Source organism: Mobula birostris, chromosome 30 (genome assembly GCF_030028105.1).
Source record: "Mobula birostris isolate sMobBir1 chromosome 30, sMobBir1.hap1, whole genome shotgun sequence".
Taxonomy (NCBI): Eukaryota; Metazoa; Chordata; class Chondrichthyes; order Myliobatiformes; family Myliobatidae; genus Mobula; species Mobula birostris.
Window position 1 is genome coordinate 33,069,356 of NC_092399.1, and position 68,464 is coordinate 33,137,819.

General features: G+C 42.1%; 1 long non-coding RNA gene across 1 annotated transcript; it reads right to left on the reverse strand.

Annotated features, from left to right (window-relative positions):
- Positions 1–9,057: 9,057 nt before the first annotated feature.
- LOC140190624 (uncharacterized) lies at positions 9,058–37,421 on the reverse strand. Its single transcript, XR_011883654.1, has 3 exons — positions 37,213–37,421; positions 36,928–37,092; positions 9,058–10,280 (listed from the first exon to the last, which is right to left on the reverse strand). It is a non-coding gene; the product is annotated as an uncharacterized lncRNA (long non-coding RNA).
- Between the last annotated feature and the right edge of the window lie 31,043 nt (positions 37,422–68,464).

Consider the following 68,464-nt stretch of genomic DNA (forward strand, 5'->3'; position numbering starts at 1 on the left):
ATGGACTGCAGTGGTAAACAAAGGCAGGAAGTGCTCTGATCAGTCAAAATACGAATTTTTTGGCTCAAACAGCAGGCAGTTTGTTTGCAACCTAGTGAAGCAAGGCAGGGGTTCCCTTTAGGGTTTGGGCTGCATTTCTGCAAAGGAGCTCATGATCTGGTTAGAATTAATGGGGTCCTCGATGCAGAGTAGTCCAAGCAGATTCTGATCCACCACGAAATGCCATCAGGGAGCCGTCTGATTGGTCCCTACTTCATTCTGCATCAGGAGACTCCAGACACACAGCCAAAGACATATTAAAAAAACTATCTTCAGAGAAAAGAAATGTAAGTAGTTTTGCAACAGCTAGTATAGCCTCCCAGGCCCTGAACCCAACATCAGCGACGCTGTCTCGGATGAGTTTGAGAGACTGAAGCAAGCAAGACAGCCAAAGTCTGATGAACTGTGGCAGGCTCTATCTCTACCTTGCTGTGGCCAGGTGACAACTCTCAGACACCTCCTCTTACTTACCCCTCGAAAAGGCCCCCATTAAGTAGCACAAGACCATTGTCACCTGCACCATCACTGACCTTACTTACTCTGGGGATCTCCCATCCACAGCCAACAACCTCCGTTCCCTTACCCCGCTCCTCCCATTTCTACCTCCTACCCAAGATCCACAAACCTGCTTGTCCAGGTTCTTCTTGATCCTCCCCCACCAAACTTATATCTGCATCCCTTGACTCTGTTTTATCCCCCTGGATCAGTCCCTTCCTACCTACATCTGTGACGCTTCACACAGTCTGAATCTTTTCAATGACTTCAGGTTCCCTGGCCCCAATAATCTCATTTTCACCCCTGATTCCCAGTCCCTCTGCACCTCCATTCCCCATCAGGAGAGCTTTAAAGCTTTCCGCTTCTTTCCAGACAATAGGCCCAACCTGTTCCCTACACTACCACTCTCCTCTGTCTGGCGGAATCGGTCCTCACTCTCAATAACATCTCCTTTGGCTCGTTCCACGTCCTTCAAAACAAAGGTGTAGCTATGGGCACCCACGTGGGTCCTAGCTATGCCTGCCTTTTTTGTCGGTACGTGGAACAGTTTCAAGCCTACACCAGTGTCACTCCTCAACATTTCTTACACTGTATCCACAACTGCATTGGTGCTGTGACCTGCATCCATACTGCACTTGTCGACTTCATCAACTTTGCCTCCAACTTCCACCCTACCCTCTAATTTACCTGGTCCATTTCCAACACCTCCCACCCCTTTCTCGACCTCTCTCTCTCTATCTCTGGAGACAGTCTTTTATGAATGCACGGACTCTCACAGCTACTGTACTATACTTCTTCCCACCTCATTATCTGTAAAAATGCTATCCCTTTCCTTCAGTACCTTCATCTCCACTGCCTCTGCTCTCAGGATGAGGCTTTTTATTCCAGAACTAATAATATCTTCTCCTTCAAAGAAAGGGGCGTTCCTTCCTCCACCATCAATGCTGCCCACGCACGCAACTCTTGCATTGTGCACATGTCTGCCCTCACCCTATCCTCCCACCACCCCAACAGGGATAGGGTCCTTTTGACGTCACCTACTGCCGCAGTAGCCTCCACGTTCAGCACATAATTCTCCGTAATTTTCACCATCTCCGAACACCGAACACATCTCCTGCACCCTGTCTACCCACTTTCTAATTTCCGCAAGGATCACGCCCTACGTGAGTCCCTTCTCCACTTGCCCCTCCCCACTAATCTCCCTCCAGCTACTTATCCTTGCAAGTGGAACAAGTGCCACACCTGCCCCAACCTCTTCTCCCTCACTACCATTCAGGGCCTCAAACAGTCCTTCTGTGCAAGGATCCCAGAGTGCTCCGGTATATCAGTGAGACCTGACATAGAAGTGGGGGACTGCTTTGCTGAGCACCGATGCTCTGTCCGCCAGAAAAAGACAGAGTTCCTGGTAGCCACCCATTTCAATTCTACATCCCATTCCCATTCCGACATGTCAGTCCATGGACTTCTCTCCTCTCACAATGAAGCCACACTCAGGCTGGAGGAGCAATACCTTGTATTCCACCGGGGTAGCCTCCAGCCTGATGGTTACAACATCGATGTCTTCAAACTGACCACCTCCACCATTCTGTACTCCAGCTTTCCTCTCTCACCTTATCTCCTGACCTGTCCATCATCTCCCTCTTTACCTTTCTTCCATGGCCTTCTACCCTCTCCAGTCAGATTCCCCCTTCTCCAGCCCTTTATCTCTTTCACCCAAACACTTCCCAGCTCTTCACTTCACTCCTCCCCCTCCCCAGTTTCACCTATCATCTGCTACCTTGTACTACTTCTCTCATCTCTCCTTGGAACTCTGACTTCTCATCTCTTTTTCCCCAGTCCTGCTGAAGGGTCTCGGCCTGAAACATCAACTGTTCACTCTTTTCCATAGACGCTGCCTGGCCTGCTGAGTTCCTCCAGCATTTTGTGTATGGCTTGGATTTCCAGCATCTACAGATTTTCTCAGCCAAGTTCTCCAAAGCCCTTGTAATAACCTACCAGCCGATTTCGTAGAAAACTGCGCAACAGTATACCCTAAGAGAATTGATGCACTTTTAAACGCAAGGGATGGTCCCGCCAAATATTGATTTAATTTAGTTTTTAACTGTTTACTGTCCTTTATATGGCCCCTGCCATTGATCTCGCCGGCTCCAACACCTCAGGGCATATTCAAAACCCGGACTCCAGCAACGACCATGGAAAACTGCAACTCCAGCCTTGAACTCCAGGCCGGGTCTTTATGTGCTGCTGTTGTGACTCCCGTCTCCCCTTCCCCTCTCGTCTCCCCTACCACTCCGCAGCCCCGTCTTCCTCAGATCCCATCGTCAACTCCTGGGTCCTCAGAGGCTCCATCTTCCTCTCACCCCAACCCTCCCCTCTCCACTGACACCCCCAGCCTCCCCCCTCCCCCCTCTGATCCCAGCTCTCATCCGTGCCGGGTCTTTACCATCCCCTCCGACCTTCAACTGTCGGAGGCAGAACGCTCTGTCCTCAGTAAGGGCCTCAGGTTTGTCCCCCTTCGCCCACACCTCAGCGAGTTCCGTGTTCGCCACGATGCGGAACTCTTCTTCCGCCGTCTCCGTCTCCGAGCCTACTTCTTAGGCAAGGACTCTTCCACCCCCACTGACGACTCCTTCTCCCGTCTTCAACCCTCCTCTTCTTCATGGACACCCCGCTCTGGTCTTCTGCCTGCTCTGGATCTCTCTATCGCTAACTGCTGACGGGACATCAATCGTCTCGACTTCACCGCACCTTGTTCCCATTCCAACCTCACTCCTTCGGAACGCTCTGCTCTCCACTCCCTCCGCACTAATCCTAACCTTATTATTAAACCCGCCGATAAGGGGGGTGCTGTTGTAGTCTGGCGTACTGACCTCTACCTTGCCGAGACACAGCGACAACTCGCGGGTACCTCCTCTTATTTACCCCTCGATCATGACCCCACTAAGGAGCACCAGGCCATTGTCTCCCACACCATCACCGACTTTATCCGCTCAGGGGATCTCCCATCCACTGCTACCAACCTTATAGTTCCCACACCTCGCACTTCCCGTTTCTACCTCCTACCCAAGATCCACAAACCTGCCTGTCCTGCCTGACCTATTGTCTCAGCTTGCTCCTGCCCCACTGAACTCGTTTCTGCATACCTCGACACGGGTTTATCTCCCCTTGTTCAATCCCTTCCGACCTATGTTCGTGACACTTCTCACGCTCTTAAACTTTTCGATGATTTTAAGTTCCCTGGCCCCCACCGCTTTATTTTCACCATGGATGACCAGTCCCTATATACATCTATGCCCCATCAGGAAGGTCTCAAAGCTCTCCGCTTCTTTTTGGATTCCAGACCTAACCAGTTCCCCTCTACCACCACTCTGCTCCGTCTAGCGGAATTAGTCCTTACTCGTAATAATTTCTCCTTTGGCTCCTCCCACTTCCTCCAAACTAAAGGTGTAGCTATGGGCACCCGTATGGGTCCTAGCTATGCCTGCCTTTTTGTTGGGTTTGTGGAACAATCTATGTTCCGTGCCTATTCTGGTATCTGTCCCCCACTTTTCCTTCGCTACATTGACGACTGCATTGGTGCTGCTTCCTGCACGCATGCTGAGCTCGTTGACTTTATTAACTTTGCCTCCAACTTTCACCTGCCCTCAAGTTTACCTGGTCCATTTCCGACACATCCCTCCCCTTTCTAGATTTTTCTGTCTCTATCTCTGGAGACAGCTTATCCACTGATGTCTACTATAAGCCTACTGACTCTCACAGCTATCTGGACTATTCCTCTTCTCACCCTGTCTCTTGCAAAAACGCCATCCCCTTCTCGCAATTCCTCCGTCTCCGCCGCACCTGCTCTCAGGATGAGGCTTTTCATTCTAGGACGAGGGAGATGTCCTACTTTTTTAAAGAAAGGGGCTTCCCTTCCTCCACTATCAACTCTGCTCTTAAACGCATCTCCCCCATTTCACGTACATCCGCTCTCACTCCATCCTCCCGCCACTCCACTAGGAATAGGGTTCCCCTGGTCCTCACCTACCACCCCACCAGCCTCTGGGTCCAACATATTATTCTCCGTAACTTCCGCCACCTCCAACGGGATCCCACCACTAAGCACATCTTTCCCTCCCCCCCCCTCTGCATTCCGCAGGGATCGCTCCCTACGCGACTCCCTTGTCCATTCGTCCCCCCCATCCCTCCCCACTGATCTCCCTCCTGGCACTTATCCGTGTAAGCGGAACAAGTGCTACACATGCCCTTACACTTCCTCCTTACCACCATTCAGGGCCCCAAACAGTCCTTCCAGGTGAGGCAGCACTTCACCTGTGAGTCGACTGGGGTGATACACTGCGTCCGGTGCTCCCGATGTGGCCTTTTATATATTGGCGAGACCCGACGCAGACTGGGAGACCGCTTTGCTGAACATCTACACTCTGTCCGCCAGAGAAAGCAGGATCTCCCAGTGGCCACACATTTTAATTCCACATCCCATTCCCATTCTGACATGTCTATCCACGGCCTCCTCTACTGTAAAGATGAAGCCACACTCAGGTTGGAGGAACAACACCTTATATTCCGTCTGGGTAGCCTCCAACCTGATGGCATGAACATCAACTTCTCTAACTTCCGCTAAGGCCCCACCTCCCCCTCGTATCCCATCTGTTATTTATTTATATACACACATTCTTTTTCTCTCTCTCCTTTTTCTCCCTCTGAATATACCTCTTGCCCATCCTCTGGGTCCCCCCCCCACCTTGTCTTTCTTCCCGGACCTCCTGTCCCATGATCCTCTCGTATCCCTTTTGCCAATCACCTGTCCAGCTCTTGGCTCCATCCCTCCCCCTCTTGTCTTCTCCTATCATTTTGGATCTCCCCCTCCCCCTCCAACTTTCAAATCCCTTACTAACTCTTCCTTCAGTTAGTCCTGACGAGGGGTCTCGGCCTGAAACGTCGACTGTACCTCTTCCTAGAGATGCTGCCTGGCCTGCTGCGTTCACCAGCAACTTTGGTGTGTGTTACTGTCCTTTATAGTTTTTTTTATGTTGAAGTATTTTCCATTTAATTATTTTTGAAAACCTTTGATTTACATTTTTTTACATGTCTACTGGAAAAAAGAGATAACTCGTATCTGAGGCTGAGCATAGAGGCGTGAAAAACGAGAGCCTTGAAGATTTTAAGGAAATTGTATTTTTTAGGCAGTTAACTGATATGTGGTAAGTATGCTCCATTATAACTGCTTATGCATAGCTGTTTTATAAGTTGAAACAGTGTATAGTATATATAGATACGTGTGTCTCTAAGTATGCATACTATGTCCTATGCATTTTGTTACATTGTAGTATCAGACACTGATTACTGTCTTCAGTTGGTAACTTGTGGATTAATGATCACTCAGGAGTTCAGATGTACAGGTGTTACAAGCCTTTATTCAATTGATATGGGAGGGAAGAGAGGGCTTAGAGGATCTCTCTGAATCCTTGTAAACACAGATGTAAACATTCAAATAAAGACAAAGATGATGCTTCTCTGTGTACAGATGCCAGTGTGAACAAACAATGTCGCTGATGGGCAGGTAACAGCTTGGCCGACTCCACTTGTCCTTCATGATCAACATGTTGCTGAGACAGATCATCCTAACTCAAAATACCATGTCACCAAAACTGATGTACATGTTGAAACCTATTCATGGGTATCAATGCTATCACAATTTTACCACCACCTTTACTGAATGTAACCTAGTCCCACACCCTTTCAGTGCCAGCCCCAACTTGCCATCAAACATACTGGCAAGGACAATGCTGCTGCTATCTGGGAATATCAGCTCTCAGACATCTCCCATCGGACCCTGACCCACCACCAAACACTGGTCTTTTGCATCCCACAGTCACTGATCTCGTTTCCATAGATCTTGCATTTACAGAGTAACCATGCAGTTCCCCAAACCTGTACAGGCCAATTCTAACTCTTTCCCAAGATCCCTAAGTAGGATTGTCCGATTCACAATCTGTCCTTGAACCTCAGAACTTATTTTTTCCCTTATCTTCCTGCCCCTTCCTAATTGCATGGAATAGGCCAGTGACCAATATGCATTACGTGGACATCATCTCCCACAGCCATCTGAAATGCACTCCCACCCACCTCATCACTCTGTTTCCTCTAATGACTCAATTCTGTTTCTAACTCCATTGTATCTTCTCTGATAACATTCAACAGCAGTGCCCCTGAGATGCCCTTTTTTTGCTGAATGGTGGGTACTGCTTCACACTCTCCACACTCCCCAAACCAGCTGCGGATTAGGTGTTTACTTTGTAGAACTCTTCTGTTTATTCTCTCGGGTCATCTTGAGCTTCTGACGGTCATGGTCATTCTCCACACCACTCCTTCCCTGATCTTTCTCTTTGGCTGTCTAAAGCAATCCAGCGATGGCCTATCCGGAGATGAGAAACGGGATCTCATCTTCCAACTGGACACACTGCAGTCCTCAGGACTCAATACTGAATCCCACAGTATCAGATAACTGCCCATTTTTGTTGCATTACAGCCATCCAGTTCTGATACACGCTCACCTACCTGAAACATTACTTGTTTCTCTCTCCATGGCACTGCCAGACATTCTGGGTATTTCTAATATTCACCTTTGTTTCAGATTTCCAGTAACTCCTGTGTGCTGCATCACACAGTTCCAGCATGTTCTTTTGTTCTTTTTTTCTCTCTACTCATTCATCGATTCCCCAGACAAAACTGAAAGGAATCTTGTTACCCAGATAACCTCACTCTTTACCCAGTTACAGACATTCCCTTTCCACGTATCACTGCAGCTTAAACCAGCATGACTTCCCACTTTTTCCAGTTCTGATGTTGGGAATTACAAAAAATGCAATTTCTCTTTTCACAGATGCTGCTGAGCATTTCCAGTATTTTGTGTTGTTTAGATTTCCAGCATTTGAAGATTTTTCTTCAATTCCATCCATCTATCTCACGTCCCTTTATCCAGGCTTCTGGTTTTCAATGTTTTAACACAGTTGATATTCAGCTACATCTGGAGTGTAAATACTGAAATATTTAACTTTTTGCTTCATTTCAGATAACTGAACCTTCGAATTTGGTCAGATGTTGCATTATGCCTTGTGGTTAGGTGACATGTATCACTCCAATTGTGACTGAGTTTGGGCTGTGACTCTGGTAAAAGGGGGAGGTTTTCAATTCCAGGGCTAGAAAGAAATTTGCGAGGTGTAAGGGTAATATTTTTTGTTGAAGATTCAGCTAATATGCTTGAATAATGTCTGGCCCAAAAAGTGGCCATGCTGGTTTTATGTAATGTTCATGAATTTATCGATGGTGTTTTGACTTCAGGCCTAGGCAGTAGTGACAGAATTTAAACCCAGGGTTTAAATGAAGCTGATATTTTATTGAACAATAAGGATACTGTATTGGCATTAGGAAGCAATGTAAGGTAACACTTATTCTGCATCTTGCCGTTGCTTTCACTTGCACTACCTCAATACAAAATCTGTACAGAATGAGTTTTCAGTGGGAGACTCTGGGCGTGGGGCGAGGTGATGAAGTATTCACACTGAGAAGAGGCAGTAAGTCTGCATTGTACAGTCTTCCCTTTAGGGGTAGGAAGTTATAAACAGAGATTCAGAGGAAGTCTCCGGAAGAGTTTGCCACTGAATACATTGATAAAGTTATGGGGAAAAAAGATTTTAAAAAAATGATCAGACGAAAAAAGGTTGATGAGAATGCATGATGGTGATGGTAGAAATAAGTGACCGTTCTTGATCCCGTGGGGTTAAAAATCCAAATTGGAAACAGCAGTGCCAAGGTTACCCAATATGAGTCACAGAGTGCTGCAGCATTGAAACAGGCCCTTCAGCCCATCTAGTCTGTGCCAAGCCCATTCTGCCCAGCCTCATCATCCTGCACCTAGATCATAGCCCTCCACAGACTTCCCTTCCAAATTTCCCGCACATGCTGAAACCGAACCCACCTCTTCCACTTACTTGTTCCACACTCTCACCACCCTCTGAGTTTCCCCTCAGGTTCCCCTTAAACATTTCACCTTTCACCCTTAACTCATGACCTCTAGTTCTAGTCCCACCTAACCTCAGTGAAAAATGCTTGCTTGCATTTACTTGAATTCTCATTGAAGGCCTCTGGCCCAGAGATGGAAATGCACAGCTAATCCTCACACTGAATGGCTGGAGGCTGCAGAGTCGTCTGTCCGAGGCTGGAGCAGTTGTCTCTCTCTCCCTCCACAGTCCTCACCTGTTTGTTTTCTCTCTCTCTGCCTCTCTCCTTCCACTCCCTCGCCAGAATCACCAGACTCACAAAGAATTACTTCCCCCAAGCAGCAAGGCTGATCAACACCTCCACCCACTAACCCAGCACCACTACTTCATCAGTTCCTGTTAGAGTCACCATATGTACAGACACCCCTGTGCCTAGAGTCACCTTATGGATATACCATCAATCCACATATGTAACTTATCTAATGTTTTTAAATTTATTGCTTTTGTATTATTGTGTACTTTATCTTTATTAATCTTTTTATTGATTTAGAGAAAACATATATACAGACAAGGGGAAAATTATCTCAAATATATCAGCAACAATATAAACAAAAGATGAAATAGATATTATCATAATCATACATAGTAATAAGCAAATATGCAATATATAATTTTTTAAAAAAAGGACAATTATGTACTTTATCTTATTGTTTTTTTGTGCTGCATCAGATCTGGAGTAACAATTATTTTGTTCTCCTTTACGCTTTGTACTGGAAATGACATTCAACAATCTCTCTCTCCCCACCGCCCCCCGCAGCGGTTCCCAGATGCCATCAGACAGACCAGTGTGAGGGTTCAGGATTGGGCTCCATTGGGGGCCGGCGCAGGGTTCCAGCGTGGACCCTGGGGTGCAGCATGCATGAGGAGTGTCGGTGGGAGTGCAGACGGGACTGAGTGATGACTGAGAGCCCGCCGCAGGGAAGACGTTCTACCACTGGGAGTGGCCCTGCCTAAGCTGCAGCACCACCTGGACACCTGCCCCAGTGGCCAGAGCCCGGGGGGGGTCTCATTATGGGCAGTCCCAGCAGCGGCAAAACAGCACTCTGCACCGAGGTGCTGTGTCTGGTGTTATAGATTAGAACTCTACTGCACAGCAGGCTATTCAGCCCATCAAGTCTGTGCCAAACCATCAATCTGCCTACTCCCATCAACCTGCCCCCAGATCATTACCCTCCATATCCCTTTATGTATCTATCCAAATTTCTCTGAAATGTTGAAATCAAACCCACATCCACCACTTGTTCCACCTTCTGAGTGAAGAAATTCCCCCGATGTTTCTCTTAAACATAGAACAGTACAGCACAGTACAGGCCCTTCAGCCCACAATGTTGTGCTGACCCTTAAATCCTGCCTCTGTCATGGTCTGGATCGGGGTCCCTTTAAATTTACCTTGTTTATGTTACGATCCGAACCGTTGATTCCGTTTTCCCGTGTCCCTCGACTTTGGTGATTGGAGGCAATTAACACTCGGCTGAACCGGTAGTTTATAGTCTCCAGCTTTCAGCCGTTCGGCATGGGAGCGTCTGCAAAGTCACGGCGTGCCAATGTCATCTGGCCGGAGCAAACCTTGTCTCTGCCGAAGCGAGTGCTGGTAATTTCCCTTTCCTCACCGGAGCAACCCTGTCCAGTTACCTCGCCGAAGCGAGCCTGCAAAGTTTCCTCATCAAGGTGGGTCTGTCAGTTAACCTGCCGGAGGGAATCAAGAACCGCTGTCTACTGTTCCCGGGCCAAGTCGAGAGCTCACCATTACCCGGAGGTTCCAAGTCAAGTCCTGGCCCTGGCGGCGTTCAAGTACCAAGTCAAGTCCTGGCCCTAGTGGCTTCCCAGTTCTGAGTCCAGTCCTGGCCCTGGCGGTCTGTGACTCCTATCCTACCCCCTTGTCTGAATCCCTTCTCTGCCCCTCTCGCCTCCAGCCCTCATCTGCAGCCCCCACCTGCACTTCGGTCTAGTTCCATCGCCGGAGCTAGATAGGTACTGTCTGGTGTTCATTCGTGTTGGTCTTGTCTTGTCTTGTCCTGGGCTCCGTGGGGTAAGTCAGGCCGTCTTGCCATTGCCCCGCGGAGTGTCATGAGTCCCGGCCCTATGTCCTGTACCCAAGGAGGGGCCCCGTCTCTCTGTTCTGTGTATGTGTCCAAGGTTCCATGTATCTGCTCTCCCAAGACCAAGGCTCTGTTTTCCATGTCCCTCCTCTCCCTAGCCCATGTCATGTCCATGCCTGGTTCTGGGGTCCGAACCCGAGGCAAGACACAGGTACTGGGTCCTTGCCCAGTCTCTGGCTCGGAGTCCATACCCTAGTCTCTTTATGTCTCCTCTAGTTCTGGGAGCCGATTCCAAGACCAAGTCCAGACCCTTGGTCCCAGCCTAGTTGTCGTCCTCAGTCCTTGTCCAGTTCGCTACTCCTGCTCCTGCCTAGCTCTCCTGATATCGTACAATAAACTAAACCTAAGTAACCTCACAAGATGTGTCTTGCATTTGGGTCCACCCTTGCTCCCAATGCCTCCGCCAATGTAACAGCCTCCCATGTAACCCCCCACCTTAAATTCCTCCATATACCTGTCTAGTAGTTAAACATTTCACCTTTCACACTTAACCCATGAACTCATGTTGTAGTTACACCCAAGATCAGTGGAAAAAGCCTTCTTGCATTTACCCTATCTGTACCCCTCATAATCTAGTATACCCATATCAAATCTCACCTTAATCTTCTATATTCAAGGAAATAAAGTCCAACTAATTCAATCTCTCTCTATATTTCTGGTAGAAGTTGGATATTCAGAGCCATTCTTCTGGAGTGAAAGAAGCTTGAATTTGATACCAAAGAGTGCATACAAAGAGGAACACACACTTACTCGGTCTGAAACACTGACATTGTGGGCATGCTATGTTGATGCTGGAACGTGTGACACTCCTGAGCTTCTGCTAGGTGTGTTGGTGTTAACAGAAATGATGCATTTCACTGTATGTTTTGATGTACATGTGATAGGCCATATCTGGGATATTGCAATCGGTTCTGGTCACCCCATTACAGTAAGGTTGTTGAGGCTTTGGAGAATACGTGTTCGAGCACGGCCAGTGGTCTGAGCTGTCCACCAGGGTCCTGGCCCACCACTTCTGTCAGGCCCAGGATGTCAGGACCCTGTCGGTCAGCGGCTTGGTGCTGAGCCTGGTGCGTTAGATCGAGAGGTGCTCGCTGCCACAGGGCTACCGGGACAGGCTAGAGGACTGCACGGTGCGGACAGCACTGGAGCCCAGCGAGTGTGAGAGGAATCCTGACGAGCCCTTCAAATGGTGAGGCAGGAATAGTTCCCACATCACACTCTCTCTTGCATTCTTTCTCTCTCCCTCCCCATTATTCATCTATTATTATATATTGCATTGTACTGCAGCCACAAAAGGTACAAATTTCTTGACGTATGCTAGTGATATTGACCCGATTCTGCTGAATGTACTGATCAGATAGAGTTAGGATACTGGGGTGAGTCAGAGCAGAGTCCATTGCAAAACTGGTTAGGATGTTGCTTGTGGACATCTCCAGTGCATTTAATACTGTGCAAGCCCCTCTCATGGGACATAAACTCCAGCAAATGAATGTTATTCCCAGCTCATACTTCTCATCCTCTCCTTCTTCACAGACAGACATCAAAAAGTCAGATACAGGTGGCCCCCATTTTCCGAATGTTCGCTTTACGACACCGCGCTGTTATGAAAGACCTACATTAGTTACCTGTTTTCGCTAACAGAAGGTGTTTTCACTGTTACGAAAAAAGGCAACGCATGCCCGAACAGCCAAGCTCCTCCCGCGGAACTGCATTCTAGCCGGCATTGCTTAAACACATGCTTTACCTCTACTTATTTTGTGCATCCGTTAGCAAGATGAGTTCTAAGGTATCGGAAAAGCCTAAAAGAGTTTGTAAGGGTGTTACGCTTAGCGTAAAACTAGACATAATTAAGCGTTTCGATCGTGGTGAACGAATTGAGGACGTTGAACTTGCCTGCGTCCACCATTCGCACTATTCATACACAGAGAGAAAGAATTCTGAATGCTGCCGATGTTACTGTTGGTTCTGCTCGTAGCAAAGTGGTCTCTCTTAGTCGGCATCCAATAATGGATAAAATGGAAAGTCTATTGCTTGAGTGGATTGATGGGTGTACAAAGCGTGGTGTTCCGTTAAGTTTTCTTAAACAGGGAGAAATCAGTCAGTCTTTTTAAGAAGCTGAAACAGAAAGCACTGGACGATGGTGATGAAAGTGTTGCGAAAGTGGAATTTAAAGGTAGTCATGGGTAGTTTGATCGGTTTCTGAGGCGAGGGCAACTTCATAGTTTAAGCAATGGTCCCCGACCTCTGGGCCATGGACCGATACTTTGCCATGAAGAATGCAGTGGTGCAGCGGTAGTCGGAATGCACTCAGCACATCTTTAAGAGAAAAGCCGAAATAAACACGCTAATTAATTAGGTGCCACCTGGCACGTAAATGTTGGCCCAGATCAGGGGCGATTGCCGATTGCGTCAGGTGGTTATTCATACAAGCAAGTGTTTAACTGTGACGAAACTGCAATTTATTGGAGTCTTCCCGATTCCAGTAAGTGAAACTACACTGTACATACATTATTTCTACTTTATATAGGCTGTGTATTTTTGTGTGTTATTTGGTATGATTTGGCAGCTTCATAGCTTAAGAGTTACTGGAGAGAGTGTTTCTGCTGAGAGTGCTTCTGCGAGATTTTTGCTGTGCTAGACAATGCTGCAGAAAAGTATTTCTACTTTATATAGGCTGTGTATTTATCCTATCATTCCTGCTTTCACTATATGTTACTGTTATTTTAGGTTTTATGTGTTACTTGGCATGATTTTGTAGGTTATTTTTTGGGTCTGCGAACGCTCACGAAATTTTTCCATATAAATAATTGGTAATTGCTTATTCACTTTACGACATTCCGGTTTACGAACCGTTTCATAGGAACGCTCTACCTTCGGGTAGTGGGGGAAACCTGTATAATAGTTATATGGGCACAAACAGGCACCCATTAACTGGGGCACCACAGGGTTCGGTTATCTCACTAGTCTTGTTCACACTGTACACAGACGACTGCAGAAGCTCACACCCAGGCACGCAGTACATCAGGTACCCAGATATCACAATCATCATTGACGCTATCAACTCTGATGTCAGCATCAGTGAGGAAATCAATACGTTTGCTGGATGGTGCACAAACAACTCTCTGTACCTGAACCCCAGTACAACTAAGGAAATGGTAGTGGACTTTAGAAAACAACAGGACACTGTCCCAACCCTGGAAATAAGTGGCCAGTCGATACAGCACGTTGGAGAATACAAGTACCTCGGCACAACTATAGACAACAAAACCACCTTTAAGACCAGTGATGGGTTGATACTCTCTAAGTGCCAACAATGGCTATTTTCCCTTAGGAAGAAGCGGAAACTTCAGATCCAGCCATCGCTTCTCCAGACATTTTATAATGCTTCGTTGAATGAATATTAACCTACAACATCAGAGCAATGAGCACTATCAAGCTCAGACCACACAACAGAATTGTCAAAATATGTAGTAAAATCCCTGGCAGGAACAAGAATCACTCATCAGCATCTATAAGGGATGGACAATAAAGAAGGTTCAACAAATGCTAAAGGACATTTCACACACACCACACTCTCATGCCATCTGGACACCACTATGGGTCGGGTCCCTGACCCATCAGCACCAGAAAAGTCCTATCTAGTTTTGTGCCTTCCTGCACTCACCTCCTCAACACCCAATTTTGAATATATTGTATGCATAGCAGTCAATTTTATTATGAGTATTTGTATTTTAAATCACATGTATTAATTCTTCGTTTTTATTATCTATTGTGAGTATTTTATATTGTATGTGGTGTGGAGTTGTGTATTTTAAGTTCTGTGATGTTGTCCCGGTTCTGGAAAACACCCAGAGTGACTTCACTGAACCCCTCAATCCTGACAGAGATAAGAAGTTTAGTTTAGTTGGTATCAACCATTTTAAGAAGTAGATAGAGGGTCTTGCCACGTTTTTGTCCCCAGAACACAGCTGCAGAAATATCAATGACTGGGATTATCCCCAGGTAGTGCAGATTCTCCTTGGCGGAGCACAAACCATACCCTAGCAGGGGTACTGGCAAGACATACATGAAACTGGTAGGGAGAGCCCTACAGCTCGAATTAAGATAAATGGGGACCTCTCTGACTCCTTTATTTTAGAGAGAGGCACTAGACAGGGATGCCCAATTTCTCCTCTCCTCTTCGCGCTATATATTGAACCGCTTGCCCAACTAATAAGACAGAGCAAAATCGTAAGAGGTATCAAGGTGGCAGGGATTGAACAGAAAGTGGCGTTATTCGCAGATGATGTTTTAGTCTATCTGAGTGAACCAGAAAAATCATTTATAGGATTGTTTACGCTGTTGGATAACTTTGGGAAAATATCAGGTTATAAAATAAATGTAAAGAAAACGCAGGTTATGTCCCTAAATTATACACCATCCAAAAAATTGTAGGATACATATGATCTTAAGTAGGAAGCTAAATCATTAAAATATTTAGGAATAACCCTGCCAAAGGATCTTTCAACGCTGTCACAGGTAAATTATGGGCCATTAATCTCAGAGATAAAAGCAGATATGCATAGATGGAATCTTACCCCCTTTTTAAGTTTAAATTCAAGGATAAATACTATAAAAGTGAATATTCTTCCTCGGTTACTGTATCTTTTCCATACTTTACCTGTGGAGGTGGATGATAATCAATTCAGGGAATGGGACAAATGGATTTCCCGCTTCATTTGGCAAGGAAAGAAACCTAGAATTCGATATAACACCTTGCAGTTAGGGAAGGAAGGAGGAGGTATGGTCCTTCCTTGCCTGAGAAATTATTTTTATGCCTCACAGATAACCCCTCTGTTATATTGGTGTAATAGGGAATATAAGGCTAGATGGAAGGAAATAGAATTTGGATTGGTTGACAGTTTTCCTCTACAGGCCTCACGAGCTGACAAAGGATTGATGGCCCAGTTGGAAAAACTTAAAAACAGTTGGATAAATCTTACATTAAAAGTATGGCAGAAGGTGGTTAATTCATGTGGAATTAATAACATGTTAAAATTCTTCAGATGGTGTGCATATGATACCGAATTCCTTCCCAACAGAGGAGATAAAAGATTTGAACTATGGATAAAGAGAGGTCTTACAACCTACCTCTCATTTATACATAAAAGAGTATTACGAAGTTTCCAAATCCTGCAGGACAAACATGGCCTAGAACACAATGACTTTTTTTAGGTACCTTCAAGTACGAAATTATGTTAACCAGAGTTGTAGATATACAGACCTATCAACAGTAGAATTAGAATTTTTCAAGATTCTTAATTCGGCTTGCGGTTCAATGCCTAGTAAATCAGTTTCTCGATTATATAATGCACTCTCCCATGCTAAAAATGTAAACACATTGTATATTAAAGAGAAGTGGGAGAAAGAAGCGGGGTTGGTACTTTCAGAGGAGACTTGGGGGAAAATATGCAGCTTTCAATGGTCCTCGACTAATTCTTTGACTTGGAGAGAACATGGTTGGAAAAATATTGTAAGATACTTCAAGACCCCATATCAGGAAAAATATAAAGATACAAACGTGACGTGTTGGAGAAGGTGCGGCTCCAAGGAGGCAAATCATTTTCATATTTTCTGGGATTGTCTTAAGTTAAGTCTATATTGGGAAGGTATTCATAGAACATTAGTTAAGGTACTTAAGACCCAGATACCTCTGAACTTTGAGACGCTCTATTTGGGGCATGTGTTGTTTCTTGAACAGAAGGAAGATATAAAGTTGCTGCAGGCCCTTTTTGCGGCAAGTAAGAAATCAATCACTAGAAAGTGGCTAAATCCAAAACCACCTACATTAGAAGATTGGCACAAAATTATCTTGGAAATATTTAAAATGGAAAAGTTGACTTACTCCCTGAGAATTCAAAAAGAAAAATTTTATCAAATCTGGAATAAATGGATTGAATATATAACCCCAATGTGAGCAGACTTTAGATGACTCTCCTAATGATTTATACTGCTCTTCTAATCAACACAGTAATATTGCTGATGTAAGCACCCCTAGTCTAAATGTTTACTGTTTTTGTTTTTTTTTTGGAAAATGGAGAATTAATACAAGTAAAGGAAAAGATTTGGGAAAGGGATAAAAAATGATAAAATTAAGTAAATAAGTACATAGGGATCAGATAATTATGTTTGGGGGCAGGAGCAAGCATGAACAAGTTAGGATATAAACACCTACAATGGTTGTTACGTAGGCTTACGTACAACATTTTGGACCAGAAGAAGTGATCCAGAAGAGATGTATGGAAACTATTACTAATCCACTATTATTACTACTTTTCTTAACAATTAATACCATTACTTAGCCTAATAGATTAGAATTTCCACTGTACATAATTATCTATTTAAGTGTTTAATTTCTTTTTACATCATCTCAATGTGTATTTAAGAATGTATAATTATAGTTTCATACATATAAAAAAATGGAAACGGTTATACATGTGAAAAAAGTACATGACACTGGTGAATTCCTTATCCAAATAAAAATAAAATTTTTAAAAAAAGTAACTGGTAGGGAGAGTGGATTTGGATTTTATTATGGTTGATATTGATATGTTTAAGGGCAATGCTGAGAGATAAAATAGGATTGACGAAGGGTGTCAGCCCGAAACGTCAATGGTACCCCTTCCTGGCCTAGATGCTGCCTGGCCTACTGTGTTCTACCAGCATTTTGTGTGTGTTGCTTGAATTTCCAGCATCTTCAAATTTTCTCGTGTTTGCATTTTTAAAAACAGGATTGATACCACTTGAGTTAATGATGGGTTGCAGTACACAATCGCCAGGAGACCCAATTACTGAGGCGAGTCAGGGTTTCAATTTGCAACACCAAGTGAAAGAATACTTAGTTAAGTGAGGTGAGAAAAATGTCAAACAGGAAACTACCGATCAAAAACCAACTGGTATAGGATAAAGACACTTCTCACAGATTAAGGTGTACAAAATGGAATGCTCCAGAACTGGGCAAATTAGACCAGGCCAGGCCCTATCTATTCTTGAGCACAAAGATGATACAGCACAAAACATTCTTGGTCAGGATTCAGCTGGATGCACAGCAGGAATATCAACATTGAAGGATTAAATGAGCGTATCAAGATTCTCAGGTAAAGTTAGGAGGCAAATGATAGCCCAGGGTAACAGAGATATTCTGAGATGAGCAGGGCAGGAGAAAATACAGCACACGTACTCTCGAAGGAGGTAAGGTTTCTGATACCTTACAAGGAAATGATAAGTAATATTATAGACCGGATAGTGAACACATCCCCAAAGAAAAAACATAAGGAACATGTGTGCTCTGTGTATTCTCCATGGCTACTTTCCTATGTGCATGGTACTTTGTTATGGTTAAATGGGCATTGAATCCTAAGTTTCTCATGGTTCCTAAGGGGAATACATCATTGGAATAATACTGCAAATTCTTCAACAGCTTTGGAATAAGATCGTTGCCCTATACCAAGTTCACAATATCAGGCAATAAAAGCATTGACATGGATTGCAGTGCATGATGCTCCAAACCACACAGTAATAATTGATGGGAAACACAGAGCGGTGAGAGCTCACTTGTGTCACCAACAAGCAGCCCTCTGGACTTGTCAAGAGGAGGAATATGTCATGGTCCGTTCCGTGAAGTCCGGATTCCGGTTCACAGTCCGGTCAATCGTTCCATATTCCAGGTTTTCTGGTTTTCCCTTTTTTCTGTTGGGTGCTCTAATTGAGGCAGCTGATTCACATTTTGAGCTGGCTACATAAATAGCTCCTTGGTTCAGCTTCAGTTGTTGAATGTCAGGAAGAGGAGTCAGTAGAACATGTAGTTTTGTGTTTGCATGAAGTATGGGATACAGAGAGAGATGATGAGAAATAAATTAAGGGAGCTGGGGATGCAGGAATTCACATTAAAAGGGTTGCTGGGCATGGGTGAGAGAGCACAAGTCCGGGTATTTTTAGCATATTTAAGGGGTACAGGGGTTTTTTATAGAATATGACGAATAAACAGGAATAGGATACTAGAATGGTCAAAGATGGGAGGGTGAAGTGTGTGTGTGCGTGTGTGAGTGAGTGAGTGAGTGATTGGGTGAAGGGATTTAAAATGTATGTCTAGTGCACATTCTGGAGCAGAGGGTGGCGGTAATGCACCATTAAGCTGGATGCCAACCGCCGTAAAACAAGATACAGACAAAAGACAGCTTCAGTTGTTAGCACAGGCAGTGGTGAGAAGAACTATACATCAAGCTAAAAGGGCAAGTTGGAGGAGTTTTTGTGACAAGGTAGGAAGAACAACACCTGTGGGAGAGATATGGAGAATGATTAAGAGGATGGGAGGAGATAGAAGGGAATGGGAATATCCAGTAATGATATCTGAGGAGGAAACTGCAGTCTCCAGTGGGGATAAGGCTGAGGTCATGGCCAAGTCATTTGTACTGATACACAGTTCAGAAAATTTGTCTGAAGAAGGGAGAAGAAGAAGGGAAAGAATAATGAGCCAACACCCAGGTGTGTTAAGCAGGAGGGAAGGAACAGATGATATAATTGATGATCCATTTATGTTAGCAGAAATGGTGGGAGCAATAAAGAGATTGAGACCAATCTCCCCAGGGAAAGATCTGATATGCTCTGTGATGCTAAAAAATCTAGGAGAAGGAGTGCTCTTGAAGTTGCTGCATTTTTATAACAGAGTGTGGGAGGAGGGAAGATTACCAAGTGCATGGAAAGAAGCAGTAGTAATTCCAATAAGGAAGCCTGGCAAGGATCTGTCAAAACCCACTAGCTACAGACCAATTGCATTAACATCAAGTATATGTAAGATAATGGAAAGGATGATAACAGAAAGGTTATCATATGAGCTTGAGGAAAGGGGAATGCTGGCAAGTTATCAGAGTGGTTTTAGAAAGGGAAGGAATTCCATGGACTCAGTGATTATGTTACAGACTGAAATAAGGAAGGCCCAGGCAAGTAGAGAGTCAGTAGTGGCAGTGTTCTTTGACATTGAAAAAGCCTATGATATGATGTGGAAGGAAGGATTATTAATTAAACTGCACAAGATGGGGGTTGGTGGGAGAGTTTTTAATTGGATTAAAGATTTTTTGTTTGGTAGAAAAATTCAAGTTCGGATTGGATCAGAATTATCAAAACAGTACATAGTGGAAAATGGCACACCTCAAGGTAGTGTGATTAGCCCGTTACTTTTCATCATTATGATCAATGATGTCTTCACAAAGGTACCAGTGGATATAGGTAGGTCACTGTTTGCGGATGATGGGGCCTTGTGGAAAAGAGGCAGGAACATGGACCATATAATCAGGAAACTACAAGAAGCAATTGATGAAGTGGTGGAGTGGGGTTATGATTGGGGATGTAGATTTTCGGTAGACAAAACTCAATCTGTATTTTTTACCAGGAAAAGGGTTGAGGTAGGGAAGAAGTTAAGGATGTATGGGGTTGAATTAGAAAGGGTTGCATCATTTAAATTTCTGGGAGTTATATTTGATTCACGATTAACATGGGCAGACCATATCAGGAAAGTTGAGGAGAAATGTAAAAAAGTAATAAATGTGATGAGATGTTTGACTGGTAGGGAATGGGGAGCAAGTTGTTCAGCTTTGAAGAGAATGTATGTGGCTTTAGTAAGATCTGTATTGGATTATGGAAATATAGTATATGGATCAGCAGCTAGGTCTCTTATAAGGAAACTGGATGTGATTCAGGCTCAGGCCTTGAGAGTGTGCAGTAGGGCTTTTAAAACGTCACCAGTGTCAGCCCTACAGGTAGAAATGGGAATAATGCCTTTGGAACTAAGAAGGATGCAACTGATGGCAAACTACTGGGCTAACCTGCAGGGGCACAATGATTCTCACCCTACTAAAGGAGTGTTGGGAAAATGGGAGGTTTCAGAGGGATGCCTTTAGTCGGGTAGGGAATGATATCGTGAAAGAATGTGGAGTATTTGATCTGAGGATAAGTCCTTCAGTAGTTTATCCGGTTGTAGCTCCATGGAAGCTTGTATGGCCTGACGTAGACTGGCATTTGTTAGAGGCTAAAAGGAAAGAAAGATATAAAACAGATTTGGTAAATGCATTTAACTGTCATGTGATGGAAAAGTATAGTGATTATACTCACATTTATACAGATGGTGCGAAGGAACCTGAAACAGGAGTGACAGGGTTTGGGGTGGTAATACCAGCAAAAGAAATTGGAATCAGCAGAAGAACATCTAATAAGTTACGGGTGTTTACAGTGGAGATGCTGGCGTTGCAATGGGTGCAGAAAGCCAGACAAGCCAAAGCATTGATCTGTTCAGATTCATCCTCAGTTCTAGCAAGTTTAAGGTCCTTTCACACAAACAGTCGGCAAGATGTACTTTATGAAGTCCTTCAGTTAGTTACAAGAATTGCAAATCAGGGAGGTCAGGTAAAATTTCTATGGGTTCTAGCACATGTAGGGGTGAAGGGGAATGAGAGGGTGGATGAGTTGGCAAAGAGGGTGTTAAAGAAAGAAAATGTAGAAATGCACATTAGTATCAGTAAAGCAGAGCAAAGTGTGTAATCTGGGGAAAAAGTCAACTGAATGTGGCAAGAAAGATGGGACAGGGAGGGGAAAGGGAGGCATTTATATCAAATACAAAAGAGCGCTGCAGTTACTAGGGTAGGTAATGGAAACAGAAGAGAGGAAATTGTGTGGACTAGGTTAAGGCTGGGGCATTGTACATTAAACAAAACATTGAAAATGATAGGGAAACACCAGACAGGATTGTGTGAGGACTGTCAGGAAGAGGAGTCAGTAGAACATGTAGTTTTGTGTTGCATGAAGTATGGGATACAGAGAGAGATGATAAGAAATAAATTAAGGGAGTTGGGGATGCAGGAATTCACATTAAAAGGGTTGCTGGGCATGGGTGAGAGAGCACAAGTCCGGGTATTTTTAGCGTTTTTAAGGGGTACAGGGGTTTTTTATAGAATATGACGAATAAACAGGAATAGGATACTAGGATGGTCAAAGATGGGAGGGTGAAGTGTAGGTGTGTGGTGTGTGTGTATATACACACACACACATGTGTGTGTGCGTGCGCACAATTGGGTGAAGGGATTTAGAATGTATGTCTAGTGCACATTCTGGAGCAGAGGGTGGTGGTAATGCACCATTAAGCTGGATGCCAACCGCCGTAAAACAAGATACAGACAGACAGCTTCAGTTGTTGCCTCATTTAGATTTTGTGATCCCTGGATATGATAGTTTGAGAGCTGACAGAACAGGTAAATCTGGTGGAGGGTGTGCAACTTTCATAAAAACAGGACTCCAGTTTAGAAGACTTGATTTTAAATCTAACCTTGAAATTCTGGCTGTGGAGGTTTGGAGCTCTCATGGTCAAATAACTTTGATTAACTTTTACAATCCAGGTAATATGATGTTATCAGATTTGGATGAAATTATGAATAAGGTAAGATCCCCAGTAATCTGATCTGGGTTGGAGATTTCAATGCCCATAACCCTATATGGGGTAGTGAAAATAAAGATAGTAATGGAGCGGTAATAGAGGAGTTTCTAGATAAATACAACATGGTACTGCTAAATGACGGAAGCCCTACAAGATTTAATATTGTAAGGAGTACTTGTAGTCACTTAGACTTATCACTTCCTCAAACCTAGCTAGAGTTGGGGAATGGGATGTTATGGACAGATACACACTAGGAAGTGATCACTATCCTATATTATATAGATTTGGTAGAAATTTGATAGTAGAAGTTGAGGAGAGGTCTGCTAGGTATAATTTTTCTTTGGCCCATTGGGATGAGTACCAGGAGAAAGCTGTGGGTATAATAGAAGAGATTAATAGCGAGGGTTCCATAGATGATTGGAATGAATCCCTCTGTTCTATAATTCATAAAGTTGCTCAGTTGACTATTCCGCTACGGAATGTACTTAAAGCTTGAGCATTAGTTCCGTGGTGGAATAAAAATTGTGATATAGCAGTAAGAAACAGAAATAGAGCTTACAGGAAATTGAGAAAGTACCCAGTGTTAGATAATGTTATGGAGTGTAAAAAGGAAAGAGCAGTAGCAAGGAGTGTAATTAAAGATGCAAAGAGGGATAGTTAGAGAAGATTTTGTGGAACCCTGGGCCCTGAGACACCCATAAAGCAGCAATGGGCGATCATTCACAGAATGTCAGGGATATATAGGAAACCACCTATCCCAGCTTTGCCGGAAGGAGATATTGAAGCTGTAACCAATAAGGAAAAGGCTGATATGTTTGTAGAGGTGTTCCAAGCGTTACACAGTTCTGGAGAGTTCGGTGATTTGAGAAAAGAAATTATGTTAAAGGAAAGTTGGAAATTAGACAGAAATTTGGATGATAATAGCTCCATAAATTTGTTTTCCTCCCTTCAGGAATTGCAGGAAGCTGTCCAATCAGGTTCAAACACGTCTCCTGGTGGGGATGGACTGTGTTATGAATTGCTTAAGCAATTAGATGACTCTGTATTAATAGAAATTCTAGCATTGTTTAATTCAGTGTGGAAAGAAGGAAAATTACCAGTAGAATGGAAGCATGCGGTGGTAGTTCCAGATTTAAAGCCAGGTAAGGACGCGTCTAGTCCTAGTTCGTATCGGCTGTAGCTTTAACGTCAGTGCTTTGTAAAACTATGGAACGAATGGTCACCAACAGACTTGTTTATTTTTTGGAGAATAAGGGACATTTTGCTGTCTATCAAAATGGTTTTAGAACTGGAAGATCAACAATGGAACCTGTTGCCCTTTTAGATCATGATATTAAAAAAGCATTTCAAAATAGAGAAGTAATGGTAAGTGTATTTCTAGATATTGAAAGAGCATATGACTCACTATGGAAGGATGGCTTATTAATTAAACTCTATTAGAGGTAGAATGTTTAATCGGATCAAAGATTTCCTTAAGGAAAGGACAATTCAAGTAAGAATAGGCGGAACAAGCTCCAAGTCAGTTAAAATAGGTAATGGTACCCCTCAAGGAAGTGTCATTAGTCCAGTTCTTTTTAATGTCATGATAAATGTTATCTTTGATCAGGTAGGAAAAGGATTTGGCAAATCATTGTTTGCAGATGATGGTGCAATCTGGAAAAGAGGAAGAAACATCAAGTATATATTAAGGCAGGTACAAAAGGCTTTAAGATCAGTTGAAAACTGGGCTAATAAATGGGGTTTCAGGATTTCTGCTTCTAAGTTCAAATACATGATTCTTGGCTTTAGAAGAAAGATTCCTGATTGTGAATTGTGTCTATATGATTCTCCACTAGAAAGAGTCAAGGTATTCAAGTTTTTAGCTGTCTGGTTTGATGAAAGACTTACTTGGAGGGTTCATATAGATAAAACAATTGGAAAGTGTGAGACAGCTTTAAATGTTATGAAAAGTATTGCTGGATGTGACTGGGGAGCAGGGTGGGAAACTATGTACTTAATATTATCTAGCTATGATTAGATCAGTTATAGATTATGGTTGTATTGTTTATGGTTCTGCTGCTACTGCAGTGCTTGGAAAACTAGACACTGCAGTCCAAAGCATTTAGACTGTTGAGCTTTTAGAACAACATCAGTCCTGGCATTACGTGTGGAGATGGGAGAAGTGCCTCCGCATTTAAGACGAATTCAGTTGGACCTGCAGTATTGGGTAAAACTAAATGATTTCAATCACAGCTGTCTATCAAAGTGTCTTTTGCAGGGGAAGTCGGAGCGCCAAAGATACCCATTTTTCGATTTGGTTAATAACTGGGCTGTGAAATTGAAACTGACTGAGGAAGACATAGTTGGCCAAATTTGCTTGCCACCCGTCCCTTGTAGACCTATTCCTCCTTTTTCAGCTTAAAGGAAGCAGTGCAATTTCATCAGCGTTGATCACAAATGAATATTTAACTAATAAATGGGGATCTTATCTGAAGATTTTTACTGATGGCTCAGTGGACCCAGAGAGCAGTAGGGCAGGATTTGGGATGTATGTGTCTCAACTTGGAGTTAAGATTGGTCACCGGTTTTCAGATGGTGTTTCTGTCTTTGCAACAGAATTATTAGCAATCCTCTGGGCCTTATGGTGGATAGAAGATTCTCGACCACATAGGGTTATCATCTGTTCGGATTCTGCTGTTGCCTTAAGAGTCTATAAAAGAGAGTAGATCAAAAACTCGTCCTGACACAGTTATTGAGATTCTCTTGGTGTTGTTTAGAGTAGGGAAGATGGGTTGTGCAGTTAGATTCTCATGGATACCTGGGCATGCTGGGGTGGAGGGAAATGAAATTGTGGATGGCATTGCAAAGTCTTCCTTACAGAGCAGGCAAATAGAAATTAGAGTTCCTCAAGGCAGAGCAGAATTGAGAAGTAGGATTAAAAAAGGTACAGAGAAGAAGTGGCAGGAGGATTGGAAAAATGAATTAAGGGGCAGGCATTATTTTTCTAGTCACTCACTAGTTAAAAAGGTCTCAGACTGTTACCTTTTAAGTCGTAGAGATATGGTGAAATTTACAAGACTTAGGTTGGGGCATTGTGGGCTAAACTATTATTTAAAGATAATAGGAAAACATCCTACTGGATTATGTGACTGTGGTAGTCCAGAGACAGTCCAGCATGTTTTGCTGAGCTGTAATCGATACAAAATTGAATGAAGCATGTTGTTCAAGAGGCTATCTGGCTTAAATTTATTTTGGTTTTCTATTAAATGTTTGTTTGGCCATCAAGAGAATCAACATCTGCTTGAAGAGTTTATCATTCAGTTTATATGCGAGACTAGGTTGTATTCGAGAATTTGAGTTCCTTGAAGTTCTGTAATTAATTATACATCCTGCGGAGGGAGGAGGAGAAGAATTTGGGAAAACCTTTTTTTCTGAGCCAACGAACAGTGGGAGAGCATTCGAGTTCGGGATTCAGACTGGTTGGGAGGCGGCGGATCACTCCACCCGGAAGAAAGCCGAAAACGAAGGACAGGAGAACCGGCGGCTGGTTGGCTGCTGGAGCTGAAAGGGTTCCGGTCTGAGGGGCGACCAAGTGAATTGTTAGGGTGTTGTGGGGGACATTCTGTGGGAATATTGACCGACGGCCTGTATAGGTCCAGAACGATATTCGTACACGGTTCCTTGCAAATTCTGATAGGATGGCAGGGAGGGAGACTGATGGTGACAGCAATAGCACAGAGTGAGAGTGGGAAGAGGTGGGGAGAGGGACTAAGAACAGGAAGGTGAAGGACAGGAGGGAAGAGAAGGGCCCGAGGGCAAAACTGCTAAATGTAGTGGTAAGATTTGAGGGGGAAGGGGGAGTAAAGAAAATCGATCCACTTAAGCTAAAAAAAAAATCATCAGAGGGCAAGTAGGGGAAGTGAACCATGTGAGAATTTTAGGAGATGGAAACCTACTGATAGGATGTAAAACTGAAGAGCAGATGGAGAAGGCAATGAAGGTGACTACTGTTGGGAAAGTCAAAGTGTCCAGGATTGTAAGAGTTGGAGCACAAAGGGTCGATGGTTGCAAGGGGGTGATCTCCGGGGTTCCCCTCAGTGTTAATATGAAGGTGCTAGTGGAGAACTTGAGGGTGAGGAATAGTTCAGTGAAGAGTGAAAAAAATGACAAGGGGAGCAGAGAAAAGGGAGACTGAAACTGTTCTGGTAGAATTTGAGGATAAGGTGCCTCTAAAAGAGTTATATTTTGGATTTCTAAGATACAGTAAGAGAATATATATCAAAACCTATGAGGTGTTTCAATTGGCAGGAGTTTGGGCATGTGGCCAAAGTGTGCAAAGGAAAGAGAAGATGTGCAAGGTGTGGTGGGGAACATGAATACAGAAAATGTGGAGAGGGAGTGAGACCAAAGTGCTGTAATTGTGGAGGTAACCACAGTGTAGTGTACTGGGGATGTGAAGTGTTGAAAAAAGAGGTGGAGGTGCAGCAGATAAGGGTGAAGGAAAAAGTCTCATATGTTGAGGCAGTCAAGTTGGCAGGCCAGAAGAAAATGAATGAGGGAGGATGTAGCAAAGAGCAAGCGGCAGCTAAAGAAAGGCAAGATAAGAAGAATGAATGGATAGAGAGAAGAAATTGGTCACTTTTATAGCAGGAGTGGTAAATGCAACTTATGAGATCAAATCTAAAACTGAAAGGATTCAGATTATTGTGAAAGCTGCAGAGCACCATTTGCATATGATAGGATTAAAATGGGAAGAAGTAAACAATGAACTTGGGGTACAGTCAAGAGACAGTATGTGTGACTTGATATTACTAATAATTTTACTTCAATGGAATGCAAGAAGCCTGACTGCTAATGGACAAGATTTCAAGCAGTTTATAGCTAGTAGGAGAGCAAAGCCAGATATTGTGTGTACCCAGGAGACCTGGTTAAATCCTAATTTGGATTTTGTTTTATATGGTTATGTGGCAGTAAGGTGAGACAGGAGAGAGGGGGGGGAAGAGGATGTGGCACTTATGTAAAGCAAGATATTCCTTGTAGAATACTAAGTATAGGAAGTGAACAAGAGTATGTGGTAGCAAAAGTATGGGCTGTAAGGAAAGAGTTGGTGATTGTGAATTATTATAATCCATGCAAAAGACTAGAGTTAAACAAGCTTGAGGAGATAGAAGGGCAGAATAGTAGTAACGTTGTTTGGTGTGGTGATTTTAATGGACATAATGTATTATGAGGGAGTGACAGAACAGACATCAATGGTCAGGTAATAGAGGAGTTGCTAGATGAGAAGTATTTAGTGTGCCTAAATGATGGCAGTAGTACTAGAATTGATGTTAATACAGGTAAAGAATCTGTGCTTGTTCTTACATTAGTATCAAACTCCATTGTATTAGTGTGTGATTGGTTAGCGTACCAAGAAGGAACTGTAGGGACTGATCATTACCCAGTCTGGTGCAAGATAAATATTTCTGCCTCATTGGTCACAGAGAATACAGGTGGGAAATGGATCCTTGAGAAAGCCAATTGGGAAAAATTTCTGGAAAAAAGTGATAGATATCTAAGTCAGGTCAGTGATGGAATGGACATAGAAACATTTGACAGCATATTAAAACAAGGTATAATATCAGCTGCATTAGAACCCATTCCTAAAAGTAAAGGAAGAACAAAGAAGAGAGTAATACCATGGTGGGATGATAATTGTAAGGAAGCACTGAGAAATAGAAATAACACATTTAAAAGAACTCAAATCACTGGTTAAAAACTCATAACTTCCAACATATGATTCAGTACAAACAAGCTAAGGAGGACAATAAGACATGCTAAAAGAACGCACTGGAGAAAGTATTGTGATTCAATCGGAAACACAACTCAAGTAGGAGAGGTGTGGGGGATGATAAAAAGGACAGGACGGGACAGGAGAGAGTGGAGGTACCCAGTTCTGGTTGATGGAAATGTAACTGCAGTAACAAATAAGGAAAAGGCAGAGTTGTTGGCAAACACTTTTGTTATGGTACATAGTTCCGTTAATTTGTCTGAGAAGGGAAGAAGAGGTAGAGAGAGAACAGAAGCTGAAAATATGGAGGCTTTATGTAGGAAAACTAACCTTGACGGTGTGCAAGATGTCCCTTTCAGCATGGGAGAATTAAGAAAGGCACTAGATAAAACAGGAAAGACTGCGCCAGGTAAAGGTGAAATATATTATAGTATGATAAAACACTTGAGTGAAGGAAGTCTGGAGAAACTACTGCTTCTGTATAACAAAGTCTGGGATGAAGGGAGAATACCAGGGAGCTGGAAAGAGGCAATAATTATTCCAATAAGGAAACCTGGAAAAGGTGCCAGCAGGCCAGGAAACTGCAGGCCAACTGCCTTGACATCACATGTATGTAAACTTATGGAACGTATGATAAATGAGAGGTTAGTGTACTTCTTGGAAAGTAGAGGTATGGTGGCTATGTATCAAAGCAGGTTCAGGAAAGGAAGGAAAACTATGGATCCAGTGTGTCTAGAGGATGAAATAAGAAGAGCTCAAGTAAATAAAGAGACAGTAGTTGCAGGTTTTTTTGATGTTCAGAAATATGTTATGGAAAGAGGGGCTCCTAATCAAGCTACATTGAATGGGAATCGGGCGGGGGGGGAGGTGGCAATGTTCAATTGGGTTAAGGACTTTCTAAACTATTCAGGTGAGGATAGGATCAGAACTATCAAGCCAGTATGTTGTATAAAACAGGATGCCTCAGGGGAGTGCAGTGAGTCCAACTTTATTCTCCATTTTGATAAATGATATATTCATAAATATTCCAACGGAAGTGGGGAGGTCATTGTTTGCAGATGATGGGGCTTTGTGGAAAAGAGGGAGAAATATTGAACCTATAGTTACGAAAATGCAAGATGGAATTAATCAAGTTGAAGAGTGGGGGACAAAGTGGGGTGTTAAATTTTCAGTGGAGAAGACAAAAGCCATGTTCTTTACAAGGAAAAAGCTCAGGGGACTTAATTTGAATCTGTATGGAAGTACCCTGGAGACAGTTGAAAGTTTTTGGTTTTTGGGAGTGCACTTTGACCTGAGATTAATATGGAGAGAACATATTAGATATGTAGTTACTAAATGTAAAAATGTGATAAATGTCATGAGGTGTCTTGCTGGATTGGAATGGGGCGCTGATTTTGCATCACTTAAGTATATTTATGTAGCATTAATAAGATCAAGATTAGACTATGGAAGTATGATATACGGGTCAGCAGCAAAATCTGGGCTAGCAGAACTGGATATTGTGCAAGCTTGGGCTCTAAGGGTGTGCTTGGGAGTGGTTAGAACTTCTCCAGTGTGTGCACTCCAAGTTGAAGCAAATGAAATGCCATTGGGGCTGCGGCGTAAACAGCTGGAGGCCAATTACTGGATTAATTTAAGGGGGCATGGTGATAACCATCCTACAAAAAGGGCGTTGCAGACATGCTGGGAGAAAGAGGTCACAAAAAGAAAGTTTTGGCTGGACAGGAGAGCAAACAGCAAAAGATGTGGGTGTATACGATAAAGAATTTTGCCCAAGTGTGGTGTGGCCTGTCAGACCTTTCTGGGCATTAGAAAATTCCTCTGTAGTTTTGGAATTGCTTAAGATTAAACACAGTAATAAGACAGCTGATATACTCAGTGAACATCATAGTTATAGGGAATGTAAATATAAAGACATACAGATTTTTATGGATGGATCAAAGGATCCAGAAACAGGTGCAACAGGGTCTGCAATTGTTGTGCCAAGTTATCAAGTGGAAATTAGCAAAACACCTGAGTTGCAGTTGAAATGTTTGTCATATTGTTAGCACTAGAATGGAGTGAGCAGGTTAATTGTAATAATATTGTGATATGTAGCGATTCTGTATCGGCCCTTGCAAGCATTAAGGCGGGTACAGCTAGAGGTCACCAGGATCTGCTTTATGAAATCCTGTTTGCAAATTCAAGACTGGCTAGACAAGGCAAAAATATCGCATTCATGTGTGTTCCAGCACATTCAGGTATTATGGGAAATGAGACCGCAGATAAACTGGCAAAAACAGCAGTCAAAAAAGGATCTATATAGGTCAATATTAAAGTATCAAAATCAGAGGGGAAGCACATAGTGTGAAGGATAAATCAACAGTGGCAGCAGCATTGGGATAAAGCAATAAAAGGAAGACATTTACATTCAATTCAGAACAGAGTAGATATGGGAAGAAGTAGGGGAGTAAAGCGGAAGGAGCTAGTAATTATAAGTAGACTGAGAATTGGGCACAGCAACCTTAATGGTACTCTGGCCATCACAAACAAACATCCAAAAGGTTTTTGCTATCTATGTCAGGAGACTGAAACAGTAGAGCATATCCTTATTTCATGCAGAAAATCTGCACAGGAAAGACAACAAATGTTACAATTACACAAAATAGTACTGGTAGAGAATGGTGTTAAAGGTTTATTGGAATGTGGGGAGAGTGATCAGGGAGGAAATGGTTGTTCAGTTATTTAAGGGCGACGGTACTGGAAAGACGGCTTTAAAGTGAATGGACAGTGAAGGACAATAAATCCTGAAGATGGCAGTAATGCAACATGTGGATGCCAACTGCCGTAAAAACTCAAACAAGAAGAAGATGATGTCAATTAGAGGCAAAACTGACTGAAAGAGGGCTATGGTGCTGCCTCTGTTAAACTTGGGAGGCATCCGATGCTGCCAAGCAGCTACAGGCCTATTGCTCTCACTTCTTCACTACATAAAATAGACAAAATGATAGTACACCCTATCCCCGTTAATATGCGTCTTCAGACAATGCGTTTTCACAGTTGTGACGATATCCTCAGTTATTCATTATGGACTGTGCCTTTAAAAAGAGAGATATCGTGCAGCTGTACAGCACAAACAGCCTGCTACCAGAGAGAGGGAGAAGGGCGAAGACTGCTCACAGGTTGTTTGGGATTTCTGCAAGGACACTGCCAGCTTCTGAGTTCCTACAGAGAGAGAGAGGAAGAGCTACATGATGGACAGCTGGTGTTCAGCACAACGGTACTTAAACCAGCATAGTTGCTTGTTTCACAGGACGCACAGAAGAAAAGAACACGCAGACGCACTAAGGTGTGGTGAAATTACCACTACACTGTCAGGTGCCCATGAATGTGGGACTGAGGATCGATTAAGAGGAATCGATCTGTGGTTATTAGTGCGTGACAGAGTGACCCTGTGGAGTCTACCAGTGTGTCTAACTCTTGCCTGGGTTGGTAGATTATCACTTGAAGATGGCGCTCTGAAGTTGGTCAAGCTTGGCTAACTTGGAAGTTTCGGAAGACAACGGGAAGAATCGGCGGCATCAGCTTATGTGGACGACAAACCTCTCACTCTCTCTCCTCAGTTCTACTCAACTCAATAACACGAACTGAACTGACGTTGTTTACCCACTATCGTAAGACTGTATCCCTTACTCCCTAAGCTTGAAGAAGTTTGGGTTTTTATATTTTCACACCTATATATGCATAAACTCTGCTAACCTGTTTGATTTATTTGGTTTTATGTTACTTTATTACGTAGTTACTAATAATAGAAGTAATTAACAGCAAAACTAGACTCCAGGTGTATACCATTTCTGCTGGTTCTTTAACCCGTTACGGGGTACGTAACAAAATTGGGGCCTGCGTCCAGGATATAAACAAATTGTTTGGAGCCATTTTTAAATTGTTGGGGGTTTAATCAAATTGATTGGGGAAAATCCCTTCCGATTTGTGTGTGTGTGGAAAACCAGCAAAAACAGATGTTAGGATTTTTCAGGCCTGGCCAGACCCTGTGGCATTGAAGAAAGCTAGAAAGGATGAGTTGCAGGAAATTGCTGAGGAACTAAAACTTACAAAGGTCAAGAAGGGTATGACAAAGGCAGAAATTCGAAGGAAAATAGTTGAACACTATATCTCTGTGAAGCAATTTGATGAGGAGGTGTTAAAGGGGTTTCCCGCGGGTAAAGAGGAGATCCAGTTACAACTGGAACAAATGAAGTTAGATAGACTTAAAGTAGAGATGGAGGCTGAGGATAGGTGAAAACAGCATGAAGTGCAACTAAAACAGCTCAAGGTTGAACGGGCAGAAAAACAGAAGAGGCAGACAGAGTTTGAGGGGGAGATACTGCAGCGAGGTGAAGTGCCACACCGTGGTAATCAGCTGGTTGTACTGTTTAATGCCAGCCAAGAAATTAAGTTGGTACCTCCGTTTGATGAAAGAAGTCAATAAGTACTTTCTGCATTTTCAAAAAGTGGCCCACAATTGGAAATGGCCAAGGGATCAGTGGGCTGTCCTGTTACAAAGTGTGATTAAGGGGAAGGCTCAGCAAGCATATTCTGCGTTGACACTTGAAGAGGCAAATGATTTTGACACAGTAAAAGATGCTATGCTTAAGGTTTACGAGTTGGTTCTGGAGGTGTATAGGCAAAGGTTTCGAGATTTGAGGAAATCCTGGAACCAAACGTATGTGGAGTTTGCCCATGAGAAACAGGTGCACTTTGATCATCGGTGTACCTCAAAAGGGACAAATGAGAATTTTAACAGCACAAGAGAGTTAATGTTGAAGAGTTTAAAAACTGCGTTCCTTCTGACATAAGGATGCACTTAGATGAGAAAGAGGTTGTGACCCTTTCAGTGTCTGCTAGGTTAGTAGACAAGTTTGCCTTAATCCATAAGGTTAAGTTTTTCTCAAAAAAGAGCTACCAAAAGAGTAATAGGGTAACCCACAGGTTAAACCAGAAAGTTGGGAACAAGTGACAGAAGGAAAGCTGTCAAAAGGAAAATTTTCCAGTTTTACGTGTCACTTTTGTAAGCCTGGTCATGTGGTGTCTAATTGTTTTGCTCTAAAAAGGGAAAAAGGAAAAGGAGAAAATCCCAAATGCTTGTGTTCAGTCAGTTGAGACACCACTAAGAAAGGAGGGATTGGAACGGTTTATTTCAAATGGGGTTGTGTCTGTAAAGGAGGGGTCAACACTGTCCCAGTGTGGATTTGGCAAAATACTGGGGCTTTTCAGTCACTGATACTAGACAGTGTTTTGGAATTCAGTGATGAGACAAAAATTGATGAAGTGAATATTGGAAAGGGGACTGAGGCCGTGCCTTTGCATAAGATAATTTTGAAATGCGACTTGGTATTAAGACCTGTCAAGATAGGGGTACAATCTGAATTACTGATAGACAATGTTGATGTATTGCTTGGTAATGACCTTGCAGGAGGGGATATTTATCCAGCAGTGCAGCTAACGAGCAAGCCTGCGGACGACCCACACACGGATAATGATATTTACCCCGCATGCGCAGTGTCCCGAAGCATGTCTAAAAAGTCTGCTGATGCCCATGATGATCTACCAGAGACTTTTCTACCTTCCATATTCCAACAGGACTTACAAGATAGGGCTGATGAGAAAGGTTTATCTTTGTCCAGAAAGGAATTTATAGAGGAACAAAATCAAGATCCTGAAATTGTGGCTTTAAAAGAAACAGCCCTCTCTGATGATGAAATTCAGAGGGAATCAGCGGGATATTATCTTAAAGACGGGGTGTTAATGAGGAAGTGGAGGCCAACTACTGTGCCTGCAAGTAAGGATTGGGCTATTGCGCAGCAAGTTGTGGTCCCAAAGGTTTACAGGGCTGAAATTTTAAACCTGGCTCATAAGATGCCTTTAGGTGGACATCTTGGGGTGAAGAAGACAGTGTACAGGATTATGAGGGAATTTTACTGGCCTAATGTAAGGAAGGATATCGTGACTTTTTGCAGGGCTTGTCACACTTGCCAAGTTGTGGGAAACCTAATCAGGCGATTGCAAAAGCCCCATTTTGGCCGATAGCTGCTTTTGGCGAACTTTCTCCTCCCCCCACCACCGAATCATAGTGGATTGTGTTGGCCCACTGCCAAAGACTTCAGCTAGTCATCAGTACTTGTTAACTGTTATGTGTGCTGCTTCTAGGTTCCCCGAAGCGATCCCACTCTGCAATATTAGGCTAAAGCAGTGGTGAAGGCTCTCATTTTTACTATGGTTGGTCTTCCCAAAGAAATTCAGTCCGACCAGGGCAGTAACTTTACGTTGGGACTATTCCAACAGATAGTTTCTGAACTAGTAGCTAAGCAAATTGTATCATCTGCATATCACCCTGAGTCCCAAGGAGCATTGGAGAGGTTCCATTCCACCCTTAAGACAATGATGAAAACATACTGTGTTGAGAATAACAAAGACTAGGATGAAGGTGTACATTTACTTTTGTTTGCTGTTAGAGACTCGATTCACGAGCTTGTTTTCGGTCACAGGCCCAGAGGACCTTTGACCATGCTCAGAGAACAGTGGTCTGATCAGAAAGTATGTGTAAGTGTGCTGGATTATGTTATGGAATTCAGAGGTAGACTTAACAAGGCTTGTGACCTTGCAAAGCAGAATTTGCAGAATTCTCAAAGAAAAATGAAGGTCTGGTATGACAGGAAAGCCAAAGAACTGATGTATTATGTTGGAGAAAAGGTTCTGGTTATGTTCCCACTTTGACCAACCCATTCCAAGCACAATTTAGTGGACCATACCAGATAATTAAGAAAATTGACCCTTTGAATTATGCTGTCAAGACTCCCAACCGAAGAAAGGCTACTCAAGTGGTACACACTAATATGATAAAGTTTTATCATGATTCAGAGACAGCACCTGTGAGTACTGTTATGAAAACAAGTGGAGTCGTGGAAACTGGTTATGACGTGCCAGTTAATTTTAACAAGCTCAGTATAGTCCCAACAAAGCTCAAGAATTCCGTGGTTTTGGAAAACATTGATAGTAAAATCCATCATTTGGAGCCTGAACAGAAAAAACAATTAAAGGGATTAATTAGCAAATATGAGGATTTGTTCCCTAATGTTCCAAAACAATGCACAGCTGTGGTGCATGATGTGATTGTAGGTCAAGCTAACCCTGTGAAGCAGCATCCCTATAGAATTAACTTAGAAATAAAGTAAAATAGTTGAACAAGAAATTGGGTGCATGCTGGCAACTGGTATCATTAGGTCCTCTACCTCAGACTGGGCATCACCCTGCGTTATTGTGCCTAAACCGGACGGCAGCAAGAGATTCTGTACCGATTACAGGAAAGTTAATGTAGTGAGCAAGACAGGTGTGTATGCTATTCTGAGAGTGGATGACTGTATTGATAAAGTTGGAAAGGCTAACTACCTTACAAAGATTGACCTACTAAAAGGATACTGGTGTGTTCCCTTGACAGGAAGGGCTAGAGAAATCTCTGCATTTGTAACACCATCTGAGAGTTTACCAACGGTGAGGGAATGGTGCAAGTCCTTCAACATCAGACATGCCATCAAAAACATTGAATCCTGGGAAGAGGTCAGGTCTTCCATGCTCAATGGAGCGTGGAAATCAATTTGGGAGGAGTGTGTGCACACCTTCAAGGGGTTTCCTGCCTCACTGCAGCTGTCTAGGATTGTGTGGCCCTGAGCCGTAAAATTGGTGGGGAAGGATTCTCAGATCTCGAGACTGCTGACGTGGTAGAACTCCTGGACTCTCATGATGAAGAAATAAGTGTGGATGACCTTCTGTATTTAACTCAGACTGAAGGTGATAACGATGAAGAAGAAAGTGTCGAATTGCAGGTGAAGGATTTTACGGTGAAGAAACTGGCAGAATTTTTTAAGGCTGGGGAACATTTGGCACAAATGGCGATGAACACGGACCCAAGTTTAGAACGGAGTCAGCATTTCAGTTGTTCCCTGCAGTCAATCCTTTTTCCCTACAAGCAAATTTATGCTAAAATACAAAACAACCCTCACCACTTTCTTCAAACTGGTGTCATCCACACCAATTCCACCTCCACCTGAGCACTCCACACTTGTCACATCTCCTGCTACTGGCAGTTCAGAGAATTCCACTAGCTTGCCAGAGAGTTCCACGAGTCTTCCTTCACCCCTTGCTGTCCCTGATGATCCTGATGACCCCAACCATCCACCTCATCCATGTAAAGCTGCCCAACACCACTACACAACCACTCATCTCCCGGAGTCTACACACCTGCCACTGTTGGTGAGCACTGTACACCCTAGTATGTTAACTTTCTAATTTATTATGTTGAATATTACCTTGATGAAATATAAATGTTGTCTTGTGGTACTGCTTTTGTGTCATATTGGTATGAAAATGTGAATAAATTACAGATAAAACATATTTAGGTAGCCCTCCAGAACGCTTTCCTATTTTCTCCAATTAAATAATTATTCACATAATGCATTTTCCATACAATGCATCGATTGCGAGGAAAATATCCCTCACGTATAACGGGGATAGGGTGTAATTAGGCTGATGTTTGTTTTTGAAAAGAGACAATTACTTAGTCGTCATCAATGTGGGCGGTGGAAAGGGAGGTGTACACATGACACCCTTGTACTACTGGGGAAATGACTCAAAGCTTTTGCAGTAAAAGAATCAACAGTTGCAGTCTTTTGGACATTGAAAAAGTTTATAATATGCAATGGATAGAGGGGCTTTTGATTAAACTCAGTAAGCTTGGTATTGGTGGAAAGTTTATCAATTGGGTATTTGGATTTTTTTGTTTGCCAGTCATTTAGATTGAGGATGGAAGAAGATGTGTCATCTAGTTTTATTTTTCGTTCTTTTGCAGTTTTTCTGGGCCACTTGATTTGAAACTTCATCTCAATGACATTGATGTGCACGCAATACCTGGCAGCAACAATTCCGGTTTCCACACTCAGATGTAGCAGTATCACTACTGAGATCTATCGATCAAGACCATGTTATCCTTACCTTGGTTCACATTCATGACGACTCGTGTGGGAATCTGGCGTCTGAGAAACCGCCATCAAGCTGCTGAAACAACCACTGTGAGCAATCCTCTGAGAGAAGATTCAGAGTAACCTGGTCCTAGTACTGCACCGCATTTCACCACTCCTCCAACAGCAATTCATCCTTCTGAGAACGAAGAAAATTAAGCTGGAGGTGAAATAACAATGCGTTTGGGTGTGGCGGTACCACCCAAAGAACTGGCAGAGAGCAAAAACATCTCGGAGGGCTGGTCTGAGAAAGACTCACCAATATAGACTCCTATCCTCTGGGAACCATTTTCAGCTAGGAGAAAAATGAAAGCCAGAGGGAAGTAACAGGGTTCATTACATCAGCAGCAACTGTGACACTAATTTTGGGGATCCACCAACTGACAGTGAAGAGTAGCTCTGGGGACAGTTCTTTCTACAGTTCCTCTCCACTGACTGAGTCTTCAATCTCACAACATCCAATACGGAAAAGAGGCATTTATGCCCACTCCTGCTGAAATGCAGACCAATCAGGGAAGGAATGGTCAATAGAAGTCCCCATCTGGAGTGCGCTGCATATGGCTTCAGCACCTTCACTTCCAGCAGAACACACGGAATTCCAAGGACCTGGGAAATGGAGAAACTGTGGCTGCATAAATATTTTGTAACAATTTATGTATTTTTTGTTATACCCACCCATTAGGAAATATTATTTTTTAATAATAAAAGCATATTAACCTTTATTTTGTTGCGATCTCATTAAATACACCCCTTTAAACCAATGAACCCAGTGTTTAATGCAGCAGCATAGTAGACAGAGATCAAATTCCATGCGGTTGGTGGAGCACAAACCATACCTTAGCAGGGGATCTGGGAAGTCACATAAGAAACCAATAGGGAGAGTGGATTTGGATTTTACTATTGTTAATATTGATTTGTTTAAGGGTAATGCTGAGAGATAAAATGAGATTGATACCATTTGAGTTAATGATGGGTTTCAGTACGTGATTGCCAGGAGACCCAATTACTGAGGTGAGTCAGGGTTGCAACTGGAACACCCAAGAGAAAGAATACTTGGTTAAATGAAGTGAGAAAAATGTCAAACAGGAAACTACCGATCAAAAACCAACTGGTATAGGATAAAGACACTTCTCACAGATTAAGGTGTACAAAATGGAATGCTCCAGAACTGGGCAAATTAGACCAGGCCAGGCCCTATCTATTCTTGAGCACAAAGATGATACAGCATAAAACATTCTTGGTCAGGATTCAGCTGGATGCACAGCAGGAATATCAACATTGAAGGATTAAATGAGCGTATCAAGATTCTCAGGTAAAAGTTAGGCAAGTGATAGCCCAGGGTAACAGAGATATTCTGAGATGAGCAGGGCAGGAGAAAATACAGCACACGTACTCTCGAAGGAGGTAAGGTTTCTGATACCTTACAAGGAAATGATAAGTAATATTATAGACCGGCTAGTGAACACATCCCCAAAGAAAAAACATAAGGAACATGTGTGCTCTGTGTATTCTCCATGGCTACTTTCCTATGTGCATGGTACTTTGTTATGGTTAAATGGGCATTGAATCCTAAGTTTCTCATGGTTCCTAAGGGGAATACATCATTGGAATAATACTGCAAGTCCTTCAACAGCTTTGGAATAAGATCGTTGCCCTATACCAAGTTCACAATATCAGGCAATAAAAACATTGATATGGATTGCAGTGCATGATGCTCCAAACCACACAGTAATAATTGATGGGAAACACAGAGCGGTGAGAGCTCTGATTTGATGGGAAACACAGAGCTCACTTGTGTCATCAACAAGCAGCCCTCTGGATTTGCCAAGAGGAGGAATATATAGGCATCCGTTAGTCTCGTCAGACCATGGATTTGCGCCTTGGTGGGCAAGGTTGTATGGAAGACCAGCAGTTGCCTATGCTGCAAGTCTCCCCTCTCCACGCCACCGATGTTGTCCAAGGGAAGGGCATTAGAACCCATACAGCTTGGCACCGGTGTCGTCACAGAGCAATGTGTGGTAAAGTGCCTTGCTCAGGGACACACACTCTGCCTCAGCCAAGGCTCGAACTAGCGACCTTTGAATCACTAGACAAACGCCCTAACCACTTGGCCATGCGCCAACACATGAGAGGAGGAATGAACGTAGTAAAATCCAGTTGTAGATATACCCATTACAATGACTGTCTTCTCACAGTTGATGTTAACACTAATGACTCTTTCATTGGTGTTGTATTAGCCCAGGAAACATATTACTGTAACAACATTGCCTACGTCCTACACCAGAGGCGGACTGAGGCTGTAGCAGACCAGGCTATAACTTGATGATCGAAGGACTCGCACACCAATTTCAATCAGACAGAGGACACTGGCAGTTCACAGATAGGAACACCTCAGATGCTTGAATTAGTGATTGGAAGGAGTAACAATGTTGATCCGTTGGTGCAACCTTCACCCAGTTGTCATGCTGCTTTTTGTTTTTGCAGTGGCAGTACCATCCAGGGAAATGGTAGAAGGCCAGTTGGAGTTTTCACCCCATAGTTGATATGATGAAACTGACGTCCACCCAATAAACAGCAGCAACATCTCTGGTTCTTGCACTTGGACACAGTGACATCACTTCTTTGTATGATAACCCAAAACAATGATATTCATACAACACACATCAAAGTTGCTGGTGAACGCAGCAGGCCAGGCAGCATCTCTAGGAAGAGGTGCAGTCGACGTTTCAGGCGGAGAGTGTGTTGCTTGAATTTCCAGCATCTGCAGAATTCCTGTTGTTTGCAATGATATTCATAAGCTGGTTTATGTTGATGATGGCTTTTGGGGGAAATTGAGAATGTTTTTTTGTTTAAATACAGCACGATAATAGGCTCTTCCTGCTCAGAAAACCTTTGCTATCCACGTGACCACTTAACGTACTAAGGTGTCCATCTTTCATATGTGGAAGGAAACCTATGCTGTCACAGGGAAACATGCAAACTCCTTACAGACAGTGGTGCAATTGAACCCGGGTTGCTGGGACTGCAATGGCATAAGACTAACTACTATGCTAAGGTGTTGTCCTTTGAAACCTTTCTCAATCTGCTGCAAGGACCAATTCAACAGGTGATCACTGAGGCAGAATGGCGCTCTCTGAAGAAGATAGGGCAGAAATATTGTCTCCAAGTCCTACACCACACTACACTACACCACTCCACCAAGTGCAAATAATCCCTGGCAGAGCAGAGAAAACTACGTTGGAGATGAGGGGAAACACCTCCTGAAGTGGCAGCACCATCCAGGGAAATGGTAGAAGGCCAGTCGGAGAAAGACTTGACATTTAAATATATTGCCACAGTACAGAATTCTGGCAAATGGGAGAAGCAGGAGACCAGTCTGCCCAGGAATAGTAGACAGTTTTATTTTTTGTTCTTTTGCAGTTTTTTTTCTTTTGGAATGGGATCCCCTCGGGTAGTGTGATTAGTCCAATATTGTTTAATCTGATGATTAAAGATATTTTTGGTGTTGGACCTGGCTTTTATTTAGCTTTATATGCTGATGATGGGACTCGGTGGAAAAGGGGTCGTAATACTGCCCATGTGGTAAGGTTTGTGCATATGTTATCAGCAGTGGAAGAACGGTCTTTGGATGCGTTTAAAATTTTCTGTTTCAAAGTCAAAGTTCTTCACTCAGAGAGTGGTGGGAGTATGGAATGAGCTGCCAAATGAAGTGGTAAATGTGGGCTCATTTTTAACATTTAAGAAAAACTGGACAGGTACATGGATGAGAGGTGTATGGGGGGATATGGTCCAGGTGCAGGCCAGTAGGACTAGGCAGAAAAATGGTTCGGCACAGCCAAGGAGGGCCAAAAGGCCTGTTTCTGTGCTGTAATGTTCTATGGTTCTATATGTTTTTTTCTCAAAAACATACTGTAGATTATATTCACCTGTATGGGTGTTTGCTGTCTAGAGTTCCTGTATTTAAATATTTGTGGCTATGCCTGGATGCGAGATGACTTGGAGAACACATATAAAGATTTTTTGATGATAAATGTACACAGGTCATTATCTTTATGCTCTGTGTGGCTGGCTATGACTGGGATGCTCCTAGGGGTGTTCTATTGACAATTTATCGCGCTTTAATATGCTCTTGTTTGGATTATGGTTGTATGATTTGCAGGGAGGCAGCTCGTTCAGTTTCACAGAGATTGAATGTTTTACAGACCAGTGCACTTAGAATCTGTAGAGGCACATTCCAGATCGCAGCTAGAGATGTATTGGAGGATTAACTAGGTGGGATATCTCTTGACCCGTAGAGAGAAAACTCAAGCCTTGCATAACGGACTTCCTAAGTTGGGGAGAGGGGTGTCCCGTATTCTGTTTTAATGAATTGTGGGGAATATACTAGCAGAGTTGGTAAACATTTTAGAATTTGATGGCTGTAACACACTCAACAAAAGTTGGGACAGAGTTAAAATAAGATTGAAAAGTGCACAAAATATTCAAGTAACACCGGTTTGGAAGACTCCACATTAAGCAGGCTAATTGGTAGGAGGTGAGGTATCATGACTGGGTATAAAAGTAGCGTCCATCAAAGGCTCAGTCTTTGCAAGCAAAGATGGGTCGTGGCTCACCCCTTTGTGCCAAAATTCGTGAGAGAATTGTTAGTCAGTTCAAAAGGAACATTTCTCAACGCAAGATTGCAGAGAATTTAGGTTTTTCAACATCTACAGTACATAATATTGTGAAAAGATTCAGAGAATTCAGAGACATCTCAGTGCATAAAGGGCAAGGTCAGAAACCACTGTTGAATGCGTGTGATCTTCGAGCCCTCAGGCAGCACTGCCTAAGAAACCATCATGCTACTGTGACAATTATAGCCACCTGGGCTCGGGAGTACTTCGGAAAACCATTGTCACTCAACACAGTCCGACGCTGCATCCGGAAATGCAACTTGAAACTGTATTACGCAAGGAGGAAGCCATACATCAACTCTATGCAGAAACGCCAGCGAGTTCTCTGGGCCCGAGCTCATCTCAGATGGACCGAAAGACTGTGGAACTGTGTGCTGTGGTCAGATGAGTCCACATTTCAGCTAGTTTTTGGAAAAAACGGGTGTCGGGTTCTCCGTGCCAAAGATGAAAACGACCATCCAGATTGTTATCAGCGAAAGGTGCAAAAGCCAGCATCTGTGATGGTATGGGGGTGTATCAGTGCCCATGGCATGGGCGAGTTGCATGTATGTGAAGGTACCATTGACTCTGAGGCGTATATTAGGATTTTAGAGAGACATATGTTGCCATCAAGGCGACGTCTCTTCCCAGGACATCCATGCTTATTTCAGCAGGACAATGCCAGACCACATTCTGCACGGGCTACAACAGCGTGGCCTTGTAGACACAAGAGTGCGTGTGCTTGACTGACCTGCTGCCAGTTCAGATCTATCCCCTATTGAAAATGTATGGCGCATCATGAAGAGGAGAATCAGACAACTGAGACCACGGACTGTTGAGCAGCTGAAGTCTTATATCAAGTAAGAATGGACAAAATTTCCAATTGCAAATCTACTACAATTAGTAGCCTCAGTTCCAAAACGATTAAAAAATGTTATTAAAAGGAAGGTGATGTAACACAATGGTAAACATGCCTCTGTCCCAACTTTTGTCGAGTGTGTTGCAGCCAAAAAATTCTAAGTTTGTGTACGTTTACAAAATACAATTAAGTTGGTCAGTAAAACTATTGAAAATCTTTTCTTTGTACTTTTGTCAGTTAAATAAAGGTTCACGTGAATTAACATATCACAGGTTTTTGTTTTTATTGCATTTTGGGAAATATCCCAACTTTTCTGGAAATGGGGTTTGTAGATTTGATGTTACTGGAGGATAGACTGGGTCCTGTGGGGGTGAGGTGTCCAGTCAGTTACGACAGTAATGTATTTCCTTTTTACCTATCTTTATAGGTGGCTCTAAAAATCTAGTTAGCAACTAGTTGGGCTCCAAGATATTTATCCTCTGACAGATGGACTGTCTGTCTATACAGCAGCATTTATGGCCATTATTATTAGTCTAAAATGGGTTGAACAAGTTAAGCCAAATATAATTATGTTATGCTCAGACTCTGCCTCATTACTGCAGAATTTGGAACCGAAGTGTTCAAGAAAACCTGATCTGTTGATGGAAGTGTATCATCTATATTCTGGAGAGTGTACGAATAGTAGTACAGTTTTGTTAGGTACCTGCACATGTGGGTGTACTGGGTAATGAAAGGGCAGACGTTATAGCAAAACGTGCACTTATTAAGTCTGAAATAGCTATTATAGTTAATATAGGGTAAGTATGCAGCCAAATCTTGCATTAGGTTGGATGGGATTGGGAAATGATCATGGTGTGCCACAGATATTCGTTGGAACCTAGACGATTTAGACAATTATTAGGTAAATCTGGGGCACCTAGTTTGCAGGATATTCTGGCACCTGAGTCGTGTAAGGTCCTGGTGAACATTTTAATTAAAGCAGAATTGGGAGGTAGGATTTGATCCTTGTCATGCCACCCTCCCCACAGTAGGTGGCAGTAATGCACCTTCCCAATAGGTACAATTTGCCATTAGCACAAAAGATGACTCTTCAGATTTAGGCAGTCTCTAGACTCTGTCTGGAATCTGATATAAGAAAGGAACAGGTTGATATCGAGAAGGATTATGATATGCTTCGGAAGGAGAGACTGTTGATGACTGTGAAGTCTTGGGATTGGTGGACAAATATATAATATTTTTAAAGATTTTTTTGTTACAGAGGACCATACTGGTCAGGGTGGGTAAGGAGCATAGAAACATAGAAACATAGAAAATAGGTGCAGGAGTAGGCCATTCGGCCCTTCGAGCCTGCACCGCCATTTATTATGATCATGGCTGATCATCCAACTCAGAACCCTGCACCAGCCTTCCCTCCATACCCCCTGATCCCCATAGCCACAAGGGCATTCTAAGCATTCTAAGGTTTATCCTATAGATAATGGTACTCCAGAAGGGCATGTTTGTAGCCCTGTCCTGATCAGTACAGGTTTCCCCCGCTATCCGAAGGTAGAGCATTCCTATGAAACCTTTCGTAAGCCGAAATGGCGTGAAGTGAAGAAGCAATTACCATTAATTGCTATGGGAAAAATTTTTGTGTTCCCAGACCCAAAAAATAACCTACCAAATCATATCAAATAGCACATAAAACCTAAAATAACACTAACATATAGTAACAGCAGGAATGATATGATAAATACACAGCCTATATAAAGTAGAAATAATGTATGTACAGTGTAGTTTCACATCAGAATCGGGAAGATTGAGCCAAAACTGATTTGTAGGAAAAAAATCGGCACGTCACGCATGCGTGTGCAGACGCCTGCCCACGCAAGGCTTCAAGGTCATGGTAGTCTTTCTCAGGGTAAACACAAGTTTAAAGCAGGTGTCTTTTTTCATAAAAGCGAAAATCTTCTTCCGTTTAGCGAAAACAGGTACTAATGCAGGTCTTTCGTAAAAGCGAAATGTCGTAAAGCAAACATTCGGAAAGCAGGGGACACCTGTATTACGTTGTTATATTTTTTCTAAAGTTGATCCTGACATTTCTAAGTTCTTGTATGCTGATGATAGAGCTTTTTGAAAAAGAGGCAGGAATCTAAAATATGTAACTAATAAGCTTCAGGCTGCTGTACAGGGAGTAATGGGGTGAGCAGTGAGGTTTAAATTTTCAGTAGCAAAAACCAGGTTATTTGTTTTGGTAAATGGATGAACAGTCCAACTGTTGACCTTAGACTGTACGGACAGATATTGGAACAGGTGTCAGTGATTACGTTTCTTGGTATGTGAATGGATGTGAAACTTGCATGGACACATCATGTCAATAAAATACTTGGGAGATGTAAGGCTGTCCTTAATGTGCTTCAGTGTTTGGTGGAATATGACTGGGGGGGGGGTTAATAGGGTATTAAAGATTACTTTGTAATACGCAGTGATTAGAGCAGACAGATTATGGCTGTGTATCATATAGGTCTACTGCCCCGACTTCTCAAATCGCTGGATGTTATTTAAGCCCAGGTTTTGTATCTGTGTTGTGGTGCAGTTAGGGCTTCAGTTTCTGCTCTGCAGACAGAAATAGGTCAGATGCCACCTATATTTGTGAAGATTGCAGATGGCTATGAGTTATTGGGTATCACTCAGTGGTCATGAGAATGATCATCCAATTAAGAATATACTGCAAGATTGTTGGGAACATCAAGATGACAAGATTTGCAATTTTTAGCTGGGAAGGAAATGATCAGGCAGAGAACACAAACCTGTCTAATACGACCTATCATCCTAGTGTGGGTTTATCCATTATTCCTCCTTGGCTATCTCCTTTACCTGGAGTAGATCTGCTTTTGGGAGAAAGATGATTCACCAGGTCTCATTGCTACACAGAAGTCAAACACCATCAGAGCCAGACACCAGGGATTGGAGTGAAGCAAATGACAAATCAATGGTGTTTGGCAGAAGATATGTCCTGAAGCAGAGAATGATTTCAGAGGCTTCTCCTGACATAAGCAGCATCAAGAATGACACTGTTCTCCTGGCGGTGAGGCAGGCGTTATAATCGGAGTTGAGGAGCTTCTCAGCTCACATGCTACAACTGAAGACATTTAAGTGGTAATGAACAATTTAAACCATTAATCTCTGCCACCACCACTTCAGTGCTTAGTACATCAACAAAAATTGAAAAAATATAAATTCTGGAAACCTATTATAAATGGAAAACACTTGGGGGGAAAATAGTAGGCCAGGTGACATCTGCAGAAAGAGAAACAAAGTTAACATTTCAGGTCAGAGACAAAACATCTCCAACCTGAAAAGCTAATGTTTCTAAAACTATCACAGGCTGATCTATCACACCTACATCAGCTGACCAACAGCGATTACAGCCACCTTCCTTATCTGACTCATATGTACCACTTAAAAATGTAGACCCTTTGCTTTCTAAAGTATAGTATCTTATGCATTTAAACCAACATTTTGGTGCTATTTTGTTTTTACATTAGGTTAATAACAATCTTAGTGTCAGGTACAAAGCAATTTTTCTATTTAAAAACATTTGAAAGCAATATCCTATTATATGAAGTTTTGCATAGAAGATGCTGAAGGGAGAAAAGCACATCTAATTTGTGTTCAGATATTTCTATTGAACATGATTCTGCCTTATTGTGCATTAGTGCACCCCAGAACACAGAACTTTCTATGCAATAGGTCCCTTATTTGCTGCTGGTACTGGGCTAACATTGTAAATTCACAACTTCAAGGTATTGACTATATATCAGAGAAAAGTATTTTTTTGCTGGGCTTAGTCCATCTAATTCTACCATGTCTCTCCATAATGTCCCATTTCCTCTATCATCTCTAATTTCAACATTCCACCATAATAGGATTCACCCAACCATGGCTAAGTTATTGTCATAATTCTTTATACGCTCTCCAAAGAGCTGCAAGTCCTCTAAACCAGCCCTAACCTTATAGTACAATTTCCATGTCGGATGTTGTAGTTGCATATACACTTAATCAATTATTCAATCCCACTCCAAAAATGAAAAATCTAAATCTGCAGATGCTGCAAATCCAATAATTGCAGAAAATGCTGGAAAAACTCGAGTCAGACAGCAATTCTGATAAAAGAAACAGTTAACATAATGAATGGAAAGTCTAACAATTTCTACCTCCACAGATCCTGCACGAGCTGCTACATTTTTCCAACATTTTCTTCAAATATACAACTTAAGGTTCCGCTCACCCACCAGCCAGAGTACATGCAAATTGCAGTATATATCCATGTTTCTTCACCTCACCTCCCTCAAATGCATAACTTTAAAGAGGTCCTATTGAACACCATTCTTACATATTTTCTGTGTACAAGCAGGTGTTTGGGAGGCTAGTGGGATGGATTAACTGGCTGTTATGGAGCTGCAGGCATCTTCTGCCACGTGGGAACTCTTTACCCAGCTGCATTTCCAAAATGTGAACAGCTTGGGTTATGAATAGTACAGTTATATCCTCCAGTGTCAAGTTCCTCCGGAAGTCCTGTGTAATATCTACACACTATCTTAACCACTGGATCACTAAAGATCCATGATTTTCTTCAGACATGATTAATTTTTCAAAAGTTTTGTTCTGGCCTTGTTTCTGACTGAAATATAACTTTGTTCTCAATGGTCTCTAGGGTTAATGGCATTGGACTAAATGCTGTTACCAATCTCATGCACCGATGGCTCTATCTCTGCATCACCTTCAAAGGTGTCCCAGCTTACACTGCCCTCTCTCTTTCCTCCTATAAAATTGTATTTGACAAGAGGATGTCAGTGATTAAGAACAAGGGATAAATCTGAAGTAACGCCACTTTGAGGCTGTACAATACAGAGTTCAGGAGCTCACTTCACATAATGTACCAGTTGAGACAGCTCTAAATCCAGGCAGGAGACGGATCGTGCCAGATCCAGCTGAGGGGATTCCCCTGGCTCTGTTTGCACACCTGAAAGATAAACGAGACAATTACAAGCACTTTCACATTATTATCTCAAGATCAACAAATAATGTTGCTGCAAAGGAGCCGGAAGTGAGATTGTTCTAGATCTAATGTCTATATTAATCCTTTCCCAAAATTCAACATTCAAATATCCAATGCAGATCAGCATTTACACTGAAAGATCAGCCAGCACAGCTGGTTTAGATTATTATCTAAAATTTATGTTAATAACTTAGATTTTGGAAATGCTGCACAATTTCAAAATTTGAGGATTGTGATATGCACTAATGTCAGGATATAATGGGAGAGGTAAAAAAAATGTGTTAAGTGCACATAAATAAATCAATTTCAAATAAAGTTTGGTATGGAATGTCAAATAATTTTGGTCGGAAGAACACTGAACAAGAATACTTTGTTCTATTGAGTCTGATGCACCAATGACTTATTGTTTCCAACTTTTATCACCCTTTGCTTGCAAAATGTTTGACTTCCCAAAAATTCTGGCTCCAAGTTCTAGACTTATCTTCCAAATTCCTGGGAAATCAGCCTAGATTTTGTAGCATTTTTATTCAACTCAACCGATGGACAGTCATTGCCCTGTCCATGGCCAAATTTCCTTCTCACAGTGAGCTATCCAGAACTACTCACAGTACTCCAGGTGCAGTCTGAGCAGAGGCGTGTATAGCTGCAGCAAAATTTCTAACCATTGTATTTCAATCACTCTTGAAAAAATTCTTAACTACAAGGTATCTCATAACTCTCTGAAATGGAGTGATGTGGTCAACTTTCTGTGTATAGGAAAGGCTGGTAAATGGGGAAAAAAAAGTCACAAGATTATAGTTAGGTCTGTGCAGTGTTCTAACCTGCTACTCTACAATTCAGAAAATTGGTCTTCATTGTAATTAGGTCACATGCAAAGGGATATAAGTGATAGGGTCAGAGGTTAATGCAAATCACGACATTGCAAAAGATTATATTAATTTATATAAAAACACAATTAAAAGGAAGTTGATGAACTTATGATCAAACTGGGTAAAACCACATGGTGTACACAAAAATTCTAGAACATGAAAACATAAGGAAGCAATGGAGACGATGCAGAGACCAGAAATTTGTTTTAATGACCAGGAAAAGCCAGGATTCCTTCCTCTTAAAAATAAAAGTAGAGGGCAAACTGGGAGGACTCATTTAAAATATATGTAATTGTTTGATAATGGAGGAAAGAGAAGTTTCAATTTATGGGGAAGAGCAGGTCACAGGATAATTAGTAAATGCAATGAGAATTTCTTTGGCTAAAAATATTCTTAAGAGTAGAAGTGCTTCAACTTTGAACTGGTTAAGTCATTTTAGCACTAAAACATCAAAGCAGAAGCTGTGTGTGTATGTATATGTATATATATATGTATATATATATACACACACACACACAGCAGCTTGCTCTGCACTCAATCATCCATGTAGACAGAAGGTTGTGTACAGGTCCGTGCACACTCAAAAACTTTCAGCAACGGTTGCCCTCTACCCTGGACCACCCCGGGAAAACCCACACATTCCATGAGGAGGACATACACAGACTCCTTACTCCGGAACACCCCAGCTGTAATAGCATTGCGCTAACCACTACGCTACCCTGGCTGCCATTCAATGAATTACATTGTTTCATTCAAAGTGTGACATCTTAAATGTGACAATTGGTAAATGTATGAATTACAATGAAGGTGTAAGGCTGAAGAACTGAAAATCCCTTCTCAGACAGTAACAGGATATACAGAACCGTTCTGGTGTACACCAAGCTGTGCACATTGCACTAAAAGCTAACTGCTTCTAGTTTAACAAAGGGTCCTGACGAAGGGTCTCCGCCCGAAACGTCGACTGTACTTCTTCCTAGACATGCTGCCTGGCCTGCTGCGTTCACCAGCAACTTTGATGTGTGTTGCTACAACATGGGATCAGTTTAAGGATGTGGTACAAGTCACTGAGGGCTCAATGAGAAGTTTCTTCTCTCAGTGAGTCTTGGCAAGTCTCCATCTGGTGGATAAATTCCTGAATATTAGGGAATATTTATGAGAATATATGGGGGGGGGGCGAGAGAGAGGAGGGGGAGAGAGAGGGGTGGAGAGGGGAGGGAGGAGAGAGGGGGTGGTGGGGAGGGTGGAGAGGGGGGGTGGAGAGGGGGTGGTGGGGAGGGTGGAGAGGGGGTGGTGGGGAGGGTGGAGAGGGGGTGGTGGGGAGGGTGGGGGGGTGGAGAGGGGGGGTGGAGAGGGGGGGGTGGAGAGAGACCGATCAACGCAAGCATCTTCCTCTGGGGGCAGCGAGTAAGAGCGAGAGGCAGATGGCGCTGAACACACTCTCTCCTTCTGTTCTCATCCCAGTCAATTTCAATCTTGATGCTTTATTCGGCAAGAAATGGAGTCGATCATGGACCCGTGATCGGTCTCTAGGATTCTAGGCCTCGAGTCTGCAAACATCGCTTGAAACCTCAGCAAACTCCCTCAGAGACAGCAAAGTGCCAGATTGCCCATCAGCCCAAAAACACACCACCAAACTGTAGATCTCAGGCTCCAACAGTAGCTGAATCATTTATCAGCCAGCATTACTAAAATAATGTAACAATGATCACTGTTACAAGTTAACCACTAATTTAACAAAAAAAATCCTTTGTAAAACATTGCAAAAAATAAGTAACTTAGCAGCTGTTATCTATCAGTAATAAATGGAGATCGAAGAGTTACTTACCATGACGAACTAAGGCTACATCCACACTACGCCCCATAATTTTGAAAACGAAGCCTTTTCTCTTTGTTTTGACCCTCTGTCCACATTAAAACGGCGTTTTCATCCCCCGAAAACGGAGATTTTCAGAAACAGTCTCCAAAGTGAATAAATCTGAAAACGCCTAATATCCGTTGCAGTGTCTACGGGGTAACCGGAGATTTTTAAAACCGCTGTCATGACGTGCCGCAACAGATGGCGGCAGCGCGGCATTTCATTGTTTTCTTCTTCTTATTATTATTATTACTTTATTGTCACCAAACAATTGATACTAGAGCGTACAATCATCACAGCGATACTTGATTCTGCGCTTCGCAGAACCTAACAATTTCAGAACAGACAGCAACGAGACTGAAGCCAGAAGAGTTAGAAATGTACTCACCAAATACTTTGACCCATAGCTTACTGAATAAATAAGTATACTCATTTTGCCCTGTTTTCTGTCCTTGCTCGTATGAAGGTAAGGACAGAAAACACCCTCTGCCACCTCCAGTTTAAATTCCATGTGGAATATTTTGGAGGATCAAGAACCAAGAACCAAGGTGGTTTACCTATTTATGCAAGTACTTCTCTGACAATAGATGTGTAATGTAATGTAATTGTAATGTGATGCAGACATGTTTTATACATTTAACAAGGTGTTTTATTAATGCAACAGAGTTAGTCAGTTTTTCAATGTTCGTTGTCAGCCGGGTCATACTGTCCTTGAACTCCCTGTCGGTTGCCTCCATACACTCCAGTATTTGTTTTTTTTTTCAGTTTTAAGTCCTCCTGCGCGAGAGCCAAGAGCAACTCCTTTTAAGTTTTTCTACTCTGTAACTGGACAAACGCGCACCAAGTATACCGTTTCCTCTTCGCTTGTTTTCTGTGTGTCCTGCGCGTGCCCAGTAGAAGGAGATTCACCCAAATATCCGTCTAATGTGGACAGAAATATTTTGAAAAACGCTTAGTGTGGACGCCTGTCGTTTTCACTCGAAACCAGCGTTTTCAAAATTATCCGGCGTAGTGTGGACGTAGTCTAAATGAATGCAAGTTTCTAAAAAAGTAATCTTGAATAACAAATCACCCTGACAAAATGATTGACAGTTTTAGGATATAGGGATGGAGTTAAGTTGCAAGAAGTTGGAGCAAGGAAACTGAGCAGATTATTTAGAGAAGATATAAATGATCAAAACTGGTTTAGAGACAGCAAAGTGACCAAGTGTTCCCACAATAGATTTAAGAATTAGTGATAGATTCAAATTGATGGAAATGGGGGACAAGGGAACTATCTTGTAAGAATGGTGAAAAAAGGGCTCGCAAAAAGAAATTTGACAAGCACCACTGAGAAAATAATTTAGAGATCCATGGGGAAATAGTGCAGGGGGACAGTAAGTGGATGACAGAGAGATTGAATGATTGAAAAGATAAAGATTACATTAATTTTATTTGCCACATACACATCAAAACATAGTGAAATGTATTGTTTGCATTAAATCAAATCAGCAAGGATTGTGCAGGGCAGCCTGCAAATATCACCATGCTTCCAGCGCCAACATAGTATGCTCACAACTGACTACCTCTTATTGTATGTGTTTGGAATGTGAGAGGTATCCGAGACCCATGCAAACAAGCTCCTTACAGACAAGTGAAAACAGCTGGCACTCCAACTGCTACGCTGCTCTTGCTTGCACTTCTTGGTTCATGCATTAGATTTGATGATTGCATTGGTTTCCTTAGTATCACGATTATTCTATGACTAACTTCAGAATCGAAGTGTTGTGTGGGGCACGGAAAGGAAGAGATAATTAGTACCTTAGGATAAATAAGTTGTTTGAATGCATAATTACTTAGTTACGAAGGGTTAAATTAAAATGAAGTAGAAATACCACAGAATAATGGGAAGGAGCTAAAGATTACATTTTTATAAAGATTATATAAAGCCACACTCAGGTTGCAGGAACATCATCTTATATTCCATCTGAGATGGCATGAACATTGATTTCTCTAACTTCTGTTAATGCCCCTCCTCCCCTTCTTAACCCATCCCTTATTTATTATTCCCCTCCCCCCCTTTTCTCTCTCTGTCCCTCTCACAATCACTCCTTGCCCGCTCTCCATTTTCCTCTGGGATCCCCTCCCCCTTTCTTTCTCCCTGGGCCCCATGATCCTCTCACATCCCTTTTGCCAATCAACTTTCCAGCTCTTAGCTTCATCCCTCCCCCTCCTGTCTTCTCCTATCAGTTCAGATCTCCCCCCCCCCAAATCTCTTACTATCTCTTCTTTCAGTTAGTCCTGACGAAGGGTCTCGGCCCGAAAGGTCAACTGTACTCTTCCTATAGATGTTGCCTGGCCTGCTGCATTCCACCAGCATTTTGTGTGTTGCTCGAATCTTTCTCGTGAAAGATTATATTTGTTGTTTCATCCACCTGAGGCCAATGTTCTTCTCAGTAGCAAAGGTTATGGGGTTTCTGAAGTGCTATCAAAATGCCTGAGCTAATGCAAGTGGTAGAACAGAACAAGCGAATAGGAGTAGAAGTAGGACTTCGGTCATATGTACAAGTGAACAGGATGAACATTTCGGAGTTGGATGGAGTGCTAAGTACGCCACTGTATCTTTGAGATTCTTGAGCCGTAACAGCTGAGTTCTTCCTGGCAAATGTGGGCTGATGGGATTGGTTCTATATCTCTATGATTGGATGACAGATGGAGAGAAATTCCCTTACACCTCTGACTTCCACTTTGTGGCAATTCAGGAAGTGGTCCACCTGCAGGATACCTAGCTTCTGAACCATATTCATAGACAGAATATTTATATGGATTTTCAACTTGAGTTTATAGTCAATGCTAACTAGCCAGGTGAGAGAATGAGATGCAAATGCCCTAAGACAGCAGTCCCCAACCACCGGACCGTGGACCAATACCGGGCCGCAAAGCATGCGCTACCAGGCCGCGAGGAAACGATATGATTTGGCGATAGGAGTCAGCTGCACCTTTCCTCATTCCTGGACTTATTTCCTGGCATAATTTACATATTACTATTTAATTATTTATGGTGCAACTGTAACGAAAACCAATTTCCCCCAGGATCAATAAAGTATGACTATGACAATCCCTGTCACACCCACTGTTGAGCTTCAACACCCGCGTCATACATGTCAGCGCGGGAAGGAGATCAACTCCTCGAGCTTGCAAATGACGACGGGCTGAGAAGTATGTTTGACATAACATCTCTGCTGGCATTCCGGATCAAAGTCAAGGCTAAATATCCTGAGATAGCCACGAAAGCACTGAAAACGTTGCTTCCATTTCCAACACACCTCTGCAATGAATGCAACGAAAACTAAATTGCGGAATAGACTGGACATAAGGAACCTCCTTCGAGTATCGCTGTCTCCCATCACCCCTCGATAGGACCGCCTTGTTGCAGGGAAACAAGCCCAGGGCTCCCACTGATTCAGCGATATTGGTGTGTTGCAATGATTTTATATGTTCAAACAGGGAAAATATGTGAGGTGTGTTTAATATCCAAACGTTACTTAAAATGTTATGATGCTATTGACTTATATAACCATATAACAATTACGGCACGGAAACAGGCGATCTCTGCCCTTCTAGTCCGTGCTGAACGCTACTCTCACCTAGTCCCACCGACCTGCACTCAGCCCATAATCCTCCATTCCTTTCCTGTCTATATATCTATCCAATTTTTCTTTAAATGATAATACCGAACCTGCCTCGACCACTTCTACTGGAGTTCGTTCAACACTTACTTCAAGCTCCCCTGATAATTGACTTATCGCTATATTCGTGCGAGGAAAATATGCACTGTGTGTTTAATATTAAATTCATTAGATAAATCCTTTTAGAAATGAAATTGAGTGTATTAACCACTTATCACCTATACTGCGTTCGTGATTAACACCACCCCAGCAGAATCGCCAAAAATGATCTGTAGAAAAAAATCAGCACATACACGCATGCGCAAATTACGCATGCACACTAGTGCCCGCGCAAGGCTTCATGGTCATTGTAGTCTTTCTCGGGGTAAACAACGTATTTGACCGCTACTCTTGCTCGTTGGCAACCCTACCACCCCCCCCCCACCCACAGTTGGCCGGTCCGCAAGAATATTGTCAATGTGAAACCGGTCCGCAGTGCGAAAAAGGTTGGGGACCCCTGCCCTAAGATGTAAAGGGTATATGCTTAGACTTTTTGTTGATGGCCATTGCCAGGTAACTGTGGCATGAATGTTGCTTGTCACATTATCAGTCTAGATCAGGGGTTCCCAACCTGGGGTCCATGGACCCGTCAGTTAATGGTTGGGGTCCATGGCATAAAAAAGGGTTTGGAATTCCTGGTCTAGATCTTGCTGCACACCTAAGTTTCAAATGGAATTGAACAAAATGCCATCAACAAATGCCCTGACTCCAACAAGTGAAAGAAGATTATTTATATGATCTAGGACAATATATTGTAGTTGAATTCCAACAACTATTTTCCTTTGAGAGAGACACAACTCCAACCAATGCAACCAGTGGATGCTCACTTACTCGATTTACCTTGATGTCACTCTCACTTCGAGAGCAGATCCATGCCTAGAACAAGGATGTAGTCTGAAGGAGTAACTGTCAGAATAAAACTAACTAATGGTGGTGTTTGGAACAATCTTTCCAACAATGTCTAGGGATGGATAGTTATTAGCCACTCTGAATTCCTGGACAGCAGTTTGGACATATTGTTGGGTTGACTCTGTAGCTGTATTAGAAATTGCTCATTCTGAGCTCTAGTCTTCAAATTTATAGCCAGGCTGCTGGCCTCAATCTTTGCCATTTTGTGTTCCCAGCTATTTCTTGTCACCATGTAGAGGGGATTTAACTGGCTAAAACTGAAATGCTGATGAATCACAAAAATCATCCTCTTATCATTTCTGGCTAACGATACTTGCCAGTCCTTCTTGCTGGCATATAATAATTCACACAATGAAGATCAAGAATGGGCATGTTCTTGAAGCTGCCTCCAAGGATGGCAGAATTTTGACTGAGCGATAGCTTAATCGTATCTAGTGCAAGCTGCCTTTGTAGGTCAACTTTTTTAGATGGTATCTTGTTCTAAGATTGCTCCCTTATCCGTTTCTCATTGATCCCCTACCTTGATGGTAATGGTGAAGGAAGGGATATGTCAGGTGGTAGATTGTGGCGGAATAGAAGTTTGATTGCCCAGATTCAAGTATAAACTTTCTTCCTTCAGGTTTGTTCGCTGCCTGCCTCAACCTTGGTGCTAGCTCTATGATTCAGAACCTTCATTGGTGGTGGTATTGAACTCATATTGGCGACCATATAATTCACCTTGCATAGATTTTGTGCTTTGATTTTGATGAAATACTCAATATGGTGTTCAATCTGTAGGAGTGACTTGGGTGAGGAAGCAAGCTTGCCTGTCCTTATTTGACCTGATAGCAAAGATAGGTCTCTCAAACCTGACGCAAAACATTGTCTACCAGACAGCAGTGATGGTGCTGAAACTACATAAGGCATCTCAAGGCACTAGAAAGATACCATCTTTCCAATACCATCTCTACAAGGTCTTCCAAGTTCTCTGGAAGGATAAACAAACAAAAGTCAGTGCCTTATCACAACATTTCTAATCCTTACATGTACTGTGTTGGCTACTTCATTAATATACCCAACATTACAGTCCTCGCATAACACACCATTCCGAGTTCTATCAGAAGAGTTCAATAAACAGGCAGAAGAATAAAAAATGAGCTATGGAGATGGAAAATTCTGGATGGTGAACACACGGAAGGAACTCTGGATTGTGAGTACATATTAGGAATCACGAACAATCCGGCTATCTTATCTGTGGAACTGTGTGGTTTGCACAAGAAGATCATACTGAGAGCTCCTCAATCCATAAAACCAGAGTGGAAGTAGCCATCCTTAACCATGCAGATTGCTCAAGAACAAGAGATAATGCGATAATGCGAAGGTTCGCTTTACGAAACCTCACTGTTACGAAAGACCTACATTAGTACCCTGTTTTCGCTTTCAGAAGGTGTTTTCACGGTTACAAAAAAAAAAATCAGTGCGCGACAAAAAGCCGCGCGCACCCCGAGCAGCTGCTCTCCCCCGGATTCGGAATGGCATTGCTTTAACACTTTGCATTGAGCAGCCATTTGCAAAATGAGTTCTAAGGTATCGGAAAAGCCCGAAAGAGCTCATAAGAGTGTTACATTTAGCGTAAAACTAGACATAATTAAGCGTTTCAATCATGGTGAACGAAGTAAGGACAAAGTGAGTTTGACCTGTGGAAGCTGACGAAGATGATGTTGAAGAGGTTTTGGCATCCCATGACCAAGAACTGATAGATGAAGAGCTGATGCAATTGGAAAAGGAAAGGATAACAATCAAAACCGAATGCAGTAGCAAAATGAACGTGAAGCCACTGCGTGAGATTTTCGCTGCAATGATAAAGTACAACTTTAATTTTGAAAGGGTATGTCAGTTTAGGGGATATTTGCAAGATGGTTTCAGTCCTTACAATGACCTGTATTATAGAAAAATGTGCGAGGCTCAGCAGTCAAGCAAGCCTTCCACATCAGCCACAGCAGACGACGAACCTCGACCTTCCGACATCGAGGCAGGCAGTCATAGGAAAAGATGAGCCGCCTGCTCTAATGGAAACAGATGACGAGATACACCCCAGTGTCCCACCACCCCAACACCCAGGCTGTGGACAGATACAGTACCAATTCGCGGAGAATGCAGCGGTAGCCAGGAGACACACAGCACATCTTTAAGGAAAAAGCCAAAATAAACATTCTAATTAATTAGGTGCCGCCCCACACGTAAATGTTGGCCCAGATCAGAGGCGATGCAATCAGCAATCAGCACTGATCTGAGCCGACAATGACATGTCAGCGGCACCTAATTAATTAGCATGTTTATTTCGGCTTTTTTCTTAAATTTGTGTTGTGTGCCTCCCGGCTACCGCTGGACTCCTGCATGCTTTGCGGCAATGTATCAGTCGGCAGCCTGGAGGGTGGGGGCCACTGCACCACCCAACCTGTGATGACTCAGTCTAACACATCATCATAAGTGTGCTCGGCACTGAAGCAATTCCGGTAAGTGATACTACACTATACATAGTATCGGCTGCGCATTTTTACGTGTTATTTGGTATGATTTGGCAGCTTCATAGCTTAAAGGTTACTGGAGAGTGCTTGCGTGACATTTTCGCTATGGAGAACAGTGCAGTAATGATTGTGGAAAAGTATTTCTACTTTATATAGGCTGTGTATTAATCATATCATTCCTGCTTTTACTATATGTTACTGTTATTTTAGGTTTTATGTGTTGTTTGGCATGATTTGGTAGGTTATTTTTGGGTCTGTGAACGCTCACAAATTTTTCCCATATAAATAAATGGTAATTGCTTCTTCACTTTACGACATATCGGTTTCATAGGAATGCTCTACCTTCGGATGGCGGGGGAAACCTGTCCCTGTCCGCGTGGCAACCGGTCAGAATACTCAACCAATGTACACTTGTAGAAGTTTGTAAGTTCAAAGTAAATTTATTATCAAAATACTTATATGTCACTAAATATACCCTGAGATTTGTTTTCTTGCAGGCGTACTCACTACATCCAGAACATAACAGAATCAATGAAAGACAACAACCAACAGGACAGACAAACAACCAATGTGCAAAAAAAAACTGTGCAAATATAAAAGGAAAAAATAGAAATAATAATAAATAAATAAGCAATAGAGAATATGGCATGAAGATTCCTTGAAAGTGAGTCCAGAGTTCAATGATAGCGCGAGTGAAATTGAATGAAGTTATCTCCATTGGTTCAAGAACCTGATGATTGACAGGCAATAACTCTTTATGTGGGGCCTGAGGCTCCCGTACCTTCTTCCTGATGGCAGCAGTGAGCTTTGCTGATATACCAAATCTTAACGAAGAGCTACAGGTGTGCCTTTGTGATTGTATCAACATGCTGATTTTAGGACAGATGCACAGAAACAATGTTGCCCAACAACTTAAAGCTGCTCACCCCTTCCACTACTGACTCCTCAATGGCTGGCTTCACCTTTCTGAAGTCCACAATCAATCAAACCCTGTAAGAAAGACAACTGAATTTTTACTTCACCTCTTTTAATAAAGACCTTGTTTCTGTTTTCCATTTTTAATTCTTTTATTTACTTCACTTGAATCCTTATTAGTCTTTCCTCATCAACCTTCCTTATTTCTCTGGTTTATCTGTATAACTGGAATATTCACGGTCAAAATCGAACGCTGCTAGTTAATTTTCTTGCAAGTTCTGCAACTCCCTCACTTCCTTCCTACAGCAAGGTGCCAGAATTTAGAAACAGTTGTGGCCACTAATTATAATGATTCAGCGTGATTAAGTACAGCACTTGTAAGCAGAATACCTTCCTGCCAACTTCTTGTCCAAGTCTACCCAAGGCTTCCAGCTTCCAATTCCACAGTCGCAGATTATATCAACCCTCTTTGTTCTTACTTAAGTATTTCACTTCAATCTCTTCTGTATTAAGCCTATTCTACAGTGTAACCCCATTCCTCCAGCCTTGAGGTTTTGAAGACTTTGTGCTTATTATCTAATTGACTAAGTTGCACTACCTGCAAATTTTGAAAATCTGTCTCTGTATTCTCATATCCAAACTAAATATCAGGATGTGATCAGTTTCCATCCTTGAAAGACAAACACTTCATACCTTTCTCAGTTACTTACTACTTGTTTGTAGACACTTAAGCCAAACCCATAGAAATATTGCCACTATCTTTTGTTTCATTTCACTCTTGATGAGCTGATTATCAAATGCTTAGTTAAGTGAACACAGTAAAACTGGAGACAGTACACTTCTACCAAATCCTGACAGCAATCCAGTACACTTTGGGATTCGGTAGAAGTGGATTTGGAGAATTTTCTGGACCGGTGGATATTATTTCAGTTGATACTTCACACTTTGAACTCACTCTTAAAATTGTAAACAACATGATAAACTGCCCAGTGGCCTATGAGTTCAGATGCTGAAGCACTAGCATTTCCAAATAGCAGGTTAACAGAATTTTGCTGTATGTATCAAGCACACTCTCTCCAAATTGTTGTAACCTGAAATTATTTTGGTACAATTTTCAAATCTGTGCTGGGTCCATCAATACATACTTTCCCCATGAACAATAATTTGGGTAATTTCTAGCAGCTTCCCTCCCACAAGATTAGAACTAGCTTGATGCGGTTGTTTTTGTACTTGTACTTTATTAAACAATGACATAATATAATGAATTCTCTGTCACCATCCCATGCCTGATGATTAATTACAAAGCTATATCCAATGCAAACACATCCTCCACCCTTCTCTTAGAAGGTCAGGGTAAATTCTATTTTGACTTTGTTATCTACTGGTTCTAAAAAGAACCACCAGCTATTTTAAAAGTCTCTTTCAGTATAACCTTAACAACATCAACCTTTCTTTTCCATCTTTTTAATAAAGGATATGCTGATAAGAGTTAATTATTACCCCTGCCTTGCATTTTGAAAGCAATGTGCAGATTTTCTCCAGCAAACTGCAGAAAAGTTGGAAGTGGAGGAGAATCTATGTTCTGCCTGATATCTGGCATTTTCCAGATACTAGTCCCATTTAGATCTAACGAATGCCAGTTGATATGAAAACAACTTTCAAACAGTTGTGTCCCAAATGTCCCTGCTGTTGCAAACATGCCATATGAGAATGAGCACTGCAGTCAATCAGTATGTTGCCTTTGGCCCATGATCCAAGCTCCACTGGTATAATCCAAAACTTAATCCTTTTAAATTTCTCAATTGCAAATAGACGGAATCCAGTAAACCAGCTTGTACTTACTCTTCAAAATAATAGGACTTGGAGCACATTATGTATATAGTAATTATAATGCTTAATATATACAAGATTGGTTGGAGACAAATCCTGCATTCTGTTCCAACACTTACCCAATTTGCAAAATACATGTTGTGATCGTACTAAAGGCTGCTCGTTAAAATTAGCCATTATGATAACTATTGTTTTTCCAATCAGTGCTAATCCTTAAGACATTGTTCCCTCTCCCCGACAGTTATAATCCTGCTAATAAATTAATTTGGATAAACATGTCATTGTTTTATTTAATTCAGTTGTTACGCATACAAATTGACTCTGACTTCCTGATAAAGTAGACTTAAGTATGTCAATAGACCTGAAGATAGTGTATTTAATTCTAAACTGTTAACCCATTTTCCTTTTTGAAAGATGCAATTAACAAACCCTTGTAGAAATTTCTTCCAGCTTACTGATTTTTCATGATATTGATTTCCATCTCCGCATTCCGCTCGAAATATCACAACTAAAGCAACCTTTAATTTCCTCTGAATTTTCAATGCTTCTGAATCTAGAATCACTAACTAATTTGAAAGTCTCACTTGCCATGTGACCCTTGGAGTATCATTATCATCATCTTTGGAAGGAATTCTAGATATTATGACAGAACTCCTTAATATGAGTATTTTCAGATGTTTGCAACTGTTAGGGCATGGCACAAGTGTAGAGTGCTGTAATGTAGACTGGAGAAGATCAAAGGAATACAATAGTCAGCAGATAGAACTAAAGTGGAAATACAGTGCCTATTAAAAAGTATTCACCCCCGCCCCTTGAAAGTTTCATGCTTTATTATTTTACAACATTGAATCACAGTGGATTTAATTTGGCTTTTTTGACACCAACCAACAGAAAAAAACTCTTTCCTGACAAAGTGAAAACAGATCTCTACAAAGTGATCTAAATTAATTACAAACATAGAACACAAAAAATTGATTGCATATTCACCTGCTTTAATATGACACACCAAATCATCGCTGGTGCAGCTAATTGGTTTAGAAGTCACATAATTAGATAAAGCTTCTTAGCTATATTTAAATCTATGTGCAGTCAAGGTGTTTCAATTGACTGTAGTAAAAATAAAGCTGTATTTGGAAGCTCCAACTGCTGGTGAGTCAGTATCCTGGCGAAAAATACACCATGAAGACAAAAGAACACTCCAATCAACTCCTCAAAATGGTTATCAAAAAGCACAAGCCAGAAGATGTATGCAAGAAAATTTCAGTCACTGACTATCCCTTGGAGTACAGTTAAGTCAATTATCAAAAAATGGAAAGAAGAGCCGTAAATCTGCCTAGAGTAGCCCATCCTCAAAAACTGAATGACCTTGGGGTTGAGTAATTATGCAATCAATTATTTAGTGTTTAATAATTGTAATAACTTAAGACCAATTTGTAGAAATTTGTTTTCATTTTGACACAAAAGAATCTTTTCTGTTGATCAGTGTCAACAAAAGCCAAATCACCTGTTGTAAAACAATATAAAATGAAAACTTCCGGGGGGGGGGGGGGGAGAGAGATTAAAAAGTAGAATTTGGACCTTTAAAGCACCCTAAATGCACTTAAATTTAATCAGGCACCAAATGTGTCAAAAATAACTAGTCTAATAGGAAATCCAAAGTAGATTGTGATCTTAACTGATTTCATGGTTATGGCAAGAGAAATACTATTCAAACCTACTCTGAAATGACTGAGAAACTCCCCAGAACCTTGTGCCTCTCCAAGTCTTACACAATAATCAAGAGCATTTACTAACAGGAGAAAATCTGCAGATGCTGGAAATCCAAGCAACTGTTAATTTATCCAGAAATTTGATCTACAGCCTCAATAATGAATGCACTGCAATTAACAAATGATTTGGCCATTAGTTCATATCTTTAGGTGAATTATCCTTTCAAAGACAGATCTTTTGAAGAATGGTCAGAGAACTCTGATTATTAAGTAATGTATGCCATTCAATAATAGGTCTTTTGAGGAAAATAAAAACAAAGATGCAATGCCGATGCTTTATAAGGCACTGGTGAGGCTCAACTGGAGTTATGTGAACAGTTTTAGGCCCCTTTTCTAAAAAAGGATGTGCTGACATTGGGGAGGATTCTGAGGAGGTTCACAAGAATGATTCTGGGATTGAAAAGCTTATCATATGAGAACCGATTAATGGATCTGGGCCTGTACTTGCTGGAATTTAGAAGATGGAGGAGGGAATCTCATTGAAATCTATTGAAGTTGAAAGGCTTAGATAGCATGGATGTGCAGAGGATATTTCCTGTAGTGAGGGATTCTAGGACCAGAGGACACAGCCTCAGAATAAAAGAATGTCCATTTAGAAGGGAGCAGAGGACCAAAGGGTAGTGAATCTGTGGAATTTGTTACCACAGGCTGTTTTAGAGAAAAGGTCACAAGGTTTATTTAAGGTGGAGGTTCTTGATTAGTCAGGGTGTGAAAGGTTATGAGATGGCAGGAGACTGGGGTTGAGGGAAATAGACTAACCATGATGTAGTGGCAGAACACATTCGTCGGGCTGAAGGACCCAATTCTGCTATGACTTGGGTCTTAGGATAATGCCCTGATGGTGGCATCAAGTCCCAAGACCAAGGGAAGACTTGCATCTCAGACAAGATGTTTCTGAATCAAAGAATAGTTGATGGAAACAAATTGAAATAGGAAATTTAAGATGATGGAATTGGGAACAGATTACTTTCGGGGAAATATAAAAGAACTGCAAAGTTGACTTCATAAAAGTTCAGGTAACTTGCAGGAAAAGGCATAAGAAATATTATTTTTAAATAGTAAACTGGATACTGATGGGGATTAGATTACTCAACTAAATGGTTGCATGTCAGGGTGAGTTCATGCAAAAAATGCCGATTATAAATGCAGTAGTTCAAAGTGCATGTGGTATCAAAGTATTCATACAGTACACAATCTTGAGATTCATCTTCTCACAAGCAGCAACAAAGCTCACAGAATCCATTAAAAGAAAAACCCCACACAACAAAGCCGTCAGACATGCGAAAAAAGAGCGAATCAAGCAAACAGCAAAAAGCGAACAATAACACACAAAACACTCAACATCAAACCCCAAAAGTGAGTCCAAAACCACAAGCCACTAAGGTGAGTAAAGCCAGTCCAGGAGTCAATGGCTGCAGTCACAGTCACAGCCACTGAGTCAAATCAGTTCACTGCTGTGTTGATGGCTGCAGATCTCGATCAAATAGCAAAAACAACAAAGTACATTCAGAACTAAGGACATTAAGCATCAAACTGCAGCCAAGAGCGAGTCCACAGCCACAAGGCTCCAAAGTGATCAAATCCTGCAGTGTGGGATGCAAAGCTCCAGCACCTTCTGCCAGCTGCAGCAAGAGGGAGATCGGTCAAACATAGGCAGTCAGCACTGAAAACCCATTTATTTTCCACTCTTGACCTCATCAATTTAACCTTACTTGGCACTTTAATCAGCACGCAAAGCCAACCACAGGTTTGTATTCTTTTCCACAATGGTTGCTCATTTGTCAGCCTCTGCCCCTTCCCTCTTCAGTCCTGACGAAGGGTTACAGCCCGAAACGTTGACTGATCATTTCCACGGATGCTGCCCAACCTGCTGAGTTCCTCCAGCGTGTTGTGAGTGTTGCTCATTTGTCCTGTTGGATGCAGTCTTTTATTGATTCTGTTGTTTATTGGAATTACTGAGTATGCATGCAAGAAAATGAATCTCAGGACTGTATATGGTGACATATATACACTTAGATGACAAAATTCACTGTGAATATTTTGAAGCTCAAAGTACATGTATCCAAGTACGTATACAGTACATAATCTTGAGATTTGTCTTCTTGCAGGCAGCAACAAAGAGAAACACCAGAACCCATTAAAAGAATCCCCCACAATACAAGACCATCAGACATGCAAGAAAGAATAAATCATACAAATATGAAAATATTAAACATCAAACCTTAGAGTCCCCAAGCCGCTGTAGGGTAAGCAAAGTCAGGCCAGGAGCTGATGCCCACGGTCACAACCACTGAATCAGTCAGTTCAGTAGTGTCGATGGCTGCAGACCGCAATCAAATCATGCAAATAGTAAAACACATTCAGCACTAAGAGCAATAAACATCAAACCACAGCCAAAACTGAGCTGCTGATTTCTGTTGAGATGATACTCTGATTTGCATGTTCAACTACTGTCTCATTATCAAATGAGAGAATGGCCAATTTGTATGACAGAGTGACCATGCCAAGTGATCCTTGCTGAGGCATTGATGCAGTGAAGGAGCTCTCCCATTGACCTGCGGACATGAGAGACACCCTGATGGTAGGTTGCCTCCCAGCTGCCAAGGTCAGGAACGCTTCAGATTGTGTCCACAGCATTCTAAAGGGGGAAGGGTAAACAGCCAGAAATCGTGGCACATATTGGTACCAACGACACAGGTAGGAAAAGGGAGGTAGTCTTGAAGAGAGAACATAGGGAGTTAGGCAGAAAGATGAAGAGCAGGACCTTCTGGATTGTTGCCTGTGCCACATGTCAGTGAGGGTAAGAATAGGATGACTTGACAAGTGCAGGGACAGGGATTCAGATTTCTAGATCATTGGGATCTCTTCTGGGGAAGATATAGCCTATACAAAAAGGGTTACACTTGAAATTGAGGGGGACCAATATCCTTTTGGGCAGGTTTGCTAGAGCTGTTGGAGAGGGTTTAACTAATTTGGTAGAGGAATGGGAACCGGAGTGATAAGGCTGAGCATGGGGCAGTTGGTAATTACGATGGCTGGGGCTTAGGATGATGGTGCCTAACAGCGTCTCCTTTGCTTGCAACTTTGGAAACAGCTCCGTTTCTATCTTTAATATCTCTTTTTTTTCCCCTTTTCAGGGTTCTTTTGAAGACCCCAACCTAGAGTTACATGCTGACTTCAGTTATTTGCGGGAATGGGACCCACTCTCAGGGCCTCGCGACCAGCCATTTTTCGATATGCCAAGGATGTGGCCTCGAAGACTATCACGCCTTCAAAGTGCTGGATTTTTGTGGCTCTGGACACGAGCAGATTCGAGGTCAGCGCCACCGCAGAAAACTGGTGTGTCATGGAAGATCAAAAGCAGCGAGCTGGCTGTGCGCCGAGACCCAGGATCTTTGTGCGCAGAGCTCAGAAAAAGCGACACAACAGACTTTTAACACCATAAATCGGCGAGTTGTTTTGTCTCCCCTCTTGCTGTGAAACAGGGACACATCCTTTTCCCTTAATAGGGGGAGAGAGAGAGAGAGCATCTGATATGTCGAATTAACAGGTGAATGAGTCGTCTTTGGGGTACTGCAAGTCTCTGTCTTTATTGATACTTTGCTGCATGCTTGAGTGCTTGGTGGCGGGTGCAAATGCATTTTTGCTGGTGGGGAGGGGGTCGTCACTTTGCTGCTGCGTGGGGAGGGGATAGCTTCGGGGTTCTAACATTTAACTGTCATTCATTCATTCTTTGGGGCACACCTCTGTTTTTGTCCATGTTTGCAAAGAAAAATTATTTCAGGATGCATATTGTATACATTTCTCCGACATTAAATTGAACCTACTGAGTTAGATAGTGTGTACTGAGGCTATAAGAGCAAATGATGGGGCAAAATTGCAGTCAGTATGATAAAAGTATAATGGGCCAAATCAAAAATGGGGATGAATACAGGACTGAAGGTGCTACACTTGAAGGCACGCCGAATACAGAAAAGGTAGATTAACTTATAGTGCTGTTAGACATGGCCACCACATCATAGCTGCCAGTCTCTGAGTCATGGCTGAAAGAAGATCATAGTTGGGAACTTAACATCCAAGGATACACTTTGTGTCAAAAGCAGGCAGGCAGAAGGGGTGGAATGGCTCTGCTGGCTAAAAAAAAGAGAAAGTAAATCCTTAGAAAGAGTTAACATAGGATCAGAAGATATAGAATCCTTGTGGGCAGAGTTAAGAAACTGCAAGGGTAAAAAGACTCTGCTGGGAGTTTCATACAGGTCTCCGAACAGTAGCTAAGAAGTGGGGTACAAATTACAATACAAGATAGAAAAGGCATGCAAAAAGGGTAATGCTGCAACAATCATGGGAGATTTCAATATACAGGTACAATGGGAAAATCAGGTTGGATGTCAAGAGAGGGAATTTCGAGAATGCCTATGAAATGGCTTTTTACAACAGTACTAGGGAAATGGCAGTTTTGGATTGGTGTTATGTAATGTCCCAGATTTTGTTACGGAGCTTAAGGTAAAACAACCCTTTGGAGACAATGATCATAAATTATTCTGTGTTATTTGCTGATTTTTTGCTATTGCAGTGGATGTTTGATGTCTTCTTTGAATGGGATCTATAGTGTTGCTTTGTTTTGTGACTATCTATATGAAGTCGAATCTCAGGGTTGTATACTGTAAACATTGTTTGATATAAATGAACTTTGAACTTGTCAGAATACTCCCTGCAGTTTAAGGAGGAGAAGCTAAAATCTGATTTCAGTATTGCAGTGGAGTAAAGGGAATTGCAAAGGCACCAGAGAGGAGATGGCCAAAGATGAATGGAAGGTACACAGTGTATATACTATTTCACTAAATTTTGAATAATCTTGTATATTGTTTGATTAAGCATTCTTGTTCATTTAAATAAGTTATTACAGGTTACATGTATAAATATGTGAATTGCATACCCCATCACGCTACCACTTGATGTGTGTGTGCCCTGCTTAAAGTAAACACTAAGTTAGACCTGCATTCCTGGACTCCCATGTCTTCTTTTGAATTAGATTAATGTTTTGAAGTTACAAAGCATAACATTGGTGATGAGGAATTTTTAAAAATGAACATAAGACGGCTACTGAGCTGAAGTGCAGCAAGGTGTTAAACACAAAAAAAAATGCAGCCCAGCTCACGCAGAGACAGTAGAGTTAAAAATAAAAGCTGCAAGCACGTGTTCTTTGGAAGGGAAGACATGATTGAATTTTAAAAAATAAAGTAACAAAACAATAGAATTCACAGGTTCATAAAGACTGAGTACTGGGTGACAATAATCAATTAAAAAAAAGCAGAAATAGCTCATGTATACTGAGCTAACTCAACAATATTTTGAAGCAAATGAGAAAAAAATACAATTTTGCTGAGTGCATTAGATTTAAAGGCATAGTTTGCTTCAAAGTAATGCAGGAACATTTAGAACTAAAGCCATTGTTGACTGCAGAATTCTTTAGGTTTCATAAACGGAATCAAAAGGAAGGGAAGTCCGTTTCTGTGTATGTGGCTGAATTGAAGTGTCCTAAGCATTGTCCTGGGTAAAGGGGCTTAATGATGCACTGAGATTTTTGTTTGTGGGATCTTTCAAGAAAGCATTAAAATAAAAGCTCTTAACTGAAGTATAGCTTACATTTAAAAGAACGGCTGAAATTGTACTAATGGAAACAGCAGAGACGCAATTGAGCTGCAGTCAGTAATGAAAGTGAACATGAACAAAATCGCAATGTCTAAATAGAAACTGGCCTGGCTGAACAAATTGTGTTATCATTGTGACAGGGGCTCACATACACCAGACAAATTCAGGATCAAAGGTAAAACTTGTAGAAAATGCAACAAAGTAGGAACGCGTACAGACAGACAAAAATAAGTGGACTGCATAGAGTACAGAAAAAGAAAAGTCAAGGTACAATTGCAAAAAGAGCACTAATCTGCATGCTATTGATGAAAATTCTGATAATGGTGAGAGCAACACAGCAATGAGTAGCAATGAGATTTTCGATGTGAAATCTAACTGACAAGCAATATGGCTTATGCCAGAAGTAAATAACAAATTAATTTCAGTCATTCTACAAAATGTGTTTCAACAGCTTTCCAAAGACACTAAACTGAAGCCTGCAGATATCCAACTAAAAACTTGACTGGAGAAAAGAGATTCGTGAGCCAAATACAACAACTAACAAACCACACTGGGCTTGTATGTGGTAAAAACAAAAGGGCCAGCATTGTGGGGATGTGATTGGCTGAGACAACTATAACTTGGATCCATCCACTGCAAGAAGCCATATGAAAACGGATTAAGATAAATATTCGAAGATGCCACAGCAGTGATCAAGGATGGCATTGGAAAACTCAAACATGTCAAGGGAAAATGGTGTTAAAATGAAAATGCTGTACTCAAGTTGTGGATGACCCATATGGTTCCATATGCCATCCATGATAAAGTAGCCAATGAGCTAGATCGCATGGAGCTTAAGGAATTCTTTCCAAGATAGAATGGAGACAATGGGCAACACCAGTGGTCCCAGTAGCCAAGAAGAATGGGAAAAGCAGGATTTGTGGTGACTTTAAGGTTACCATCAATG